General features: G+C 38.3%; 2 protein-coding genes, 2 long non-coding RNA genes and 2 other non-coding genes across 8 annotated transcripts in view; all 6 read right to left on the bottom strand.

Annotated features, from left to right (window-relative positions):
• Window positions 1-2032: 2032 nt before the first annotated feature.
• LOC113323038 (nuclear nucleic acid-binding protein C1D-like) lies at window positions 2033-4934 on the bottom strand. Its single transcript, XM_026571275.1, has 4 exons — window positions 4495-4934; window positions 2835-2889; window positions 2600-2680; window positions 2033-2496 (listed from the first exon to the last, which is right to left on the bottom strand). Exons 1-4 carry the CDS (start codon window positions 4756-4758, stop codon window positions 2279-2281), a joined length of 618 nt encoding a protein of 205 aa, XP_026427060.1. The 5' UTR covers window positions 4759-4934; the 3' UTR covers window positions 2033-2278.
• A 13620-nt stretch (window positions 4935-18554) lies between these two features.
• On the bottom strand, window positions 18555-23004 carry LOC113324018 (probable inactive receptor kinase At4g23740). Its single transcript, XM_026572359.1, has 4 exons — window positions 22916-23004; window positions 21361-22710; window positions 20119-21163; window positions 18555-19177 (listed from the first exon to the last, which is right to left on the bottom strand). Exons 3-4 carry the CDS (start codon window positions 20843-20845, stop codon window positions 18555-18557), a joined length of 1350 nt encoding a protein of 449 aa, XP_026428144.1. The 5' UTR covers window positions 20846-21163; window positions 21361-22710; window positions 22916-23004.
• A 965-nt stretch (window positions 23005-23969) lies between these two features.
• TRNAP-UGG lies at window positions 23970-24041 on the bottom strand. The gene has a single exon. It is a non-coding gene; the product is annotated as a tRNA-Pro (tRNA).
• Window positions 24042-39382: 15341 nt separating this feature from the next.
• Window positions 39383-42652, bottom strand: LOC113323669. Of its 3 annotated transcripts, none has more exons than XR_003347762.1 (9): window positions 41865-42652; window positions 41272-41514; window positions 40857-41120; window positions 40510-40618; window positions 40324-40404; window positions 40109-40226; window positions 39965-40011; window positions 39752-39812; window positions 39383-39644 (listed from the first exon to the last, which is right to left on the bottom strand). It is a non-coding gene; the product is annotated as an uncharacterized LOC113323669 (long non-coding RNA). The 3 variants fall into 3 exon arrangements; XR_003347761.1 differs by having other exon boundaries at window positions 40857-41088; XR_003347763.1 differs by having other exon boundaries at window positions 40857-41088; window positions 41933-42652.
• A 25456-nt stretch (window positions 42653-68108) lies between these two features.
• TRNAP-UGG lies at window positions 68109-68180 on the bottom strand. The gene has a single exon. It is a non-coding gene; the product is annotated as a tRNA-Pro (tRNA).
• A 1663-nt stretch (window positions 68181-69843) lies between these two features.
• The window catches only part of LOC113321565, a 3402-nt gene continuing 1156 nt past the window's right edge, over window positions 69844-72089 (bottom strand). Inside the window, exons 2-4 of the long non-coding RNA XR_003346762.1 lie at window positions 71546-71590; window positions 70392-70555; window positions 69844-70103 (exon numbers count right to left, since the gene is read on the bottom strand). This is a non-coding gene — a long non-coding RNA (uncharacterized LOC113321565). The remainder of the gene's footprint in view (window positions 70104-70391; window positions 70556-71545; window positions 71591-72089) is intronic.

The following is a 72089-nucleotide window of genomic DNA, read 5'->3' as shown; positions in this document are numbered from 1 at the left end:
TTAAATTAAAGGGATTTAGTTCACTTACGACGATGAATCGGTGAGATTTTTTTTCTTCAGAAGTCGTTAATGGAATGGAAACAGTGGGAGGGAGGGAGCGGAGGAGGAACAGAAGAATGGGAGGAAAAGAAGTTATTAGAGAAGGATAAAATAGTTATTTCACCATTATTTTGGAAGCCTCGTATATCTTTTGGTGTGGGTATAAAATATGTCCTGACCCCCAATTAGTCTCCATGACCCCCGATTCAGCGTTGATAGGAAGCTAAGAAAAACAAATGGTACATTGGAAAGCTAAAATTGTACATCGGAAAGTTAATAAACAAATGGTACATCGGAAAGTTGAAAGAGTACATCGGGAAGCTAAAAGAGTACATGGGAAGGCGGAGCAAAAAAATACATCGCAAATACATAAATTGGACAATGAATTGGTTTTAATTTCTCATATCCTATTATCACGTTTAAAGAGTGATTTTCGAGATGATACAAATAGAACTCTTCATGGAAAAAAAATAAAATACAAATAGAACTCTAGAAGCTCACCGAGACATTTTTCTGTTCTCATTCCTTTTTAACATCCATTTTGGCAAGTTCCTGGGGGTCTTCACTGTTGCTAAGTCGGGGTACCACTCGCCCTATCCGGTTGTGATTGATTCTTGGAGCTTTCCTATATTTACTTAGAGCAAATCTTATTGGTAGGGTAACTCTTTCATTTTGAAAGAGTGACTATCAATTTGGCCTAACTAGAGGTCACTATGGGGACTATCAACCTCATTTTCACCCCTAACATTACCGTGCACTCGTTCGGTTGAACGAGTGGTTGTAAGTGGAACACTAGACGGGGACAGTCCCCCGTCTAAAATATTTGCTTTATTTTGACTTTGACGGGGGACTGTCCTCCGTCTATAATCGTTTTTGTTTGTTTTTTTGACTTTGACGGGGGACTGTTCCCCGTCTATGTAATTTTTTTGTTTTTTTTATTCTGGACTGTCCCCGTCTGTGTAGAGTTTTTTTTCTTTTATTTTTCTGGACGGGGGACAGTCTCCCGTGTAGTGTTCCTTTTTAAATTTGTCCATAATGACTTCAGTCGTTCATATGAAAGAATTAATCTTCATTTGGGAACTACCTATAAGATATGCTCTTAGTAATCTCTTGCTAATACGACTCTCGTTTAAAAAATACGAAACCTGTTAGGAAACGGCGCATTAGTTTTGAGGGGGTGATATTGTTGAGTCACAGCAGCAGTGGTCATTGGTACAAAATTAGCAATTCTTCGCTGTAATAGTAGCTTAACAGCTAAAAATAAATAAGTATAATGGTCGAAATTCACCCAATTCTTCAAGCGCTAACCTCCGTCTCAAGATGATTGGCTTGTTTCATGTACAAATCACACATCAAAAAGCCTATCTCTAGTATTGTTTTCAATTTTCAGACCAAAAAATTTGTGGGCCCGGAGAATATAAGAAGCATGTCATTGCATGAGTCATGAGCCCATCCGAAAATGAGCCTATCCGACCATAACTTCAGAGTTCAGAATTTGCATGGGAGACGATTCGCCTTTATGTAACTATGTTCACCAACATACCCAGGAATTATAACTATTCATGATGTTACACTTGTGTTGCCTTCCTGGGATATATCATATTCGATCTCTGGCATTTCATTGCAAAATGTTTCTAGCTGATTTTAAATCACCATGTCTAGCATATTTAGAGCTTCATCAAGTTTTCCAGCATTCGCTTACCCAATATATTCCAGCAGCAAAAAGTTGATTGTTGATTCCTCGAGATGACATTTCCATTTTCCTTCATTTCACAAATTTTGGGTTCAAGATGTCCCGACCATCAACTGTGATTTTCAGAACTCTAAAGGAAGAAGAGAGTAAAAAACAACTGGCTTGCTCGAAGGTGCATCTCAACCTCAAACACCATTCAGCATGGTGTCAAACACGCTTGACACGAGCAGGGGCCCAAATTCAAGTTCAATTCCACTATAGAAAGAAAATTCAAAACTGCATTGATAGTGACATTGATACTTCATTTAACAAGTTTTTCTAACCATTCACAAAAGGTGTTCTTGACAGAAATTCGGCCAATGGCTAATTGGCTATGTTCTTCTCCACGAGGATATTAGTAATGCCATTAATTTACAGCAAAATAAAGCTTTGGATGCCTTCAAAATACACCTTACGACTATCCATGCTTAAGGCAGTACAAAACTACAAAGCCCGAATGAACAAAAAAAAAGAGCAAACAATAAGAAAAAAAGAGAAATAACCTGCCTATGCATCATCTTCCTCCAACGTGTCTATCCGCAGGGGTCCTTTCATATCACCATGATTAGTGCCAAGTAGCTCACGCTTTGCTTTTTCAAGAAATTCTTCAGCCGCAGATCGGACAGACTGCTTCTCAGATGATTGATATTTCCTTTTCCTTGGGATGGTGTTACCCCTAGCAACCCCCTTCCCTTTGCTGATCTCCCTCATACTTTGTCTCTGCTCTGGAAGTCGAAGGGTTCTCATATAAGATAACGAAGAAAGAAAAAAAACGGTACTCAAGTTGTTATGAATGAACTACAAAGAGATGGACCATATACGGTATACCTGTAGAAAGATCAGGAAGAGAATGCTCGATGAAACGTGTTGCCGCCTTATAATTCAAGGTAGTAGAAGGACGCAATGGTGCTGTATCAGAAAAGATGAGGTCATTATAAGTTTGCCATTTCAGGAAAAGGAAAACATTTCACCACTTGATCCCCCCTAATAACTCTAGATAGAGAATAGAATATAAATCACACAACAGAAAATCAAAATGATTACGAGAGGAGAAAAGGAACACCTTTACTCAACGTCATAGAACGTTGTAGTTTCTCTTCGTACAAACTTAATCTTTCCTACAGTTCCAAGGAAAAAAAGATGTTAAAACATAAGATTCAAGAGTAGTTTGATGTGTAAAGGCTAAGCTATCAAAATCACGAATACAATTAAAAGGGCAATAATTGTATCTATCAATTTTCCTGCCAGAGTCATTCATATGTTGTTGTTCAGATTCCTCTAACAGAGTCCTACCCTGCCTCTATAAGTGACCTAATCTAAACGAGCAGGAACACCCAGGACAGGGAGATTCCATACAGTACAGCATGTTGATTTATCGTTCTATCCCACATAGTGGCAGACAGACCATGTTGGCATCACATGATACTCAATTGAACTGTCTACGAGTTCATTATTCAAATCATCCCCAGCGATGCTTTAGGATCGTAGTCATAAGTTCTGGCTGTTACTGGTGCTCGTATTTGTTTAGTTCAAAGCTATGACATCAAATAAAACATTTTCCATCAGGAGAAATAAACTTGGAGGAACATACGTCACCTATACATCCTATCTAGGACTCTAACATTTTCTAACCTCTTGTTATAAAGAAGAATAAAATCACTCACCGTCCACCTGTATGATTTCTTCCGCTCATTACGACTGGCACATATTTTTACCAGACGATACAAGACATTTTGATACCAATATGGATTCCAGGATTGCCTTTTAGGTTCCATAGCGCTAGAGACACACATATAACAATGCACGACTTACCATCTTAAACACTCATTCTCAAATCTTCTAACCAAAGCAGGCACCACAACATTAAAATTTACCAGTGCAGGTTATTGTGTTCATGTACCCATTTTATACTAGAACTGCTTAGAACTTTTCATGTATTTCCTCAAAAGCTTGAGCCATAATATATAGAACAGAAACTTTGCAATGTAATAGTCAGACTCTCATGGTGGAGCACACAAGAGTGTCTGCAATATCTTCTACTTTCTGTCACGTTACCTGAAACAGGTTGCTCTCACATCTCACACCAAACCAAATTAAAAGCCAAGTTGGCAGATTACAATCTTATGACAAACTACCCACTATATGAACAATTAGGAGAAAACCATATGTGACATGAATCTTATAGCCTCTAAAGAACCCAATTAGCTATTAATTCACCACCAAACGACAAAAGCACTCGACCAAAACGTATCTTTCTGTTATGCAAACTTGCAATCTCTCAGAAATCATACAACAACACACTTCCAAGGAGACACTGCCGGAGCAGGTGGTGGAGATCTGAACAATTACCTCTAACAGAAGGCAGAATGAACTAATTAAACCTCCAAAAGCTTCAAATATAAGAGCACACTCAAGTTTCTCTCCCTACTGCCATCTCACGGTAACCAAATAGCAGGTACACAACAAACTGATTGCTGTCTATGTTGGTAGCAAATCAATACAACCTCAAATCAGGCTGTTATTGATACAGAAACTAAGCTACATCCCAAACTCTTAGAGGCTTATTTCGGCGAAACCAAAATTAGGCTATCTTCCAAACTCCTAAGGCATATTTGGGCACGATTGAACCGAATACTAAATCGAACAACTAGTCTTCCATTTAAGGGTTTATTATGTGCAATTTCAGCAGGAAACAAAGAGACTGATGTATGAAATCAACTTACAAGGTCTGATTTGATAGGATGGTCATCTGGGTGAACACCATGGCATCTCAATTGCACTGTAAGCAGAACCGAAGCAGCCTTTGCGAGAATAAAAAGTGCTTGTGCTTGAGAAAGAGGAGGTAGTTCCGCAATAACATCTGGTTCATAAAGGGATAAGAACTCCAGGAATTGGATTTGTACTTCGTTCATGTTTAATTGGCTTCTATTGACAGCGTCGAGTACATTTTCAGGAATAATGCCATTATCTTCTCCTCCTCTTCCCATTCTGTAGATTTGTTCGGAGGGAAAGATGGGAATATCTAGAAGTGATGAGCTGAGCAGCAATTTCTGGGACTAAAAACTAGGGTTTGGGGTTTACTTCGTTTTCCTATCTCGTTGAGCGTTGAGAGATTTGAGTTCTCAGAGTTCTGACTTCTGGAATCAGTGGTTAGGGTTTTACTTTAAATTCCAAAACTAAAACCCAAATTTTTATTACCGTCTTAACCTAGGGCCTGTTTGGTTTTTTCACTGAAAAGGTGCTAGGATACTGAATTAACTCTTGATTAAGTAGAAAAGTCGACAAACCAAAAGTTAATATGGAAGTGAAAATTGAAAATTGACTTTTGAAAGAACGCGCAATTGAATGATATGTAAAGTAATTGGGAATATAAAAAAATGGAATTTAAATAATAAATCTGAGCGACCCATATCCATGTATTTTAACTAGTTCCTGATCTAACCTCACTAATCAGGTTTAATGATTATTAATTATAATTAGAAAATGTATAAGATTATTTGTTAAATGATTAGTGTACAATGATTTGGGTGAGGTGAGAGTAGAAGGAGAGAAAAAATTGAATATTTTGAGAGAGAGGTTTTGGGTGAAAATATTAGATAATAGTGAAGAGATAAGTGATGCTGAATTTTTAGCTCAACTACAACAACGGGTCAATCTTGAATCTTCAGCTAATTATAACGATTCACAATTACAATTATTCTTGGAACCAACACCCTTGAATCATGATTTTTATTAAGATGGAGATTTTCTTGAAGAACCAACCCAAGAAAATAAACAAGCTTAACGTATAATCACTCCCAATACTCAGATACATGGGTTAATAAGTTGAAAAATTGGTTTGTTCTTTAATTTAGCCATTTTTAAAGCTGAAAAAGCTCTGTGTCGACATTCCGTAGTATGAATACAATGAACCGGCATTGTATTCATATTACATCCATGCCAGCTAACAATATCCCTCATTTTGAAATGCATGTCGGCATTGTCTAAAATATTAAAAAAAAAATCTAAGTCAGTTTAAAAAGGTTACGTTTTACCTACCACCGAATATTCCACTGAATATTTTCTCGGCATGGTCCAATACCAAATTTACAACGCCGACACCTCAAGAAAAACATACAAAAAATAATGAATTTCAAAGTTCAATGCCGGTGTTGTTGTTTATTTATCGAGCATGCTGGCACAGTGTCCTGACATTGAGCTTTATTTGTTTACCATGCCGGCACATGGTTTCCCGGCATTGTTTTCCAATGAAATATTAATGCCGGCAGCGTTAGCAATTTTTCCATAATTATCAGTTCATTTCGATCATGTGTCGGAATTGGCGGTACATTGTCGAGCATGTCGGAACTTTGATCCGACATAGTTATATACACTGTTTTTTTTTTGAAACTAATTTAATTTTCTTCTCATTTGTTTCTTAGATTGTGACATGGTAGGCCTCGAAAGAGGTGTAAAAATTATCCCCGGCCAAAAACTTGGTGGGCCCGGAGATATGTATAAAATTAAGCGCAATGAAAACGGGGGCCTACAGTAATACCGCAAGTGCACGGTCGTCAGTTGTAGCTCGTGCAAGTACGGGTCGATCCACAGAGATCGGGAGTGTTTTGAGTGTTCTAGCTATGTGGGTTCTAAATTTGCTTTGGGCTTAGTGGGTTTGATAACAATAGGCTTTTGATTAAGCCTTTGCTTTCAAAGTAAAAGTAAGATGGGCTTGACCTTTGGCCTTTGGAATGAACTGAGCCTTGTGCTCAGTTGGTCTTAAAATGAATTGAACTGGGCCTTAATAATGAATTTGGGCTTGGAGCCTTGTTGAACTGGGCTTTGATTAAGTTCACAGTTGACTGAATTGGGCTTCAGTTTGAAGTGAGCTTTGGGCTCAGTTGGCTTTTGGATTTAGTTCAAACCTGGGCTTGGTCTTGAACTGAGAGCTGAGCTTGGGTTTTTGGATTGCTGTGAGCTTTGGAGCAGCACCAGAAGGGTTGCAGCAGCAGCTGCAGCTGAAGCAGCACAGAGAAGGCACCAGCAGCAGCACAAGGCAAAGTAAGCAATGCAGCAGTACTGCAGGGGAAGCAACAGCAGGGCAAAACAAGGCAAGAGGAAGAAAACAGAGAAGCAACAGAGTTGCAGGGCAGGGAAGAAACAACAAGGCAAAAGCAATGGAAGAACTAAACAGCAAAAACAAAACAAAAGCAAAACAAAACAAGATGAACCAAGGCCTAAGGCCAAGGGCAGGGATATGAATGAAACTGAAATGAAGCAAGGCTAGGCTAAGGCATTCAGGAGGTATACTAAAAGAATGGGAAGAGAACTAGCTTGCTATAAGCACTAGTTTCTCCCAATGCACAATCAACACTGCAACCTAAGCATACAACAAGAATGGCAAGAAAATCAGCTTGCTATGAGCACTGATTTCTTCCATTGCACAATTAGTTCAAAGCTTCACAGATACCTAGCCTAGCATTCCATCAATTGTGACAGCAAAACAAACATGACAGGAACATTAACAAACATCAACAGGAGACAACATAACAGAAGCAGTGAAACTAAACAGAACATTAACAGGAAATTAAAAGGACATTGCACAAACATTATGAACATAACCAACTGAAATTAACAATGAACACACACAAACATCTAACACATTAACAGGATACATCATAACAGGACACAAGTAACATGAACATGAAATTTTAGCTGAAATTGAAAATTAACAGGACATGAAAGTCCTGGATGTTGGCTACTCCAAACATAACTATTACAACACACCCATAGTCTATTTATAGCTCACAAACACAATTTCCCTAAATTACAGAATTAGGGTTTTACCCAATTTTTCACCCAAACTGACAGAGCTAGGGTTTAGTAATTTCTCACCTAATTTGACGGGATAACTGCTCCATCTCGTCGACCCATCCTTCCTCTGCTTCTCCTGGTCCATCTCCTGTCCTCAATTGTGTTTCTAGGTCGAGCTATTTCATCAATTTCTCACCTAGGGTTTCAGTGAGATGAGAGATGAGAAATTGATGCAATAGGTCGCTAGAAGAATAGGGGAATGATGCGTTTTGTGTAGGTGATATCCATGATGGCTTTTTGGAAGATGTGTGGTGGTGGTTGAAGCAGAGGCAGGTGGAGCTGGTGGCGGACATGGTTTCTGCAGAGGGAATGGGGAAGGAGATGGGGTGAGCTCGATGGTTTGGCAGAGAAGGCGTGTTTGGTTAGCTGGTATAGGTTCGGGTGATAGAGTGTGAGGCGGCTTCATCGAGTCTTGATGTTCTGTAACTCTGAGCTGCGAGATGCGAAGATGGTAGGTAGATCGGACGGTGATTCGGAGGTAAGCGATGAGCGACCGTTGGATTATATGATACAACAAAATCAACGATGCCAGATGGAGTTAGGTGTTGTAGTGTTAGGCGGAGATATCAAACTTTGATGCACAGCAAGGGAGCGACCGTTGGATTCAACTACCATCTAATCTGAAGGCTTGGAATTTCAGCGCTGTGGTGCTCGGCAGAGACTTCAGATTTTGATGCTCTATGAAGGAGCGACCGTCGGATGCTTCTGAGAACTGATCTGATGGCTGAGAACGGAGGCGCTTTTGTGTGTAGAAAATGAGGTTGTGCGCACCATTCTTCGCGGTTTCCTTGCGTAATTTCTCCGGCTTTTCACTACTTTTCTGCTCTTTTCGCTCCACGACTCATCCGAACTTTATTTATTACCTAAAAATGCAAAATTAATTAATAAAAATATTTATTCTTGAAAACAATGAAAATACAGAATATGGGATAAAATGTAGAATTAATGCACAAAAGATGAGATAAAATGCCAACAAAAAGGGATAAATATATACAATATTTGGCACTCATCAAATACCCCCAAACCTGAATTTTACTTGTCCTCAAGTAAAACAAAACTAAGGAAATCCTAACTATACCACTGTCGCTGGTCTCTCGAAAGCATTTAGCGTATGCACTAAGCCTTTTAAACCACTAAGTGTCCCTAGTGGACGAGTGAAGTCTCGTAAAGGTTTACCAGAGGTGTGCCTACAAAACCTAAGGACAAAATATAAGCTCAGATTCCATCAAACGTGACATGTGCAAAACAGTTAAGCTCACAGCAAAATGGAGATGTCAATCTAGCTATCGAAGGCACAATCCTAGCACTGATAACAAAAAAAAGACATGTGATAAGAGTGTAAAGTGTATCTACACATGTGTAAAGAAAGATCTGAAGTCATGACTACTAATCACCAAGAGATAGTTTCTCAGGCTAAGAACTGAGGTCGAAATCTAGCTAGCTGTCCGGACTTTACGAGAATTGTGAATGAGTTGGAGGTATTTCACAATTACTCGCGTTGTACATCAATGGCATACACCCTCCTTGCTTATTACAATAAAACAACAAAATGACAATTTACATGACTCTTATTTACATTGACTATTCTCTTTTTATTTTTGGAACAAGAGATGATGGAATTGATAAATACTTGATTTTTTTGATATTTTTTTTTTTTTGAATATATACATCGTTTTTTTTTTTTTTTTTTTTTTTTTTTTTTTTTTTTTTCAAGGAAACACTTTTGATATAATTACAAAAGGAAACAAAAAATTACATGACACTTTGCAAGAGGTAGCCCTTTTTGATGCACCCAGTTAAATTCGATGGTTGTCTTTCTTAATGTAACCTCCACCTTCTATCCCAACCAACCAAAGAACAAGCTAGTCAAGTTTCGTTCAGTATTCTAAAGTGATTGGCAATCGTAACTTCCTATCCAACACCTTGAAGATCGAGGCCATACATGTATTGGTAGATCGTGCGCGTGCAAATTTCTTATCACTATGTGAATTGTGCTAGAATCAGGGTGCCTGAATATCTAGACTAAGACTCCTAATAAAAATACATATTTGCACAAGAGTCAACATTTCAAGGTAAATGAGCTCCATTTTTATGATTTTTCATTTTTTTAATTTTTTTGGAATTTTTCAATTTTTTTTTTTTTCAAAAAGAAGAAGGAGTTCGTTTTCAATTATGGCAAATTATCATGGTATCTACTCTATACCCCCAAACCTAAACTAAACATTGTCCTCAATGTTTCAAAATATGGAAAGAATTAAAATGCAACATATGGAAAGGGACATGCTGAGTAGAGTAAAAGGAGAGAGAATACCCGATTTCGGCGAAAGCAGAATTAAAACTCCGTTATTCAAGGCAAAAACCCAACATATTTCAGCCGAGATCATATTGGATTAGCAAAATATATACAAAAGGAACAAAAGGGTTTTTAAGAAATTTTATCTACTGGATTATATACAAAAAAATCACCATACACCAAAAGTCTAAAGAGTTGAGAATCAACCCAAAAGAAAAAGTGTAGAGACATGGAAAGTTTCAAAACACTAAAATTGGACTTAAATGGGAGAAAAATAATTTTTTTTTTTTTTTTTTTGAATAAGGAGAAAAGTAATGTAAATTTTTTATTTTTATTTTTATTTTTATTTTTTTTTTTTTTTTAGAAAAAGAAAATAAAATTTGGTTTTTGAATGGGATATATTTGAAAAGAAAATTTGGTTTTAAAATGGGAGCAAAAGAAATTCTTTTTTTTTTTTTTTTTTTTTTTTAAGAAAATAAAATTTGGTTTTTTGAAATGGGAGCAAGCCCACTGTGCAAGCCTCTAATGAAATGGAAGGAAGGCTGCGACCCACAATCGGTTATCAGCTGGGTTTAAACCCAGAGTCTAAAATACAAGTCCAATGAAAGAATTTAAACAAGCCCACAAATTAAACAAACAAGCCCACAAATAAATTATTACAAACCCAACAGAAAATAAGAGAAGCCCAAAAATTGGCTTTAATATTACATGCCCACAATTAAAAAATTGGAAGCCCACAATTCGGGTTCTCTTAAATGGGTTACCTGTTAAGCACAGCCCAGCTGCTCTGATATTGTTGCAAAAACCCAGTTGGGTTTTGGTTCTTTTCCTTGGTGGCGTCCCAGCAGAGGAAAAACAGGTTCAGAACAGCAGGTCCAACAGCAAATGAAGTGAAGCAGATGCAGATGCAAATGCTATGCAGTGAAATGCAAAAATAGCTAATAAAACTACAAGAAAAACACAGCACCAATCCCCGGCAACGGCGCCAAAAACTTGGTAGGCCTCGAAAGAGGTGTAAAAATTATCCCCGGCCAAAAACTTGGTGGGCCCGGAGATATGTATAAAATTAAGCGCAATGAAAACGGGGGCCTACAGTAATACCGCAAGTGCACGGTCGTCAGTTGTAGCTCGTGCAAGTACGGGTCGATCCACAGAGATCGGGAGTGTTTTGAGTGTTCTAGCTATGTGGGTTCTAAATTTGCTTTGGGCTTAGTGGGTTTGATAACAATAGGCTTTTGATTAAGCCTTTGCTTTCAAAGTAAAAGTAAGATGGGCTTGACCTTTGGCCTTTGGAATGAACTGAGCCTTGTGCTCAGTTGGTCTTAAAATGAATTGAACTGGGCCTTAATAATGAATTTGGGCTTGGAGCCTTGTTGAACTGGGCTTTGATTAAGTTCACAGTTGACTGAATTGGGCTTCAGTTTGAAGTGAGCTTTGGGCTCAGTTGGCTTTTGGATTTGGTTCAAACCTGGGCTTGGTCTTGAACTGAGAGCTGAGCTTGGGTTTTTGGATTGCTGTGAGCTTTGGAGCAGCACCAGAAGGGTTGCAGCAGCAGCTGCAGCTGAAGCAGCACAGAGAAGGCACCAGCAGCACAAGGCAAAGTAAGCAATGCAGCAGTACTGCAGGGGAAGCAACAGCAGGGCAAAACAAGGCAAGAGGAAGAAAACAGAGAAGCAACAGAGTTGCAGGGCAGGGAAGAAACAACAAGGCAAAAGCAATGGAAGAACTAAACAGCAAAAACAAAACAAAAGCAAAACAAAACAAGATGAACCAAGGCCTAAGGCCAAGGGCAGGGATATGAATGAAACTGAAATGAAGCAAGGCTAGGCTAAGGCATTCAGGAGGTATACTAAAAGAATGGGAAGAGAACTAGCTTGCTATAAGCACTAGTTTCTCCCAATGCACAATCAACACTGCAACCTAAGCATACAACAAGAATGGCAAGAAAATCAGCTTGCTATGAGCACTGATTTCTTCCATTGCACAATTAGTTCAAAGCTTCACAGATACCTAGCCTAGCATTCCATCAATTGTGACAGCAAAACAAACATGACAGGAACATTAACAAACATCAACAGGAGACAACATAACAGAAGCAGTGAAACTAAACAGAACATTAACAGGAAATTAAAAGGACATTGCACAAACATTATGAACATAACCAACTGAAATTAACAATGAACACACACAAACATCTAACACATTAACAGGATACATCATAACAGGACACAAGTAACATGAACATGAAATTTTAGCTGAAATTGAAAATTAACAGGACATGAAAGTCCTGGATGTTGGCTACTCCAAACATAACTATTACAACACACCCATAGTCTATTATAGCTCACAAACACAATTTCCCTAAATTACAGAATTAGGGTTTTACCCAATTTTTCACCCAAACTGACAGAGCTAGGGTTTAGTAATTTCTCACCTAATTTGACGGGATAACTGCTCCATCTCGTCGACCCATCCTTCCTCTGCTTCTCCTGGTCCATCTCCTGTCCTCAATTGTGTTTCTAGGTCGAGCTATTTCATCAATTTCTCACCTAGGGTTTCAGTGAGATGAGAGATGAGAAATTGATGCAATAGGTCGCTAGAAGAATAGGGGAATGATGCGTTTTGTGTAGGTGATAGCCATGATGGCTTTTTGGAAGATGTGTGGTGGTGGTTGAAGCAGAGGCAGGTGGAGCTGGTGGCGGACATGGTTTCTGCAGAGGGAATGGGGAAGGAGATGGGGTGAGCTCGATGGTTTGGCAGAGAAGGCGTGTTTGGTTAGCTGGTATAGGTTCGGGTGATAGAGTGTGAGGCGGCTTCATCGAGTCTTGATGTTCTGTAACTCTGAGCTGCGAGATGCGAAGATGGTAGGTAGATCGGACGGTGATTCGGAGGTAAGCGATGAGCGACCGTTGGATTATATGATACAACAAAATCAACGATGCCAGATGGAGTTAGGTGTTGTAGTGTTAGGCGGAGATATCAAACTTTGATGCACAGCAAGGGAGCGACCGTTGGATTCAACTACCATCTAATCTGAAGGCTTGGAATTTCAGCGCTGTGGTGCTCGGCAGAGACTTCAGATTTTGATGCTCTATGAAGGAGCGACCGTCGGATGCTTCTGAGAACTGATCTGATGGCTGAGAACGGAGGCGCTTTTGTGTGTAGAAAATGAGGTTGTGCGCACCATTCTTCGCGGTTTCCTTGCGTAATTTCTCCGGCTTTTCACTACTTTTCTGCTCTTTTCGCTCCACGACTCATCCGAACTTTATTTATTACCTAAAAATGCAAAATTAATTAATAAAAATATTTATTCTTGAAAACAATGAAAATACAGAATATGGGATAAAATGTAGAATTAATGCACAAAAGATGAGATAAAATGCCAACAAAAAGGGATAAATATATACAATATTTGGCACTCATCATGACATATATTGATCCAAAAAATGAAAAACTGCTTGGTCGGGGATACATCGGAATGCTATAAAATGTATCTGGTATGTTACCAAAGAATACTTTTCACCTAGTATTTTGAACTTTACATAGGGATTGCTTATAGTGAACCTTATAATCTCTTGTGGTTGTCCTTATGTATGGAATAAAAACTAAAAATGAAGCAATCAATTGGGCATTGGAGATGGCTTGTAAGAATATGTGTGTGCTACTGAGAAATACCCAAGGTTCAAAGATTCGACTTGAGATGGCTTGCGAGAGAAGTGTTTCGTACAAGGAGAGGAATATCCACTAGAAAAAGGGTTATGTATATCCAAAGAAGACTAATAGGATATGCAAGACTCGTACGAGGAAGGGTGAATGCCCCCTTTAGGCTTGTATTCCATTTTAGACGAGGTGAATGGGAATGTGCGGTGTGGTTAGGCCGCCATGACCACGAGGATCCGAAAACTTTTGTTGGTCACTCCCTAGTTACGAAGCTAAAACGTCATAAAATGTAGGATGCAAAGAGATTGACCAAAGCATGTCTTAAACCAAGACAAATCCTCAACGGATTCAAGGAAAAGGATGAGACCAACGTTTCTTCTTTGCGTACAACCTATAGTGCACAAGCAAGTATTAGAAGGGTGGAATGGCAAGGTAGGACGGTTATGCAAGACTTTGAGAAGTTATCCTTCGTTCACAACTACACGCGCATCATAAAAAAGGGGCCCGACGACAAGCCCCAATAAATATTCCTTGTGCATCCCTTGATTGCAAAATTGGCTAATACATACTTTGGAGTTCTTATAATGGATTGCACCTATAAGACAAATAAATACCATATGACATTGTTGAACATCGTGGGGCAAACATCGGACAAGGTATCATTCACATTGGCTTGGTGTTTAATGCGAGACGAGTTGGATTATAATTATAATTGGGTATTACGACAACTGAAGTTACTGTTCCGGGAAAATAATCTTCCAAGGGTCATCATAACCTATAACAATGACTCATTAATGAATGCAATATCCGACATGTTCCTAAATGGACATAATTTTGTTTGTACATATCATATACGTTGCAATATGCGGAAATATTGTCATGCTCTGTTTGAACCCAGAAAGGAGGATATTAATAAGAGAATGATTGTTCAACTAGAATAATATATTCGCACAAACTAACTATCACCCGAAGCACAAGAAGAAGAGGGAGAAAATATTAAAGAGTGACTGGACAAGGAATACGATGAAAATCACAAAAAGTGGTTGGAATCAAAGTGATTGGGAAAAAGGTCATTGGTCTCTTACCGAGGATACATACGAAAAGAACTTGTACAAATTTATTAATAATTGGAACGAAGGGTATCCAAGTGCCGTCTCGTATTTTCGGAATCAATGGTTGGATAAGTACAAAGAAAAATTTGTGCTTCCATGGACAAACCGTTATAGACACTATGGGAATGAAGCAACTATTATTGTAGAGTCCCCTCATGGGAGATTTAAAGGTCTTCCTTGAGTCTAACCAAGATGATGTGGTTATGCTGACCTTGGAAATGAAGCAATATTTCAAGAATGATATCAATAGGATCAAGGAGCATTTTGAGAAAATCTCAATGGAAATGATGACTCAACATCTTCAATATGGTAAGTTTCTCCGAGGAATAGAATTCAATGTGTCTTTGTGGACAATAAGACATATATATGATGAAACAAATGATATGAGAGATAAACTACGGCAAACCGGATGATGTGTGTATTTGTCCCGACATGTATTCATTGGGGCTTCCGTGTCGTCATATGCTTGTGAGGTACGAAGATGTGATACCTCTTGAGGTTATCGATCATTTTTGGAAGCACTTCTCTTTCACTGCTCCTCCTACGGAATCTCCCAGATAATCACCATGGTATACGAATGAAGCAATGGAATTATTTGATGCTTACTCACGTGGAAACTCGGCTAGCCGACAAGTCTTGTTGAGCCAACTAAGGCTGATTAATCGCCCATGGAAAACACAAATGGATGAAACCGTTAAGGGAAAGCCTCCCGGTAAACCACCAACTAAAGCGGCAATGAGAAAACAAAGAAAAGAATTGACATAATCTTTGTAACATGTTACTACATTGTTTAATGAACTTAGGATTGATTTCATTCCTAAAAAAATATGTTTGATTGCATTGAGTTTAAGGGAGTAGACTTGCGAAACTTATTTCGTAGTTGAAAGAAATAAATGGATCGGCAGTCCGGTTCCTATTGGGGATCCATAGCAGGACTGATCCCTATTGGGAAACTCTAGCAAGACCGATCCTTACCTATAGTAAGACCAACCCCCATGGAAAAACCGATTTTCAATCTCATGTACACTTGAGGAAGTTATGTTCGTAAAATAGGAAAGTTTAAGAGGTCGACATTGTAAGTAATTTGAACATATGTATAAATATTATCTTTTATTGTTCAAAGATATTCCTTGATACTCAAGTGACATCCCAAACCGAAATGTTTGAGAATATTCTAGTGATATTTTCGAATGTATATGTTTTATTTTTCCAGCAAATAAAAACATATCTATGGAAGGTATTTTAGTAAAGCATACTTGTATGCCAACTAATATTGATTTGTCATCCATGAGGGATTTCAGAACTACAGTTGGATATCGGTTGGAATTAGACAAAACCGAAAATTGGTGTTTATTGCGTTATCTTGAGGATATTTTCGGTTATGGAATTCCGTCCAAACTACCTTGGTCCATAAATAGTAAAGTTTTTTGTTCTTATAAACTCATCCTGAGGCAGGCGCTTTATTTCTAGTCACTGTTGTAGCCTAATAGTATTACTTATAATACTATATTGGAGTAGAGACTAACCTATTTATGAGAAATATCTTACAATAGCTAGTTTAAAGACTTCTGTCGATCAAGAAGCATCTAGATAGTACCATTGGTAGGAAACTAAAATTTGTATTGTTATTTTAATTTTCGATTATTGATTTAATTGCACCTTGTTTGTTTATTCTGATAACCTTCTCTTCTGATATAAGTCACTCGAACTAGATCAAGGATCGACAAAGATCATATCTGTTTCTAGATTTGACGATAGGATTGTGATCATCAATTGCTAACAGAATCCGTTTTGTGCGTGATCGATAACAAGAGAATCATGTTTGTTTGTGCAGGTACAGGGGAAGACATTAAAGATTTGAAGACAAGTAGATTTCTTATTGGCTTTGTATCTTTAGGATTTAACTTCGTGCACTCAGTTGATCGGCTGGGATCCGACTAGACTTTCTTTATCTTTGATAGTCGTGTTAGATCGAAAAACTATCATTTGGTGGTAGATCTTACCCAATAAAGGAATTTATAAGATTAAAAGGAAGAGCCTTCGTGGAACTCGACATATAATCTTGAGATTGAAAGAATGGTTATCAAACAGATTAGTCATTTTACTGTTTTGAAAGACGATCCAAAAGAGTTAGTGCTTGAAGTCTTCACGACGACTGAAGTAACTTAAAATAGTAGACTATATCTTAGGATTCGCGTGTGTTGGCCAGATTGATTGTAGGCCCAGGGATACTGAGGACACTAGGTAACTAAGAGCAGTTTAATTGGTATCAACTATACGAATTTTGTAGTAGTCTTTGTATATCATCTTAATTCTGAGAGTATTCAAAACTAGACTAGGTCCCTGGGTTTTGTTATATTTGCGGTTTCCTCGTTAAAAAAATCTTGTTGTGTTCTTTTATTTTACTTTTCGTATTATAATTATTGTTTAGTTAAAATTAAAGTAATTGCACATGTACGTTAATCAAACACTTGGGTTGATCCCTATAGTTAGGTCCCTTTTTGAAGTACTTGCTGCTAAGAATTTGAACCATGAGACTATTGGATTCAGTACAAACTCCCCACGCAAGTTTAGTGCGTAAAGCTATGTTAAGTTTTTCTTGATATCTGAAATCAAGTCCTCTAATATATTTAGGTTTAAAAATTTTGTGCCAAGCAAGAGGGTTGGATCCTCTGTTTGATTTATAACCGGAAAAAAAACTCTTCTCTATTGACGTAAGTTAATTGATGATCTTAGTAGATAGCTTGAAAGTACCCATTTGATATGTCGATACAGAGTTGAGTACATGCTTTATCATTGTAGATCTCTCTTCTTGAGTAAGATATATAGCATTGTAAGTGGATAGTCTGTTCTCAAAACTTTCTTTGATTGACTTAAAGGCCTCTTGCTTAGAATGACCCAGAATAAGAGAAGAGCCTTAGTATTTTTATTTAGAACTCATCACTTTAACACCAAGAATGTGAGTTTAAGCTTCAGTACCATCAGGCTTTGTGTGTTTACCGAAATGTATTGTTGACTTTTCAAAGTTCATAAATTGAGAGCTGAAGTTGTTGAGAAGATTCGACAAATTATTTACTGAAAAAAGAATTGCTTGAGTGAAAATCAAGTAGTAATCTGCAAAAAGCAAATGATTAATGGTTGGAGATTAAAATTACATATTTATACATGAATAGAGATACATGATTCTAGACATCAAAAGTTCAATCAAAAGTTGTAGTTCTTGGCATTGTAGTTACATGGAAATGGTGTACCAGTTTTAATTACGTATTTATACATGAATAAAGATACATGATTCTAGACATCAAAAGTTCAATCAGAAGTTGTAGTTCTTGGCATTGTAGTTATGTGACTAAAGAAAAAATAAAGTAGCAGACATCTTATCTAAATTAGCAAGGGTTGAATGTTTAAGCAGTGTCTGGTTATTAACAACTCCGGAGAACAATCTGTTTCAAGTTCAGGAGGATGCACTCCTTGTAAACACTGATAATTAAGCAATTCATTCTACATGCAATATCTCAATTGTACGAAAAAATTGCATGGGCAAGCAAAATTTACCGTAAATCAAGATTTGTTGTACAGTACTAGAGAATTCCCATTCATGAGGAAATCCATTCCTTCTTCCATGAATACCCCGAAATTCCCATCCCAAAAGAGAACAAGTCTTGCATTCAAACAATTCATACTCTAAACTATTAGTATTAACTACAATGATCTAACATATACAATAGATTGACCCCGAGACTGACCCAACTTTAGTAGGGTGATAAAACTCAGTAGAGGATACAGAAAAACATGGAAATCTAGTTATACACCCTCAAGTATAAAATGCTATCGAAATAACCAAATAACATTGTGGAATGTCGACTCATTCATCTTGGAGTGGATCTTGAAATTCAAGCGGGAGTTGTAATCGTCCAATACCCTCCACATCTTTCAGCACGTCATCAATTTTCAGCGCTGGTTCTGAAACACAATCCATAGCTATCTGTAGGATCTGTATCACCTGTTCTGTTATTTCTTCGTAATGCATTAGTAATTCTGGATCCAATGCATTACAACAAGCTGCATCTGGATTTGACTGCTTGCTACGAACATGAGCCTCAAGAAAAGACTTAACAACGAAATTGCTAATACAAAAATAATGCCTAAAATCAACAAGCATAGGGCAATCAGTTTGATCACCCCATGCGGGATAAATAGGGGTAGACCCTGTTACGAGTTCCACCAGAAAAACCCCATAGCAGTATATATCTGATTCTTGGCCAAATTTGTTGCAGAAGCTCACGTCAGGCTCTGCATATCCACCAAGACATTTGCCAAGGTCTGAAACGCAACCGTAATTTTTGGCATTTAGGAAAATATTTGAGGATTTAATTTTTCCATGGAAAAAATCTCCATCATTTTGTTTGTGTATATAAGCAATGCCTCTTGCTACGCCAACCGCGACCCTTAGTCTAGCATCCCAGCCAAAAGGAATCTTTGTTTTTCCTACAAATATTTACCAAATCACGTTTAATTTCTTGTGAAACAATGCGATCATGGAGTCTTACCTTTGTACATGCATGGAAAGTCTCATCATGATATGGCTAGCAATTTGAAGAAAAAAAATATGATCAAAATGCAATATATTGCCGGTTCTAAACGTAGCCTTCTAAATGGGTAAGGTTGGGAATGTGGATGCCCGTAACCAGTAAGATCCGCCTCTATTACTTTTTGCCGAAAAGAGAATTTAGCAGAATCCTCTATTTTAATTCTGAAAACCAAGGTTGTTAAATCGTAATGGCATCGTTTTTCATTTTTAATAATCGAATCGTATATTGAATCGCGAATCGAAGATTTATGGTAAATCTCTAAATACATGTGTACATATCGGAGTTATAGAGTAATAAGTTTAAATATATGTTATTAGTATTATATAGATGAATAATGAAGAACACATCACACAATTTAGTGTTCACATAAGTGGTTGGGGACTTGATTAGGTGCACATGGCTCTCGAGTCCGAAACTATGAATCTTGTGTTTTAGTGAGTCAAAATGTCTCAAAAATATAATTTTTAATAAAAATCACACGGAAAGAACAAATTTAGATTTGTCTAACTTATAAACCGGTGCAAATCGCACGAGTTAAAATGTGAATCGTAAGATTCATAGTAGAATCTTTTCATAGTTAAGATTTAAATCGTTTTGGAAAATTTTGAAACGAATCGTAAGATTCAGATAAATCGTAATATTTTAAAAACCATGGTGAAAACAGTTCACTAAGGATTTCTAATGTCTGGTACCACTCCAGAAGCAAATCTGCTGAACTTATATGTATAGCCTCTATTTTGAGAAGATCCTATCAACATCTAATGATACAAATGACTAAAATAATGCTCGAAAGTCGAAACAGATAAGCTAACATATAGAGAGAGGGAGAGCACGTACCGTGCAACATCTGAAAAATACTACCCTCTTTATAGTAATCATACACCAAAATTATCTCTAAGCCCTGCTGATGCGTACCTTCAACAGGTATAGGGCGTGTGGGATGATCGATAGCTTTAGGATAACTAAAAGAATAGTAATATGCCTTAAGTGGAGCCACATTTTCGTGCCTAACCCTCTCAACCAATTCCATGTGTTGGTGGTGTTCACTTTTTATTTGATTGTACATCCATTCATCATATGACTTGAGAGTCCGAAACCTCGTTACTAAAACCAATTGAGCAGTCTCGTACAGGGTCGCATTCGATATATTATCTGTTACGTATGCTCTCGAAGGGTTTGGCGAATTGTTGTCCTCGATCGTTTTAGAACGATGTTTCTGCAACACTTTCAAATCTAATCCTTCTGGTAAACTTGTCCTTCCAACCCCACCCATAGATCTACTAAAAAATGCAACACTCGCATCATCTCTAAATGACGGATTCTCCAACAGCGCGAAATCTCGTCCAACATTCTCCACCATTTTCACCACATCATCCATTTCCGGTGCCCAATGTGAAACGCAAATCCTTGCTATCCGTAGCATCTCTATCAACTGTTCTTTAAATTTTCCATACTGCTTCACTAATTCAGGGTCCAATAGTTGAAAGCAGTACTTTTCTGGATTTAGTTGCTTAAGACGAATGAAGTGCTCAACCTTACTAACTTCTTCCTCCAACCAATACATGTCTTAAATTCTTCCACAATGCCTTTATATGGAGAATTCCCAGTTACGAGTTCAAGGAGAAAAATACCATAGCTGTATACATCTGATTTACGGAGTCTGCCCCTGCTGCCAGTCACGTAAGGTTCTGTAGATCCAACAATACATTTGCCAAGTTCTGAAATGCAACCATAATTTCCAGTGTTAAGGAAGAAATTCTCAGAGTTTATACTTCCGTGGAAAAAAGTTCCATTGTCTTGTCTGTGTATAAAAGCAATGCCTCTTGCTACTCCAATTGCGACCTTCAGCGAGCATCCCAGTCAAAAGGCACCTTCAGTTTTCCTACAAATATTTACCAAATCACAGAGTAAACATGGAGTTAAAATTGGGAAAGCTTTAACATTCATAATATGAATCATGATGGTTTCTATTGTATATTGAATTTTTTTTACCAGATATTGTTAAAGAAGCTAGAAGAGTGCTTAGCGTGTCTAAACAAACAGTTTTATAGAAACATTAAAAGAAAAGAGAGAGAGTACCATGCAACATTTTATGAACACTACCCTTTCTGTAGTAATCATACACAAGAACAATCTCCATGTTCAGGTAACGCGGTTGATCATCAGGTACCGGACGAAAATGATAGTAATATGCCCTAAGCGGAACCACATTTTCGTGCCTAACACTCTCGACCAATTCCATGTGTCGGTGATGTTCCTTTTTTACTCTATCATAATTGTATTGGATAGCAAGTGGCCCGTAATTGTGAAATCTCGTTACCACAACCAACTGGGCAGCCTTGCAAAGAATCGCGCTCGAATCAGTTGCTTCTGATAACATAAAAGGCTCGTATTATCCCGTAAATTTGTGTTGATCTTTTCGAAATCACAATTAAGCAAAACCTTCAAATCTAATCCTTCTGATAAACTTGTCTTTGCAACTCCACCAAAAGATTTACCATACATTGGAACACTCTCGTCATCCCAAAAGGACAACACCTCCAATGCAGCGACAGTACCACTAACGTTAGGAATACGTGCAGTACTTTCAAAAGTATTAATAATGTCTTTCTGACGATAAGCCGGAGAAATTGGTACTGCAGCTTTCAGATCATGACGATCTAACTTTTCACTGGCTTTCACAGAACTCGCTTTCTGAGGATCAGCCGGATTCACTATTATCTTTGGCTTAATTGGTATTGCCTCTTGATCATGGTCCCGAGGCTTAATTTGTGCGGCCCTTTCGGATTGACGATCTGATTTCTCACTGGCTTTTGCAGAACCCATTTTCTGAGGATCAGCCGAGGTAATTACTATCGCTGGCTTAATTGGTACTGCCGCTTTCAGATCATTAACTCCTCCGTCTCCATCTCTAGCTCCAGCACGCTTTCAGATCATTAACTCCTCCGTCTCCATCTCTAGCTCCAGCACCATTATTACTGCGACTGCCTTTTTCTCTTTCTGTTGTCAGCTGCTTTAGTTGCTGATCGAAATTGTTAACCATACACAAGATCTTTCCGACATCTAACCACATAGCTGCCTGCGCATCCACCTGAAAGAACCTGATCAAGTCTTTATCCAATTCATGTATCTTCCCCCAGTACTTCTTTTTCGAGATATAATTCCATGATTGTACTTCCGAACATTTTTCTACTAAGATTGTCCCTTCTCTTAATAGCATTATCAATCTGTTAAGCTCCGGTCCTTTTTGACTATCCGTTCTCATTCTTTCGTCATCATCTAAACGTTTGATCTCTTCAACTTTGGGAATTACTGATTCGAGTGTGATTGTGAGCTTTTCTAAGTAGGGTTTGAAACTCGTGGCTTTAGCTTTCGCGCGAAGAACTGCTTTCAGTAATTCTGATACCACTGCACCAAGCAGAGCTCCTCCTATCAACTCCAAAGACATTTTTTTGTAAGTACTAAAAGATGAAATTTCCCCAGAAAGAAAGAACGAAGGAATTCTCAATGAACCATGATCAGAAAGAGGAAATTATCATGTACACTTTGTGCTGCAGATCAAAATGTTGACTTTTTTTTTAATAAAGAAAGTTTCAAGTTTTATGAATGCTTCAACCAAATCGAGGAATCTGACCTTTTCATATTAGTTCTGACCAGCGAATCTGCAATAGTGGGCAAGGGTGCACTTCAGTTTTTCAATGGTCCACAGTATTCTGAAACAAGAAATCCAAGACCTCAGCCTCTTGAGCCATTGACTTTGCAAAGTCAACTCCTTCTCCATCTGAGCCAGAAATTTGTTTGAAGACAGGAAGTTCATTATGCATTTTTATTGATTTTTTAATGAGTAATTTAAACTTCCATCTGTTTTTAGGATCCTCACAACTGAAAAAAAAAAAAAAAAGTTACTCCAACCCTTGAGCAACCAAAGCAAGAATCATACCACTAGACCATATTCCTATTGATAAATCTGAGCTTTAAATTTGTACAAGCAGCTCAAGTATATATCTGTCAACTTACTCTTGAAATCGATGTATAGTTTCCAAAACAGTCCAACCTATATTTTTCAATACATGTACATTTCAGATATCTAATTGTTTCGAGATGCTCTTCTCCAAAGCTAGAAATCTAAGTTTCTTTTTCTATAAGCAGAATAATGAGTTTCAGTACAACAATTTGTTTTATTGTTTCCTTCCTTTTTCCCTGTTCATTGAGAAAGAATCAACATGAATATACAGAAAGAAACTACAAAAGGTTGAGTAAACTTACCAATATGATCTGCAAAGCCAAAGAAAGAGCAAACCTGAGACTCCATTCAATTATGTATTTTTGGGATATTTTCCTTCATCGTGGAGAATGAGAACGTTAAGTTTCCAGATTCAATTAATATAAACCACCCTAGACTGCATTCAATTACACGAAAAGGTGTACTCATGCTAATTAGAAGCGACGAATCTGGAGCATATGATTTATGAGATCTTAGAAAGTCGACACTACTGTAGAATGCTAAACAACCACTGACCACTAGACTAGATGTAGCACATCCATAGACAAATATGGAAAATGCAGGTGACTTGTGGGATCTTGTGGGATCTCAGCAAATTGTCGCATAGCTCTAAAATGCTAGACAATCACCAAAACTGTTTGGGGTTAGATCTGAATCTGAATTTTTTAAGGATGAAAAAACATGGGGGGCATTCCGAGAATCGAACTCGGGACCTCTCGCACCCAAAGCGAGAATCATACCACTAGACCAAATGCCCGATTTATACAGAAAACAGAACTTATTTATTATTAACGAAGTTAGAGGTCAACCTGAGCACAGCCTGTCAACTCATCAGGCATTCTGAAGTCAGTATGAGTAAACTAAGTATGCCCAATAAATTTCATATCTACCCCTGCTCAAATGTGCAACAAATTTAACAGGTTTTAAAACACTTTAAAAAGAGGTCTTGTCAACACACAGTATTATAAGGAGTTGCTACTATCTTCAGCCTAAGAGCTCAAAACAGAATTCAAAAAAAAGATCAAAGCCATAAAGTAAACTTGCATGTAATGCTAGTCTAAAAATATATGCAAAATAAACAGATCACTGGATTGAAGTCAAAGACAGAAAAAACTATAACGAAACTTCGTGTTTTCGGCCATAACAGCTGCAAGTATGCAATATCCAAACATACATGTTTCCTAACTGCTTCCCCGAAAGTTCATATAAATCTGAAAACCCAAATTCTAACCTGTATTTCTAATCAATAAATAGGGTTTATCTTGAAACTGAAAAATGAAACATTATTATTATTGGTAATCTACTCTAAATTCATGAATTTTTATTATTAGAATTTCAAACTCAAGTTCAATTGACAAAACAATATATTCGGTGAAGCTGTATATTACCAATATCATGATTAAATCAAGAGAAGATAAATTAAATCAAGAGAAAGAGATAAATATCTGATTTGAATTGCATATCAAAGAAGTTGGGGTTTATGGAAAGAATTAAGGTCATTTTCCAAAAGGTAAGCTTTGATTATCCCCTTCAATGAAGTGAAAATACGAGTATGTTAAGACTGAGTATGAAAATCTACCTTATATGGATTGTCTCCCAATCATTACAACATAATCACTCCCCGTCCACCCGTATGATTGTCTCCCACCATTATGATTGGGCCATATTTTCAATACCAATATGGATTTCAGGATTGCTTTCCAGGTTCCATATCTCAGCAGACACACACATATAATGAACCATTCACCCTCTTAAACACTCAATCTCAAATCGCAGAACTAATTTACATTTACCACTGCAAAATTATTATGTTCATGTGATGTGACTAATTTTCACTCGAACTGCTTATAACTTTTCATATGTTTCCTCAAAAGCATAAGCTAATATATACTAACAAACTCATAAAAGTTTCTGCAATATCTTCTACTCTATGTCACATTACCTGAAACAAGTTGCTGTCAAATCTCACCAAACCAGAGTTCAAACACTAAGTTTGCAGATTACAATCTTATGACAAACTATCCATTACTCCATCTGAACAATTAAAAGAAAACCAAGATTCACCACCGAACTATAAAGCATGGGGCCAAAACCTATCTTTCTATGATGTAGACTTGCAATCTCTCACAAGTCTTCATATAATACTTATCCACTGAGATAATATCAGGTCAGGTGATATAATACATATCCACTGAGATAATACCAGGTTAGGTGGTAGAGGTCCACAGGACTCCTCTCAGGACGAACTGATTAAACCCCCCTAAATCCTGAGCTATATCACAAACTTTTAAAAGGCATATTTGGGAAGTTTTGAACCAGAAACTAAGCAATCTTCCAAACCCCTAAAGGCATATTTGGGCACAGATTTGTATGTAATCTTACCTCTTACTAATTTCTCTAACAACAACGAATTGATTCCTAAATCGAGTAACTACTCTTCCACTATACTGTTTATTATGTGTGATATCACCAGGTCACAGAGAAATATTTATTCAACAGAGTGAGCGAGGTACAAAACTAACTTACAAGGTCAGTAGGGTGAACACCATGACATTCCAACTGCAGTGCAAGCAGAACTGAAGCAGCCTTTGCAAGAAGCAGAAGTGATTGTGCTTAACAAAGAGGAGGTAATTCAGCAATAACATCTGGTCCATACAAAGATAAGAATTCAGCAAGTGATTGGCTTCAATTGACTACATCAACTACATTTTCAGGAATAATGCCATTATCTCCTCCTCGCTCCCACTCTGTAGAGTTCTTATTTTCCAAAGAGAAAGATGAGAATATCCAGAAGTGATGTGCTGAGAAGAAATATCTGCACTAAAAACTAGGGTTTGTGGTTCAATTTGTTTTCCTACCCCTTGTTAAGGTCGAGAGATTAGAGTTAAGCATAGTATCTATCAAACATAGATGACAATGTAATTTCGGGATAAATTCCTTCACTGTGGAGAATGAAAACGTTATGCATGGTATCTATCAAAAATAGAACTTATTTAGTACCAAAAAAGTTAGAGGACAACCTGACCACCCCCTGTCAACTCATCAGGCATTATTAGGTGATACCCGGTGAAGATCAGTTCTATCCCTGCACATATGTTTAATAAACTAAACAGGTTTAAGAACATTTTAAAGAAGAGCTATCAACATGCAGTATTACAAGTTGTTGCTAATAACTCCTGCGCTAAGAGCTCAAAACAGATTTCCTTCAAAAATTCAAAGCCAGGAAATGCAAAATAAAGAGATCACTGCATAGAAGCAAGTATATGAAAACTATAAAAAAAATCTTGTTTTCGGCCATAACAGTTGCTAGGATTAGTGAGTATGTAATCTAAAGGTAGGATTTGATTATCCTCTTCTATGAAGTGAAAATAGGAGTATGTGAGAAAGGTAATATTTTAGTCCTAAATCGATGGTGAAGTTAAGAGTGAGTATGAAAATCCACCTTATATGGATTGTCTCTAAATCACTATAACATAATCCCTCCCCGTTCAACCACATGATTTTCTTCCAATCATTATGACTGACCCACATTTTCCAAAACGATACAACATACTTCAATCCACATAACTAATAATTACCACTGCAGGGTTATTGTGTTCACGTATCTATTCTTTGCTAGAAGTGCTTAAAACTTTTCATTTAATTTCCTCAAAAGCTTAAGCCGTAATATATTGTACAGAACCAATAGCTAGATTCTCGTGGTGGAGCTCATAAAAGCTTCTGCAATACTTTCTACTTTCTGTAACATTACCTGAAACAGGTTGCTCTCACATCTCACTTAAACCAGAGTTTAAAGTCTATGTTTGTAGATTACAATCTTTTGACAAACTATCCACTAGTCTACCTGAACAATTAAGAGAACCCTGTTATGCCTTGCATCTTATAGCCAAATTGGGAACCTAATTAGCAATCCACCACCGAATGACAAAAGAACTCGACCACAACCTACTTTTCTTTTATGTAGACTCCAAAATCTCCCACAACCACAAGTCTTAAAATAATATACTTCCACAGGGACATTGCCAGATCAGGTGCTACAGGTCTGCAGGGTCTCCTCTTGCAGAAGACACTACAAACTGATTAAACCCCCTAAACTCTAACCTATATCCAAAACTCTACAAAGGCATATCTGGACACAGTTTTGACCTAAAAACCAAGCTAATTTCCGAACCCCCAAGTAAATTAACTAACCCACTTACTAATTTCTCTAACAACAAGAATGAACTGATTACTAAATCGAGCAACTACTCTTCAATTGAATGCAGGAAATATTAAACATTTATTTAACAGAGCAAGCGAGGTATGAATGAACTTACAAGGTCTGGTTTGATAAGAATGGCCATCAGGGAGAAATCCATGGCATCTCAATTGCACTGTAAGCAGAAGCGAAGCAGCCTTTGCAAGAAGCTAAGAAATCCAGCAAGTGGATTTGTACTTTATTTTCAGGAATAATGTCATTATCTCCTCCTCTTTCCATTCTGTGGAGTTCTTGCTTTTGAAAGATCAGAGAAGTGATATTAAGCTGAGCAGAAATTCCTGCGACTAAAAACTAGGGTTTGGGGGTTTAATTTGCTTTTCTAACTCTTGATTAGGTCCAGAGATTTGAGTTCTGAGAGAGAAATCTGACTTCGGAATCAGTGGATCTTTCTACCTACCGTCGTCGAGGTTGAGAACCTGAGATACCTTTCGTCGTCAAGGTTGAGAACCTGAGAAATTTGAGTTCAAGCTTCTGAATCAGTGGTTACGGTTTTTACTTTAAATTCCAGAAAACCCAAAAGTTATAACACCGTCTAAATCTAAGGCATGTTTGTTTTGTTTCACTCAAAAAGGTGTTAGGATGCTAGAAAGGTATGAAATAACGTTTGACTAAATTAACCTAGTATTTTTAGGGGCGATCCAAAAACAACTAGGGGCCAACAATAAGATAAAATATGGTCATCCAAATCTAAATCGAAGCTAGTCCTTATCTCGCGTATTTCATAATGGCAAAATTGTCCTCCCACAATCAGTAGTAAAGTGTGTTAAAATTTAACCTCTGAATATACTCAATTTTCGAATTTTGGTACTACCACAATCGGCTGTTGAGGGGTGAATTTAGGTTTGAGGTTCTACCCGTCCTAGCTAGCCAAATGACCTCACTTTACCAAGAATAGTAAGAGAAATAGAGTTGTTTTTCCATTGTACCTTGTCCTTCTTTATATATAGACTTTATAAAAGCTCTTCCTTTTATGACATCATGTCATGTGTCCTAAACTTCTTTAATTATTATTAATGACATTCCTTCTCTAATAAAATCTTCTTCTTTCTTATTAATTCCTCTCTTGTCCTTCCCATCTAATAGACACTTTCTTGGTGGACTTGGGCTTTAGTCCTTAAGTCCCCATGTCTCATGTTGGGCTTGTCTCCCCTTGAAGGGCATACTAGCCCGGCTAAGGGAGTAATATTTATCATGTATCAACATTAGTCCCTGACTATTGGGTCAATTGTTAAATGACCCGATAGTCAAATCATCATGTACTCTCGATCTCCACGCTTCACAAACAGCGGGATAGTTGCTATATCACTTATGATGACACTTCCTCTATATATAAATGTTGTTCCTTACATTCGATTATCTTCCTCAAACACCTCGTTTTCTATTTTTGCTTCTTCCCGTAGGATACTTTATATAAATGGCTCATTCCCTTCATGGGTATGTTTTAACCTTAGCGCCTACTCCCGCGCTGGTCTTAATGTTCAAAGAGGAGGAACTGGAGCGCCTGTTGTTAGTGAAGGCCGAACACAGATTAGCGAAAAGGGACTCCATGCGTGTCCAGTTTGCGGAACGTCATGAAACGCATCAGGCGGATTAGAGGGATGGACACATGACATCTACCATTCAACATGCTTTAGATGACGCTATCACACCTCGGTATGCTGTCAATTCGCTTCTCATGGAATCCTCACTAATGACAGCAACTATAGATCATGTTATCGCTGATTGTCGTCCGTGTACCTCTGATCAAGTGACTTCGCGGCTCCCGGGGTACACCCTGTCTTTAGCGGTTGTCTCAGCGCTCGTAAACTTGCTCTATCCTAAAGATAAGCTCGCGTGTCTACTAGTGTTAAGAGCAGAGGTGGAGGTACTGGGGATTCTCAGGAGGACTCGTTTAGACAAAGCACGTAGGGAGTGTGATGAACATGAAAGCACTCTTGCGCTCGCTCGTAATGCAAGAGGTAATTATGCGGGATATCTGCAGATTAATAAGCTAGGCTAACTGGAAATTATCTCAGGCTGCCATTCAGTGTGACGAGGGGCGTTTAATGGCAGAAGTCGTGGATATGGACATTGCACGTTATCGTGAGCTAATAGTCGGTTAATGCTGCGTGTCGTTTTGAGGCGATTATTTTGCTAGCTTTTTCTTTCATGCATTAATTTTGGGATTCCGTCTCTTGTGCACTTATTTTTGATGTTAGTACTATTTATTGCTTATTTCTATTCTTCTCTTCCCTGTTGATACTTCCCCTACCCTTCTTGTGTTGTGGGTATTGCCCTGCTGGTCTTTGATCTCTGAGTCCCCAAGACTCATTTCAAGTTTGCCTTCCCTCTAGGGGGTACCTAGGTGCTGCCTGGGAGGGGCATCATCTCCTGTACTCCATGGTCAATGTAAATTGACACGTGTCTCCACGTGTAAAGAAAGAGACGGGGGTATGGATGGTAACTGCATCGTGAGTCACGCCCTTTACCTTTATATACAGTTCTTTGTCCCTAGTATGTTTACTAATTTCTTTTTAATTTCATTTCCTTCTTCTCTTGGTAAATCGTATCGCCTGCATGGCCAACTCTCTTCATGGGTATGCGTTATCTTTGGCGCCTGTTCCCATGTTGGTTTCGGTGAGATTCAGGCGCTGTGAATTGAAGCGACTTCTGCTTGTGAAGTCTGAAATCGAGGAACTTCGAAAGCAGAGGAAGGTGAATAGAGATGCCAAGCGCGAGAACTTTAGGTTATAGCATGAGGCATACCAGACTGCTCGGCAAGATGAACTATCAGGTCGCGTGCCATTGGAGATCCAGCGAGCGCTGGACGAGGCTACTACCGCTCGAGATGCAGCCAATCAATTATTCGCAGATTCTGCGATGCTGATGGTTACCATAGATCGCGTCATTTCCAATTGCCATCAGTGGATTTCCGATTAGATAACCTTACCGCTTCTTGGGCATATACTAACCTTGGCGGCTGTGTCTACGCTCGTACCTCACCCCTATCTTAAGGATGAGTTGGCGCGCTTATTAGTCTTAAAAGAAGAAGCGGGTTTGTTATGGACGCTTCGGTTAATTCGTCAAGATAAAGCTCGTAAAGATTATGATGACCATGAGGACACTCTTTCGCTTGCTCGTAAAGTCGGGGCTGAGGGTGAAGTTTTTCAAGACATCTATCATTTAGTGCATGAAGCTGATCAGGATCTTCGCTTGGCTACTGCCCAGTGTGATGATGGGAGTTTGATGGTGGAAGATTTGGATGCGGATATTACTTTTTATCGGGCATTAATGGCTGATTAAGTTGTGTGTCCCTCTGTAGGGTTGTCTTTTTATTTTAACGCTTGGTTACCCTTTTATGTTTGTTCTGAATCAGTATGAATAGTTTTTGCTTTTTAAGTTAGAGTGTTATTTTATTCCCTTTCTCTCCTCTTTCTCTCTTTTCTTTTTGAATGTGCTTACTCCCTCTCTCTCATGTTTTTTTTTGAGGAGGGTATGCGTACTCCCTCCCTCTTTTATGAGAGGGTTACCACTGATAAAAGAGGGTTGACGCCCGAGTAAAATGTGTTTACTCCCCCTTCTCTTTATTGAAAGTGTGTTGGTCGAGGTGGGCGTTTGTGAGACGCGCCTACTCCCCCTCTCTTTTATTAAAAGGGTGTTGGGTGGGGTGGGCATTAGTGAAACGCGCTTATTCCCCCCTTTGCGGGTGGGGTGGGGTGTAGTGAAACGCGCGTACTCCCCCTCTTTTTATTAAAAGGGTGTTGGGTGGGATGGGCGTTAGTGAAACACGCCTACTCCCCCCCCCCCCCCTCTCTTTTTATTGAAAGGTTGTTGGTTGGGGTGGGCGTTAGTGAAACGCGCCTACTCCCCCTCTTTTTGTTGAAAGGGTGTTGGGTGGGGTAAGTGGTAGTGAAACGCGCCTACTCCCCCCTCTTTTTATTGGAAGGGGGTCGGGTGGGGTGGGAATTAGTGAAACGCGCCTACTCCCCCCCTCCCCCTCCCTTTTTGTTGTTGAAGAGGTGTTAGGTTGGGTGGGCGTTAGTGAAACGCGCCTATTCTCCCCCTCTTATGGATTGGCCTTAGCATTTTCTTCTTAGATTTCAATCAGGCGCCTTTGGCCAACCTGAGACCTTTTGTAGATTTGTCAGTCTATCAGGTGCCTTTGGCCGACCTGAGACCTTTTGTAGATTTGTCAGTAGACCAGGCGTCTTTGTCCAACCTGGGACCTTTTGTAGATTTTTCAGTCGACTAGGCACCTTTGGTTAACCTGAGACCTTTTGTCGATTTTTCAGTCGATCAGGCGCCTTTGGATAACCTGAGACCTTTTGAAGGTTTGTCAATCGATTAGGCGCCTTTGGCTAACCTAAGACTTTTTGTAGATTTTACAGTCGATCAGGCGCCTTTGGCTAACCTGAGACCTTTTGTAGATTTGTCAGTCGATCAGGCGCACTTGGCTGACCTGAGACCTGTTGTAGATTCACATCACTTTTGATAACTTACTTTTATTGCTTGAAGCAGATGTTTATACATTGAGGGGTTCAGACATGGAATTTTTTCAACCATTTACCGTTGATGGGCGTTTTGACCTTGGTTCCGTCCATGCGCCTGAGCTTATAGTATCTGCTTTCTGCTACTTTTCTTATTTTGAATGGGCCTTCCCAATTAGCGGTAAATTTACCAGCAGTAGCGTTTCTTTGCACGTGAGGGGCGATTTTTAGTACCAGGTCGTCTGTCTTGAAGGTTCTCTCCTTCACACTTTGGTTATAGTAGTTGGATGCACGTTTCCTATAAGCTTCTGTGAATCGTTCCGCACGCGTTCTTCGTTCTTCTGTCGCATCCAGGTGGGAGAAACGACTTATCTCGTCTGGCATGTTGTGGCTGGCCATCGCTACTCTTGCGGATGGGATCTCTATTTGTGCCGGAAGTATCACGTCTTCTCCGTAGACTAGTGAATAGGGTGATGCCCCGGTGGAGCTATGCTTCGAGATTCTGTATGCCCAGAGTGCTAACGACAACTATTCGTGCCACTCCCTATAGTGATCATGCACTGTCCTGCTGAGGATTCGGATGAGCGTCTTGTTTTTCGCCTCAGCCTGCACATTTCTCTTTGGGTAAAAAGGGGTCGACGTATGAAGCCTTATGGTATATTGGCGGAGCATATCGAGTGCATCCTTATTTACAAAAGACTTGGCATTATCTTCCCTGATTATCATGGGCGTGCCGAACCTATAAATGATATGATCTTTGATGAACGCGTCCACGGTTGCTCCAGCGTAGTCCTTGAGAGGTATAGCTTCTACTCATTTCGACGCGCGCTCGGTAGCCGTTATTATGTATTTGTGGCTCTTTGATGACGTCGGGTTGATTGGTCCTATAAGATCAATCCCCCAGCTATGAAACGGCCACGACATCACTATGATGTGTAGCTGTGTGTGGGGCGCTTGGATCAGATTTCCATGCATTTGGCAGCTCAAGCATTTGCGGACATGTTCTGCGGTATCGCTTTCCATGGTTGGCCAGTAAAACCCACCTTCATAAAGCTGGAGGAACAGCTTCCGCATTCCTTGATGATCGGCGTCGTGTGACCGTGTCATTACCTCCGCTGCTTCATTATCTGATAGGCCTCGTAATATGGCCCCGTTGTAGCTCCTTCGATAAAGGATACCATCGTGTACGAAGAAACGTGCAGATTTCTTTTGTATGTTCGGAGCCGCTTGCCTTTCACTGGGCGACTTTCCATGTTGTATGAAATATGTGTAAGGTGCTAGACGCATTTATATATCTATTTTGTTCTCAATGTTCTGTATTGTTAGTGCTCGATTATGTAATAATAATGGCGTTTTATGTGTTTGTAGGTGTTTTTGGAAAATACGGCTCGAAAAGTTGATAAAGGCACCCGGAGGGCACAAGTTATTCGGACACGCAGTTTTAGATAAGGGGCACTCACTTACTAAGGGGCACCTATTTTTACTATTTACACCCCAGGGCGTCACATGCTAAGGGCACCCCCTACTCTAGATAAGGGGCACTCTTCTTCAACATTTCAAAAATGAATTTGGCGGGAAAAGAAGCTCTCAACCGTCAGAATTAGGTTTTATGATTTGGGCATGTTTTTGGGAGACTAAAGGACTGGAATTAATTAGGTTTGTTCTAATGGAGTAAACAGGGTTGGTAGTGGTGTTCATTTCGATTGGAATTGATTATATCAACGGTTGGGAGGTAAACAAAATTTTTGGTCGGGATTGTTCATCTTCTCCGCCAAAGTCACCTGGTTATGATTTGGAAGAGCTTTCTATTGGACTTTCTCATGGTTTCGGGTTGGTTTAGGCCTGTTTCGAAAAAACAGGCTTGGTAATGGACATTGAATCGAAGAAACAGAGTTATCCATGAAGTTTTGGAAAATCATAGAAGTAAGGTTTCACGGTTTTTCTTTTCCTTCTCTGTCCCGAGTGCAGCTGATGTTTGCGTGTGGGAAGAAGCAGTTGGTCGCGATTTAAAGGTGCTAGGAACGTTTTTGGAGTGTGTAAACACAAGTCAGTTGCGTGAGGAGTTGAAATAGCAAATAAAATCCTGTATCTTGCATGGAAGTAAAAGAAATAGTTTTGGTTGATTTCCGACATTATATGGAGTTATGAGGATTTATTCTTGGTTCAATTGGGTATATAAAGGCTGCTGGAACCACAGAAGAGGGATGGAGAGTTAGGGGAAGAAACAGAGCGTAGAATAGGAAGTTGCAGAGTTTCTCTGCTGCTGCATGAAGAAGAAAACATGAAGAGCATTGCACTATCCAAGACAGTCGTAAACCACTGTCGTATATCCCTTCAATTGCAACAGTTTTTCAGCGACTGCACAACAGTCACTGCTGCACTTTCCTTTCATCGTTCCTAGCAACAATTGATCTGCAACGTTTATTTGCGTTGCAGTTTTCTGTTTTATTGTATTTTCACCTCTTGAATTGTAAGCACTTTTGCGCAATGAAAAAATTTATTTTGAGCGTCTTTCCAACATGAGGAGTTAAACCCAACATTGGGACAACGGAGGAAGCTGGATTTCATTATTGGGGTAACTTAATTAATTGTTTATTACTATTTGCATTGATTTTTAATGAATTATAGCTTCCGCCTCATACGGCTACTCTCGGGATGGAGGTAGGCCCAGGCTTGTGCGGTTAAGGTTGTTGTACACTACTCAAACAAAACAATCACGGGGTCCAGAAAAATTCTGCCATCGGATTTCTATTAACTACTTGTGACTTTGTTTGATGGAGCATGCTTAGTTCTAGGTAGTTTTGATGCGCCATGCTTATGACCTACGTGTAATATTTTATGAAATCTACTTTGGCAAATAATAGAGTTGATATTTCCTTTGTTTTGAGCTATAAATGTATAGAATTAATTTTTGAACCCCATGAACATGAAAAACAGTGGAATCCTGAGTCCCAGCCTCTCTTCATCCGGTCACCATATTTGTATATATTTTCCTTATTTTCTTTTAAAATCTTAAAACAAATTCTCAAAAAGTCTGAGTGAACGAAAACCTTCTTACCACTATATAAAATATCATCGTAAGGATGTCTCCAATCTACTCCCTTGGATGTACATACCTCTGCCGGTTGTGGTGGAGACTGACAGTCAGCGCAACTGTCTTGGAGGGATGCTGCTTGTGCGGACATGCTTGGCCAGTATACCCCTAATCTCTGATGTTTTAGGTACAGGTGAAAGGAGCCAGTTTTTCCACAAGTCTCCGTGTGCAATTCCTGGAGTAATTTCTCTGCCTCCCTCTTATTCACGCACCTTGCGAGTGATCTTCCGGCAACTCTATAGTATAACGCCCCTTGGATCATTACAAACGGTTTCAAGGCCTGGTGGGCATTACCCAATCTTCGTCCATCCTGGTAAGGTCTTCGATATATACTCTCCTCCAGTCGTCTGCCTCTTCGAATGCCAAATCCTCTTTCCATGTGCTGGGTAGGTCTTTTCTCCGTATTGTGCTGGGTAGGTCTTTTCTCCGTATTGTGACCATACCCTCTTCTTTACCGTTTAATTGCACTTCGCTTGCTAAGGTTTCCAAGACGTCTACGTGTTTATTCCCACATCTGGCAGTATGGTCGAGTGTTGATCCTGTTTGATTCATCAACCTTTGAGCCTCTTCCCGGTAATGGTTCTTTGACGTATAAGTCACCATTCACTTGATTTGTCACGAGCTTTAAATCGCCTTTAACATCCACGCTTCCCATAATGAGTTCCTTAGGCATTCGGAGTCCTAGGATTAATGCTTCATACTCGGCGACGTTATTAATGCATGGGAAATCCAGTTTAAACGAATATCAGAGTAACTCGCCATGTGGGGCTTCAAACACTACTCCGTCTCCTCCGACGGTGCCGTATGACGACCCATCAAAGAACATGGTCCAAGGTTTGTCAGTATCCGCGACTTCTACCTCTCCAGGTAAGTATCCATGTACCTCATCGTCCACTTCTCCTGGAAACATAGTCATTAAATCGGCGATCACCTGTCCTCTATCTGCTTTGGGTTGTTGATATTTGTGTTCGAATCCAGACAGTTGTAGAAGCCATCGAGCAGTCCTTTCGGCTAGGACAGGTTTGGACGCCAGATAAGTTATGGGGTTTACCGCGGCTACCACGATGGTCTCATGTCTCAAGAGATAGGGTATCAGTTTCTGTGTTGCGTAGATAAAGGGTAGGCATGCTTGCTCCATGCGCGGATATCTCAGCTCTGCATCCCTTAGGACTCTACTGACATAATAAATAGGTGATAGCTCTTCTCCTCCCATGTCTTGTGCCAGGACTGCACCTATCACCGAATTGGTGAACGCCGTGTAAAGGTAGAGGGGAGCTCCTTTAATCGGCAGCTTGAGAACCTTAGGACTGACAAGGCATTGCTTCAATTTTTTGAATGGGCGCATTGTATCTCTCCCCATACAAAAGACACTCCCTTCTTTATTAAAGGGAGTAACACAGTCATTAGTTGCGCTAAACTCGGTATGGAGCGTCGTATGTACGATATCCGTCTAATGAAGGCTTGTAGTTCCTTTGCATTTGTTGGGGGCGCCATAGTCATGATTGCCTCGAATTTACTCGGGTCTACCTGGATTCCTTCGTTGGTTACCACAATGCCTAAGAACTTTCCCGATTCCACGCCGAAGGCGCACTTGAGAGGATTCATTTTGAGCTTGAACTTCCTGCACCTTTCGAAAGCCGTCTTTAGGTGGGAGACGTGGTTTTCAGTTGCTTGCATCTTTACCACGATATCATCAACGTAAACTTCTACTGTTTGATGTAATAAATCATGGAATATGGAGGTCATAGCACGCTGGTACGTGGCGCCCGCATTTTTCAGGCCAAATGGCATTTCTACGTAGTAGAAATTTCCATATGAAGTTTGGAACGACGAATCCATTTTTATCTGGTTATATCCGCTGAAGTCATCCATGAAGGAGAATCGCCAATTCCCTCCCCCCACCCCCACCCCGTCACGTCTAGCGTCATATCGATATTAGGCAAGGGAAAGTAGTCTTTTGGGCACGTTCGGTTTAGATCCCTATAGTCAACGCAGCACCTGATCTTTCCATTTTTCTTCGTCACAGGCACAATATTGGCTAACCAGGTCGTATGTTGGATGGGTTTGATGAATTTAGACTTCAGTAAGCGCTTCACCTCTTCCTTTATTGCAAGAGTTGTGGCCCTGGGGAACTCCCTACTCCTTTGATTTACTGGTTTGAACTCAGGTGACAATCCGAGGGTGTGAGCTACGATCTCGCTATCGAGTCCTGGCATCTCATCGTAGTCAAAGGTGAAAACATCTTTGTAGTCTCTCAATAGAATGGTTAGTGCTTCCCTTTCTTCATCGTCCAAGATTTTGCTTATCATGAAAGGGCACTTGTCTCCTTCTGTCCCTACATCAATTTCTTATATTCCACCCATGGCGAGGTCTATGGGCGTTTGTTATTCTGTGGTTCTAGTAGTTGCGTCTGTAAGCTGATCTCGCAATTCCTCATCATCAACCATGCTATAGTGTAGCTCGGCCAAGCCTTGTTCTGCACTTTCAGAGGGAGCTTCTGTTTCGTTTCTTGATATTTCTGCGCAATCTTGTTCATCTGCGGTCACTCCTTCAGTTAATTGCTATAATCGATATACATATCCCCCATCTGGCTTAGAGAAGCGCTGGAACCTGGGCTGTTCCTCTTTCTTCCTCTTTCTTTCGTCGGGGAATACCATCCTGGATGGGATAAACACGGACTTTGCTGGCTTCGGTTCTTCTTCTTTTTTTTTTCCATTTAGGTAACGGGATAAGTTGCACTTCGGGTACTTCATCTGCTTCTTTTGGTTCGTCATAGCGCCTGCCATGTAAGCTTCCTCTGGGTCAAAAGGATTGCTAGTGGCTGGAATCCGGTACTCCTTTCCTCCTATGTTAGTCTTGATCCATTGGTGGTACGTTGACGCCACAACCTTGTGATGGAGTATCCAACCTCGCCAAAGCAATACGTGGAACGTGGTGTCATCTTCTAGTACATAAAATGGTGTGGGCGCTCGGATAGGGCCGATCTTCATGACCAGGTTAATGATCCCAATAGATTTCTGATCATGTCCTCCGAATCCTTTCACTGTTGTGACTCGCATTCTGATCGCGGATCTTTGCACACCTAGGATGTCTAACGTATGCATAGAAATTAAGTTTAGGGACGCGCCTCCATCTATAAAAGCTTTTTTTAGCGGTTGCTTGTTAATGTACGTTGTCAAGTATAAGGGACTAAGGTGCTCCCCTGGGTAGCATATATCTTCGTCTGTGAACACGATCGCCTCTTTGGGAAGGATACCACATGGCTTTCTTGCCGCTATACCCCTGGATGCTTCTTTGATTTGATTTTTACTGAAACCGAGGGAGTCAAAGAACTGTTGAGCCAACACCGTTTTGACAAACTGATATATGCCTTCCGTATTCTTGAACGCTGGGCACCCTGTCTCGGCTTCACATGCTTCCTCATTATCTTCCCAAGGCCTCCAAACATCCCCGCTTGGATCATGGGAGAACATCATGACTTGGTGCTGGACCGCCTTACCATTCTCTGGTTTACCCATCTCGATTTCGCCTATATCCAGCTTTTTCTGGAACAGTCTCCTCAGATTGTAGCAGTCGATTGTAGGGTGTTGTATCCTTCGGTGGAAGTGACAGTACCTGGCGTCGTTTTTGTCAATGGTACTGAGGTCCGTCTTTGTTGGCGACAGTTGAGTTTCTTGATTTGCTATCCACTGCTCCAACAGACCTACGATATGTTCCTTGTTGCATGGTAGGGGCGGAGGAAGCGACTGGATATTCCAACCTTCTCGGTTATTATTGGCGCGTGTGTTTCTTGGTACGGTTGATACAGTGTTAACTGTGTTGCGCCAGACATAATCTGACTTGTACTCCTCAACCCAATCGACGATTCTTTCCGCCGCTTCTTCTCTACACCATTTTTTCAGATCCGAACGAGCGTTACGAATCGGGTTTGTAACGGTTAACCGTTACGAAAAGGGGTGCTACAAATTTTTTGCAACAGCCAATGTAACAGCTGAGATCCGTTACTACTGGCATACTCGTAACATGTGATAGACGATACGAATTTATTTAGTAACAGGATGTGTAACACGTAAGCCATTACGAATTTTTTTGTAACTGTGAAAAAATTACTGCAGGTCAATATTGACCTGGTCAAAATGACCAATTTCTGACCATGTCAAGGTTGAACGGCAGCTCATTGTCGGCCGAAATACACCGGAATTCCAAATAACCACCTGCATACACCTTTCATTTTATCCTCCACAATCATCAATATTTTCTTCAATCAAATTCATCTCACTTTCAATTAATTCTTATCACAATCAAATGGATTCATACAAAGGATTCATACAAAAAAGAACTTAAATTTTTCTAAGTACAAATTTTATTTGTTAAGTATCAAATACTAACGGATATACACTAAGTATCAGTTCATAGAAATTCCTATGTTCACAAATTCATCTAACTTAGAATGTACATAGAAACTTACTGCAACCTAATGTCTGCCTTGTTCTCCAACCTTTTTGCTCCAAACTTGTTGCAGCAGAGAATCATCCAATTAATCTGCAAACACAAAAAAATATATATTTAGATGGACGTATGCACAGAAAAATCAGCCCTCAGTTATGAGGTTACTGCTGCAAGTAAGACAAGTGGAGCAGGCAACTTACAATCTCAGATGACAAATCAGCCCCTTCATCCCTTGCTTTAAGTTCATAACTCCAATCCATACTGCATGAAACGAACCAAAAACATACATAAGCATACCAACCCTAAAAGCAGTCAAAACATACTGATGAAATTACACAATAATATCAATTGGAGCTGTCATAATTTCACTCTCTGAATACCAACATACTACATGAATAATGAGATATACTTACAAGAGCTGTCGTCATTTCACTCTCTGAATCATAAGCATATAAACAACCTATGTTAAAATCAGACAAAACTAAGATGTTATACCACATAGGGATGAAATTACAAAAAAATATCAATTGGGGATAAGAACAATGCTAAATACTTACAGTGGGGCTGTAGGGCTATCTTCTCATTCTCAGGAACCTTCTGCAGCATTTGAGACACATTTGTTGTAGGGCTACTTACTTTTCCAACCTTTACTTGCACTGGATCAGTTAGGTACTCCTGTAATACAAGCTCATTAGCACAAATGATTGTCTTTTGAAGAAAAATCATTTTATACATGGTCATATGAGCACAAGTGTACTTTCCAAATCTTTACCTGTGCAAGGGCTTCAATTTCTACAGGCATAGTTGCACTAAACAACAATGTTTGGTGCTCTATGGGAAGATTCTGCATCACCTGAAAGCCAAAAAGTAACCAATAAATGGTATGTACTATTACATACAAGCAAAGACTCTTAAGCAAAGAATCCCAAGTTTCAAACTGAGCTCTTTGTTATCAAACCTTGGTGCCATATAGGAGTCGCCCTTGTTAACCTGCAAGCTTCAGTTTAGTAGTATGTTAAGTGTAATAAGTGCATCCTCCAAGATCTTTGCTCATCTTCAGTCAGAACCTGCAAAATGAGAACAGGTTGAAACCCTTAAATTAGTTCTCTACACCAAAATCACTTGAACGATCAAGCAAGTCAAGCATAAAAAGAGAACAGCCTTCGGGTAAGTCCTACACATTGCAAGAGCCAGAGCGTATTCCCACCAGCGAACAAGCTGTAAATATTCATGATCCCTTTGCTAAATTTAAAACTAAATACATTAAGTCAATATCTTACATCACAGAGCATTGAGCCAGTGTACCTGTGTCAATGCCACGCTACTTGACAATGTTCTTGGCATGCAAGAGAAAACAGCTAGCCGTGCAATACTTTGATACATATTCCAGTATTAGTAGACCAACGAGTAAATATTTATCTAACCACAGCTCTAAACCAATGATGTTCAATTAGCTTGCATGTGAAAAATTCTTGCGGTACCAGGTGAAGTTGCAGTATAACCTTCGAAAGAATGGTGTAAAAAATAAAATGGAAATCTGCAGTCGCAAACACCAAAATGATCACAAACCTACAAAGGAACAGTAGATCACACAACAACAATTTGACAATGAGGTTCCTTTCCCAATGCTGACATTCCCATACTGTTCCGTACAAAAATTAGTAGTCTGAAAACAGAAACGCTAAACCATTGAGAGCCATCATAAGTTAAAGCAGATTACCTGTGCTTTCTGCAGTAATGTCATCTTCGAATCTCCAAAGCTCGGCTCTCTCTGCCCAATACTTTCTATACTTGAGAGCCTATTGTCACAAAATAAAAATCTTAGAGATGGAAGTCTAAACCAACAACAGTCTTGTCTCCGAAGCTCGGCCTTCTCTCCCCAAAACTTTCCAGCACTGAAAAAAGTGTTGAATGCATCATCTCCTATGCCGACTGTCTTGTCACTAGGCATTTGGCCATCAGGCTGCAACAAAAAAAACACGAAGAGTTTATTGAGTAATATGCTTAATTGCCAAAAGCACCGCATAATATCAAATCAAATCATACAAACAATATTAACCCAACATGTGTAGATCAAAATCGTCTTGTTTCAAAGAAGAGAAAAGTCTCTGTCATACAAATGATATTTAACTTGAAACAAAAAATGATGATATCTCCAAAAAAAGAAAAATGATAAAGCAAGAAAATGTTATACTAAAAATTCGCACATATATAAAGTTTATAAAAAAAAAAACTCACATATATAACCCGTATACCAACACACAAAAGAAAGATCTAAACGATTGATTTGGGGGGTATGGGAAGAAATGTTACCAGCAACAACAGAACATCCTCCTGTGAGCTCTACCTCTAGGATTCTTATTCTTGGATTGTTTAGTTACCTTTGAAGACTTCTGCCTGCAACACCAATTTCAGTTATCTAGAACATCACCACCAGTTCTTACTATCACTAGCAGCAACACCTTTTCCATCTCCTCTTTAATCCTTGCAAATTCAATTCATAACCCAACTGATCCTTCTTTGCTTTATATCTCTGTATCTCAAAACTTTCATAACCCAATGCCCTAACACACCTTTTCCCTAGACAGCAAAAGCGACAACTCAGTTTTCTTCAATTCGGCACCAACAAAACCATTAGCAGCTCATTTCTTCATCCATGTTCAGCACCGCGATTTGATTTCAACTCAAATCAACCATCAAATCTGAACCAAACCCGTGAAATCAACTCCAATTACAGCAGTAACCCCTTTCTTCTTCTTCGTGAAGCCACGACTAGCAGATGGAAACATTCCCATTTCTTCCTTTACTGATTCTTGTAACCACAGCTTAAATCATCATCATCTTCTTCTCCAACATCACCAGAACCATCAAGATAAAACCCTAACTCAATTAACAACAGCAATCTTGAGCTTCACCCCAAAGGTGGTGAAAAAAAACAGACGATTTAACCCTAAATAGAAAAAAAATTACACAGATCGAAACTTTCATAAGACTCTAATCTCTTAACAGATTGAAACTGATCTTGAATATCGATTAACGGATCGATTAACAGATGAAACCCAATCTCTTCAGGGGAGGCGATGAGAAGAGCTGAAGGGGAAGAAGAGAAAGAGAAAAGGAAAAGAAAAATGTGTTATCCTCGATGAGATGGGTAGAAAATATCTCTCAGGGAGGAAATATCCTCTGGTATAACTAATGTTGGGTGGAAAAATATGGCACACGGTAGAATGGCACACGCGCAAAAATACACCTGTTACTGCTCTAGTGTGCCCAAGCGTGTGAATAGCACACTCAAAATATCATCGTGTTACGATTCGTAACATCTATAGCCTGTTACGAATTATGAAAAAACTTTCGTAACGTCTATTTGTAACATGAAAATTTGTAACGGCTGCTGGGCCGTGATGAATTTCAGTTGCGAATCTTGGAAAATAGTGTAGTGCTTCTATCTCAACGAACGTGGGGAGGCGGAAATTGACCAGGATTTTCTTAAAGGAAGGAGTCATTCCCCGCATACATATTTCCACTAGCGCCTCCTCCTTAACGTCTTCGTGGCAATCTAGAGTGAGCAGTCGGAACCTGGTGATGTGTTTTCCTATTTCTTCCCCTGGGCGCTGGTTGCATTTGCTTAGATCTATGGTTGTAACCTTTCTTTTTGTTGAATAAAAATTTCTGGGGAAAAGAGTGGACATGGTTGACCATGAGTTAATGCTTCTCGGCTTTAGTTTATCGTACCAGGTAAACGTTGTATCAGTTAGCGACTTTGGAAATTCCCTTAGACATAGTTTTCCGTCGGTTGCACGGCCATTCATGGTAGACAGAAATCGACTAAGGTGTTCCCTCGCATTTCCTTTCCCTTCGTAGACTTTGAACTTTGGTGAAATATAGTCCTCCGAGTATTGATACTCTGTAATTTCCGAGGACTAGGGGCTAGCCATGAAATCGTAATTATCTTGTTTGACAATTATGTAGTTCATTTCCAAGTACTTAGTTATCACTTCTTGCCCCATGGCTATATGTTCTTTCTTTTCTTCTATAACATCCGCCGCATCTTTAGCATTCTTCTCGGCATTCGCTACCTTCATGAGTTTTCTCAATTCTTGCTCTCTTTGTACGTGGTTTTCCAATTCCTCCTGCATCTCTTTGAGGGAAGGTTGGGCGAGTGGTGTTTCCTCGACTTCCTGTTGCTTATCTTTTTCACGCGCGTCGTCTGGCTTCCTTGCTTGTGTGATGGGCTCCGTGGTGGAAAAGGAAAGAAGTACCTAAACTAGCCTGCAAGTGCACAGGGAAGTTGAAGCAAGAAAAAGTAAATAAGGGTTTTGTCCACAGGGACTTGGAGGATTTGCTAAAGTTCTCTAAGTTTCAAAAGTTAACTGAATTCAAAGGAGCTAGTGACAAAAGTTGATAAAAAGGATTGAGTTACTAGGGTTATTAAGTCCACCTCTAACTTACACCATGTATTCACTAGATTATGCTATTCTTGCCTTATAAGATGCAAGGATTAAGATTCCATTATTGGTTCTCTACATCTAAGGAGTTTCTCCTATAGAAAGATCAAATCAACTAAAGTATGACTCCAAAGCACTAATTGTCTTGGTTAAGACACAACTAGTCTAAGGATTAAGAGTGGTCTGATTGAACATGAGTTGTAGTTTTATCAACATGCTATAAGTCTAACTACAATGTATTCATAACATACCATGTATTCATAACATACAATGTGAAAGTAGAATGATGATTTACTAACTTTGATTCTTTCCTAAACTTGTTTATCAATCAAGAACAACATAATCATAGTGTAATACATAACAGTAAGTTAGGGCTTCCTCAAATCCCTAGCAGATGAAACTAGAACATATACATGACCATTATCATCATCTTCACAGATGTAGACATACTCAAAAATATCATCATAACAACAAACACAGTCAAGGTGAAAATATATCAATTATGAATATTGCAAGAAGTAAAATTTATAACTCAAAGCATGCTGTTCACTGGCTAGCCCAGAGATGCCCAATTTTACAACCCCTAACACCCTTTTATATTTACAACAAAAAAATTCAAAATCCCCAAATCAGTAAAATTAGGGTTTCACCAAATACGAAATTCACTCACCTAACTCTCTGATTTATTCTTCTATTTCGTCGACCCATGCTTCCTCAACGTCTTCTGCTCCTTCCCATGCTTCAATTACATCCATCTCATCAACTTATTTCACCAACTCCACAGCTAGGGATTAGAGGTGTGAAAATGGGTGAAATTAGTCGCTGACAGGGATATAGGACGTGATATAGGGGATGGGTTTAGTTGGTAGGAGCCATGATGGCTTTGGTGGTGGATGTGGTGGTGGCAGAAGGAGCAGGTGGTGGTGATGGCGTACGAGTTCTGCAGACGGAGAGGGGAAGAAGATGGATTCGATGGTTTTGGGAGAAGGGTGTGTTTGGCGATGGGTATAGGGTGTTCGATACTTGGGTGTTAGGCGGGTTCAGCGAGGTTTGATTATCTGTGACAAGGAGCGATGGATGGGAAGATGGTAGGTGGATCCAACGGCGATACGGAGGTAAGCGTGGAGCGACCGTCGGATGAAGGGATGTAGCAAAATGGACGACCCAAGATGGAGATGGGCGTTGCGATGTAAAGCGGGGGCTTCGGAGTTTGATGTGCGATGATGGAGCGACCGTAGGATGCTGAAATGCTTCGATCTGACGGCTGAAATCCGAGACGGGCTTGGATAGTGGAAATGTGTTTGAGTAAGGGTTTTGGGCCTTGGGTATGCCAAGCTCATATCTTCTTTAAGGACAATTCTTCTTCTTCAAGCCCACTTCTAGCCTTTTGGTCTTGTGCACAACATTCTTCGCGGCTTCCTTGTGTAATTCCTCCCGGCTTTTCACTACTTTTCTGCTCTTTTCCGCTCCGCTATTCATCCAAACTTTATTTATTACCTAAAAATGCAAAATTAATTAATAAAAATATTTATTCTTGAAAACAAAGAAAATACAGAATATGGGATAAAATGTAGAATTAATGCACAAAAGATGAGTTAAATGCCAAGAAAAATATATAGAAATATGCACTTTTTAGCACTCATCAAATACCCCCAAACCTGAATTTTACTTGTCCTCAAGTAAAACAAAACTAAGGAAATCCTACCTATACCACTGTCGTTGGTCTCTCGAATGCATTTAGCGTATGCACTAAGCCTTTTAAACCACTAAGTGTCCTTAGTGGACGAGTTAAGTCTCGTGAAGGTTTGCTTAGAACGTACCTACAAAGTTCTAGGTCAAAATATAAGCTCAGATTCCATCAAATGTGACATGCGCAAGACAGTAGAAGCTCACAGCAAAATGGAGATGTCAATCTAGCTATCGAAGGCACAATCCTAGCACTGATAACAAATAAAGACATGTGATAAGAGTGTAAAGTGTATCTACACATGTGTAAAGAAAGATCGGATGTTATGACTACTAATCACCAAGAGATAGTTTCTCAGGCTAAGAACCAAGGTCGAAATCTAGCTAGCTGTCCGGACTTTACGAGAATTGTGAATGAGTTGGAGGTGTTTCACAATTACTCGCGTTGTACATCAATGGCATACACCCTTCCTTGCTTATTACAATGAAACAACAAAATGACTCTTTACATGAATCTTATTTACATTGACTACTCTCTTTTATTTTTGGAACAAGAGAGGATGGAATTGATAAGTACTTGATTTTTTTTGTATTTTTCTGATTTTTGTTTTTTTTTTTGTATTTTTCTGAATATATACATCGTTTTTTTTTTTTTTTTTTTTTTTTGTAAGGAAACACTTTTGATACATAAGCAAAAAGAAACAAAAATTACATGACACTTTGCAAGAGGTAGCCCTTTTTGATGCACCCAGTTAAATTCGATGGTTGTTTTCTTAATGTAACCTCCACCTTCTATCCCAACCAACCAAAGAACAAGCTAGTCAAGTTTCGTTCAGTATTCTAAAGTGATTGGCAACTAAAACTTCCGATAAACACCTTGAAGATCGAGGCTACATGTATTGGTAGATCGTGCGCGTGCAAGTTTCTTATCACTATGTGAATTGTGCTAGAATCAGGGTGCCTAAATATCTAGACTAAGACTCCTAAATTACATATTTGCACAAGAGTCAACATTTCAAGGTAAATGAGCTCCATTTTTATATTTTTTTTTTTTTTTTTTTTTTTTTCAAAAAGAGGGAGGAGTTTTGTTTTCAATTATAGCATGTTATAGGGTATACTGATTATCACCCCTAAACCTAAATTAAACAGTGTCCTCAATGTTTAAAAGTGCAAAAGAAAGAACTGTACAGAAAAGGAAAAACATAAAATAAAATGGAACGTTCAACCTGGTTTATGTACAAGGGTGGACCAATCAGGACGCATAGACGGGATCCTCCAGATCGGTTGCCTCAATGTCAGGCGGAAGTGGTTCAAGGAACGGTTTCAATCGCTGCCCATTCACTTGAAAATGTTCTTGTTGGAGACATCTTCAAGTTCCACAGCTCCATGAGGGAATACCGTGCGTACTAGGAACGGGCCGGTCCATCGGGACCGCAATTTTCCTGGAAAAAGATGCAGCCGAGAGTCGTATAACAAAACTTTCTGACCCGGTGTGAATGACTTGCGCAGAATACGCTTATCATGAAACAACTTCATCTTTTGCTTATACAGCTTGGCACTGTCATAAGCCTCATTCCTTAATTCTTCTAACTCATTGAGTTGAAGTTTCCGTTGTGCACCCGCCTTGTCGAGAGAAAAGTTAAGTTTCTTGATAGCCCAGTAAGCTCGATGTTCTAATTCCACAGGAAGATGACATGGCTTTCCATACACGATAAGGGGACATGCCAATTGGTGTCTTATAAGCTGTTCTATAGGCCCACAAAGCATCATTCAATCTCAATGACCAATCTTTCCTTGACGGGTTGACCGTCTTCTCCAGAATGTGCTTAATTTCCCTATTAGAAACTTCTACTTGTCCGCTTGTCTGAGGGTGGTACGGAGTTGCAACCTTGTGGGTTATGCCATACTTGCGTACTAAAGACTCAAAGTACTTGTTACAGAAATGTGAACCACCGTCACTGATTATAGCTCTAGGGGTACCAAAACGTGAAAATATGTTCTCCTTCAGAAATGAGAGTACCACCTTGTGGTCATTCGTCTTGGTTGCAACAGCTTCAACCCACTTCGAAACGTAATCAACAACAACTAGGATGTATAATTTTCCTTCAGAAATAGGAAATGGACCCATAAAGTCAATCCCCCACACCAAATAGCTCAACGATCAAAATCGGATTCAACGGCATCATGTTTCTCCTCGAGATACTTCCTAGTTTCTGACAGCGCTCACAAGCAATACAATACTCATGGCAGTCTCTAAACAGCGATGGCCAGTAAAACCCACACTGCAGGATCTTTGCAGCGGTCTTCTTGGCACTGAAATGCCCTCCACATGCTTGGTCATGACAGAAAGATATCACATCTTTCTGTTCCATGTCGGGTACACATCTCCTAATGATTTGGTCTCGGCAGTACTTAAACAAATATGGGTCGTCCCAAAGGAAATGTTTAACTTCAGCCAAGAACTTGGAGCGGTCTTGTCTCGACCAATGTGAGGGCATTCTACCTGTAGCAAGGTAGTTAACAATGTCGGCAAACCAAGGAAGGTTTGACACAGACATCAATTGTTCATCAGGGAATGATTCTCTAATCAGCTCAGATTCATCAATAGACTCACTAGTTAATCGGGACAAGTGATCAGCAACCACATTCTCACAACCTTTCTTATCACGGATTTCGATGTCGAATTCCTGTAATAAGAGTATCCATCGAATAAGGCGAGCTTTAGCATCCTTCTTAGAAAGAAGATACTTCAAAGCCGCATGGTCAGTGTATATGATGATCTTAGATCCTATCAAATAAGATCTAAACTTGTCTAATGCAAATACCACGGCAAGTAACTCCTTCTCGGTAGTCGAATAGTTGAGTTGAGCATCATTAAGAGTTTTACTAGCATAGTATATCACATATGGTAGTCTATCAACACGCTGTCCTAAAACAGCGCCAACGGCATAATCAGAGGCATCACACATGAGTTCGAACGGTAGTTCCCAGTTGGGTGGTTGGACAATAGGAGCTGAGGTGAGGAGAGTCTTGAGTTCTTCCCATGCCTTCACACAAGCAGCATCGAAGTTAAAGACAACATCTTTGACAAGTAGATTACACAAAGGTCTTGAGATTTGGCTAAAGTTTTTGATGAATCGCCGGTAGAACCCAGCGTGACCTAAAAATGATCGAATCCCCTTCACAGAGTGGGGTTGTGGTAAATGTTGAATGAGGTCGACTTTAGCTTTATCTACTTCAATTCCTTTTTCCGAAACGATGTGTCCTAGAACTATGCCGGAGTTTACCATGAAGTGGCATTTTTCCCAGTTTAAAATCAGATTCTTTTGCTTACATCTAGACAACACAAGGACCAGATGGTCCAAACATTCATCAAAAGAACCAAACACAGAGAAATCATCCATAAAGATCTCGAGAAAACTATCTATCATGTCTGAAAAAATGCTCATCATGCAACGCTGAAAAGTAGCAGGTGCATTACACAGCCCGAAGGGCATACGTCTAAAAGCAAATGTCCCAAATGGACACGTAAATGTAGTTTTTTCCTGATCTTCCGGTGCAATGTGAATTTGGTTATAACCGGAAAAGCCATCTAGAAAACAGTAGTGACTGTGTCCAGACACACGTTCTAGCATTTGGTCTATGAAGGGAAGGGGGAAGTGATCTTTTCTTGTTACTGTGTTCAACTTCCTGTAGTCGATACATACTCGCCATCCTGTGGTTGTACGTGAAGGGACTAACTCATTCTTTTCGTTCCGAACTACAGTAATGCCTGACTTCTTAGGCACAACTTGAATGGGACTAACCCATTTACTATCTGAAATCGGATATATGATACCCGCATCAAGTAGCTTCAAGATCTCACTCTTAACAACGTCTCTCATGTTAGGATTAAGTCTCCTTTGCATTTCCCTAGATGGTTTGGCATTCTCTTCAAGATTAATGTGGTGCATGCAAATGGTGGGACTTATCCCTTTGAGATCTGAGATGGTCCATCCTAAGGCTTCTCTGCTCCTCAAGTACTCCTAAAAGCTTGTTTTCCTGTTCTATGTTTAATCGTGAAGAAATGATAACAGGTAAAGTATCAGAAGGACCTAGAAATGCATACTTCAAAGTATCAGGTAATGGTTTCAATTCCTGTTTGGCCTTAGGAGACTCATCCGAAGATATAACAGACTTCTCAGAAAGTGGGAGTTGTTCCACTGTAGTCTGCCATTTAGTGATGTCCATTTGAGGTACAGATTCGAGCAAAGATTGGACTTCACCAATGTATTCATCATCATACAACTCCAAGTTAACATCTTCCAAACATGCTTGCAAGGGATCTTTTGACATAATGCCAGTCAATGAATCTTGTATCAAACTCTCAATCATATTGACCTCATGTACATCCTCATCATCAAGATTCACATGTGTTGACTAACATTAAACGCATTCAATTCTACAGTCATGTTTCCAAAAGATAGTTTTAACACTCCATTCCGACAGTTGATGATCGCATTGGACGTCGCCAAGAAAGGACGTCCTAAAATGACAGGAATGTGACAATTTGGGTTTTGTACAGGTTGAGTGTCTAAGACAATGAAGTCTACAGGAAAATAGAATTTTTCAACCTTAATCAAAACGTCTTCTACCACTCCACGAGGAACTTTGACGGATCGGTCCGCCAATTGGAGAGTTATGGGTGTAGGCTTCAACTCTCCAAGACCTAACTGCACATAAACAGAATATGGCAGGAGGTTCACCCTTGCACCTAGATCTAATAAAGCTCTATTGACAGTGTGTTTTCCGATAGTGCAAGAGATTGTTGGACAACCTGGGTCCTTAAACTTGGGTGGAGTTTTGTTTAGAATGATGGAACTCACCTGTTCAGCTAAGAAAGCACGTTTTTGCACATTAAGCTTGCGCTTTTGAGTACACAAGTCTTTGAGGAATTTGGCATATGCAGGGATTTGCTTGATTGCCTCAAGAAAAGGAATGTTGATGTTGACTCTTTTGAACAGTTCTAACATTTCATTGTAATGGGTGCTTTTCTGTTGATGAACTAACCTCTGAGGATATGGAGCAACATGAGCATTAGGATTTAGAGGGATATTCACAACAGTGGGATTGTCGGCTTCGCTAATGTGCTCAGGCTCCTTTTCTAAGTTGGAGGTGTTCTTTGGTGGTGCAGGCAATGATATGTTTGTCTCAGATTCATTTGATTGTGGTATGCCTACATTGTTCTCAACAATCTTACCACTTCGGAGAGTGGTGATGGAATGGACTTGATCGGGTGAGGTTTCATTGCAAGATGATGTGCCTGCTTGAAATATCCTCTTTGGATTTTGTTGGGGCTGGCTAGGAAGTTTACCCTTTTCTCTTGTATTCAGTGCATCGCAAATTTGACCCATATGTAGTTCTAGAGCGGAGACTCTTTGATCAGTTGCTTTCTCATTTTTCATCAGATGTTGGGTTAACTGATTGATACTCTCTTCGATGCTAGACAATTTCTTGTCAGCAGTGTATTGAGGGTACGACTGCTGTTGAGGATTTTTTTGATAGCCTTGATTGTTTTGATAGCTTTGAGTGGGTTGAGATGGTCCTCCTTGAATGGGTCCTTTAGACCATGAAAAATTGGGGTGGTTCCTCCATCCTGGGTTGTAGGTCTGTGAATAAGGGTTATGCTCTTGTTTTTGAAACATAGCATGTGCCTGTTCCAGCCTAGATTCTTGGAATGCATGCATTTCCGGATAATCACTGACCTGATGGTCAGAACCGTTACATATATCACATATAGCCATTTCGACATGTTCACAGAAAGCAGTGGTAGAAGGTTTTACGTTTTTCTGAAGTTCTAACGCTTCTATTCTTCTTGCTAGTGCTGTCATTTTTGCATTTCCCTCAAAATCAGACTCAATTCTTTGGACCTTATCTACAGGTGTAGTCTTTCTAGGTTCACGAATGGACTCCCACTGTTGAGTTTTTTCAGCAACTTCAATTAGGAAAGCCCAAGAGTCATCAGCACTTTTATCTGTGAAGAGTCCATTACACATAGACTCTACAATTGTTCGGGTGGAGACATCTAAACCTTCATACAAAATTTGCACAAGTCTCCATTTTTCAAAACCATGATGGGGACACTTAAGCAACAATTCATTGAATCTCTCAAGATATCTAGCTAAGGTTTCACCTTCTAATTGTACAAAGCTGTTCAGATTTTGACGAATTGTCGCAGTCTTGTGATTAGGGAAGAACTTTTTGAAAAACTCTTTTGTGAGGTTGTCCCATGTCCTAATTGACTGTGGATGTAAGGCATACAGCCATGACTTGGCCTTTTCCTTCAAAGAGAAAGGGAATAGTCTCAATTTTAGGGTTTCGTCAGACATCTGAGTGAAACGTATAGTTCCACAAATCTCCTAGAATTCTCTCACGTGATGGTAAGGGTTTTCATTTTCAATTCCTCTAAACACGGGAAGCATTTGTATTGTGCTCGATTTTAGCTCATAATGACCAGTAGCTTCTGGTAAAACAATGCACGAGGGTTGGCTTGTCCTTGTGGGGTACATGTAATCCTTGAGGCTACGGGGTTCTTCCATTATCTCAGGTTGGTCTGGTGTGTTTTCCTCAGAAGATGTGGGTATGTCAATTGGGTCTATTGGATTGACTCTAATTAGTCGGTTTGATTGGTCTCTAAAGGTCACAACCATATCCTAATAAGATCATTGATCGATGAAATAACATCTAACAAGCCCACAGTCAATGAAAAACACGACCTAAAATTTGGTTTTGTTGGGTTTTGGTTTCACAATGGGTTTTGGTTTATAAAATGTAGAGCCCAAATTTTTGGTTTGAAAGGGTTAGAAACTTTGGTTTAAAATGGGTTTAGAAAAATTTTGGATTAATTGGGACAAAGCCCAACCAACTAAAAGGCTTTTGGTTCTTGGGTTCTTTGAAGAATTTTGGTGAGAAAAAATCTTAACTCATGGCCCAACAGAATTTTGTTGCCTCTAAGCCCAACAGAATTGTTTTTGTAAGGTTAGGAGCCCAATGGATGGGATATAAACCTAAAGTCCAAATTAAAGTGCAAGCCCACAAAAAGAAAGAGAAAAATAAAAATTATTACAAGCCCAAATAGAAAATAAAGAAAAAGAAAAACTAAAATTATTACAAGCCCAAATAGAAAATAAAGAAAAAGAAAAACTAAAATTATTACAAGCCCAAATATAAATACTTAAATACAAGCCCAAAGAAATTTAATGAGGCCCAGTTGGGTTAGCTCATGGGTTAGGCTTACTTGATTTTTGGAGGGAAGCCCAAATTTGGGCTTTTTATCCCTTTTTGTTGCACTAGCCCAGTTGGGCTTGGATCTTCCTTAGCAACTTTAGCAGAATTACAACAGCAACAGCAACAGCAGTTTCACAGCAGCAACAGCAACAGCAGCTTCACAGCAGCAACAACAGCAGCTTCACAGCAGCAGCAACAGCAGCTTCACAGCAGCAACAGCAACAGCAGCTGCACAGCAGCAGCAACAGCAGCTTCACAGCAGCAGCAATAGCAGCTTCTCAGCAGTCAGTGCAAGGTAGTGCAAGGCAATGCACTTAGTGAAGCAAGAACAAGATCAATGCATGAGCAGGAGCAAACAAGGAAGTTGCAGGTCAGGACAAGTAAGATTAACAAGAAAGAAAACAGAAAGAAAACAAGAAAGAAAACAGAAAACAAGCAAACCGCTACCGAGTCCCCGGCAGCGGCGCCAAAAACTTGGTGGAAAAGGAAAGAAGTACCTAAACTAGCCTGCAAGTGCACAAGGAAGTTGAAGCAAGAAAAAGTAAATAAGGGTTTTGTCCACAGGGACTTGGAGGATTTGCTAAAGTTCTCTAAGTCTCAAAAGTTAACTGAATTCAAAGGAGCTAGTGACAAAAGTTGATAAAAAGGATTGAGTTACTAGGGTTATTAAGTCCACCTCTAACTTACACCATGTATTCACTAGATTATGCTATTCTTGCCTTATAAGATGCAAGGATTAAGATTCCATTATTGGTTCTCTACATCTAAGGAGTTTCTCCTATAGAAAGATCAAATCAACTAAAGTATGACTCCAAAGCACTAATTGTCTTGGTTAAGACACAACTAGTCTAAGGATTAAGAGTGGTCTGATTGAACATGAATTGTAGTTTTATCAACATGCTATAAGTCTAACTACAATGTATTCATAACATACCATGTATTCATAACATACAATGTGAAAGTAGAATGATGATTTACTAACTTTGATTCTTTCCTAAACTTGTTTATCAATCAAGAACAACATAATCATAGTGTAATACATAACAGTAAGTTAGGGCTTCCTCAAATCCCTAGCAGATGAAACTAGAACATATACATGACCATTATCATCATCTTCACAGATGTAGACATACTCAAAAATATCATCATAACAACAAACACAGTCAAGGTGAAAATATATCAATTATTAATATTGCAAGAAGTAAAATTTATAACTCAAAGCATGCTGTTCACTGGCTAGCCCAGAGATGCCCAATTTTACAACCCCTAACACCCTTTTATAGTTACAACAAAAAAATTCAAAATCCCCAAATCAGTAAAATTAGGGTTTCACCAAATACGAAATTCACTCACCTAACTCTCTGATTTCTTCTTCTATTTCGTCGACCCATGCTTCCTCAACGTCTTCTGCTCCTTCCCATGCTTTAATTACATCCATCTCATCAACTTATTTCACCAACTCCACAGCTAGGGATTAGAGGTGTGAAAATGGGTGAAATTAGTCGCTGAGAGGGATATAGGACGTGATATAGGGGATGGGTTTAGTTGGTAGGAGCCATGATGGCTTTGGTGGTGGATGTGGTGGTGGCAGAAGGAGCAGGTGGTGGTGATGGTGTACGAGTTCTGCAGACGGAGAGGGGAAGAAGATGGATTCGATGGTTTTGGGAGAAGGGTGTGTTTGGCGATGGGTATAGGGTGTTCGATACTTGGGTATTAGGCGGGTTCAGCGAGGTTTGATGATCTGCGACAAGGAGCGATGGATGGGAAGATGGTAGGTGGATCCAACGGCGATACGGAGGTAAGCGTGGAGCGACCGTCAGATGAAGGGATGTAGCAAAACGGACGACCCAAGATGGAGATGGGCGTTGCGATGTAAAGCGGGGGCTTCGGAGTTTGATGCGCGATGATGGAGCGACCGTAGGATGCTGAAATGCTTCGATCTGACGGCTGAAATCCGAGACGGGCTTGGATAGTGGAAATGTGTTTGAGTAAGGGTTTTGGGCCTTGGGTATGCCAAGCCCATATCTTCTTTAAGGACAATTCTTCTTCTTCAAGCCCACTTCTAGCCTTTTGATCTTGTGCACAACATTCTTCGCGGCTTCCTTGTGTAATTCCTCCCGGCTTTTCACTACTTTTCTGCTCTTTTCCGCTCCGCTATTCATCCAAACTTTATTTATTACCTAAAAATGCAAAATTAATTAATAAAAATATTTATTCTTGAAAACAAAGAAAATACAGAATATGGGATAAAATGTAGAATTAATGCACAAAAGATGAGTTAAATGCCAAGAAAAATATATAGAAATATGCACTTTTTAGCACTCATCACTCCGATACTATCCATACTCTTTCTCCCTCTGTGTTAAGTGGCGGGATGTTCGGTGGACTCTCTGTCGCGCTTGAGTTAGCGCCTCCTGGGTGTGTCATGCTTAACTAGGCACGAGCCTCCAGGTGTGGTCGCCAAATTTTGAGGGGTGAATTTAGGTTTGAGGTTCTACCCGTCCTAGCTAGCCAAATGACCTCACTTTACTAAGAATAGTAAGAGAGAGAGTTGTCTTTCCATTGTACCTTGTCCTTCTTTTTATAGACTTTCTAAAAGCCCCTTCCTTTTATGACATCATGCCATGTGTCCTAAACTTCTTTAATTACTACTAATGTCATTCCTTGTCTAATAAAACCTTCTTCTTTCCTATTAATTCCTCCCTTGTCCTTCCCATCTAATAGACACTTTCTTGGCGGACTTGGGCTTTAGTCCCTATGTCTCCATGTCTCATGTTGGGCTTGTCTCTCCTTGGAGGGCATACTATCCCGACTAAAGGGGTAATATTTTTCATGTACCAACAATAGTAAATTTAACTTCCGAATGTATATTGGCCCTAAAATGTGATTTTTCCAAAATTCTAAAATTTTCGAACTTTGGTACTACCATAATCGGTAGTAAAGTTTGTTACTTTAACCTCCGAATATACTCAATTTTTGAATTTTAGTATTACCATAATCGTTAGTAAATTTAACTTCCGAATGTATATTGGCCCCAAAATGAGATTTTTCCAAAATTCTAAAATTTTCAAACTTTGGTACTACCATAATCGGTAGTAAAATGTGTTACTTTAACCTCCGGATGTACTCAATTTCCGAATTTTAGTACTACCATAATCGGTAGTAAATTTAACTTCCGAATGTATATTGGCCCCAAAATGTGATTTGCCAAAATTCTAAAATTTTCGAACTTTGGTACTACCATAATCGGTAGTAAAGTGTGTTACTTTAACCTCCGAATATACTCAATTTTCGAATTTTAGAACTACCATAATCGGTAGTAAATTTAACTTCCGAATGTATATATTGGCCCCAAAATGTGAAATTGCCAAAATTCTAAAATTTTCGAACTTTGGTACTACCATAATCGGAAGTAAAGTGTGTTACTTTAACCTCCGAATATACTCAATTTTCGAATTTTAGTACTACCATAATCAGTAGTAAATTTAACTTCCGAATGTATATTGGCCCAAAAATGTGATTTTGCCAAAATCCTAAATTTTTTTAACTTTAGTACTACCTTAACCGGTAGTAAATTGTATTACTTTAACCTCCGAATATACCCGATTTTTGAATTTTGGTACTACCCAAATCGGTAGTAAATTTAACTTCCGAAAGTATATTGGCCCGAAAATGTGATTTTGCCAAAATCCTAAAATTTTCGAACTTTGGTACTACCATAATCGCTAGTAAATTATGTTACTTTAACCTCCGAATATACTCAATTTTTGAATTTTGGTACTATCATAATCGGTAGTAAATTTAACTTCCTAATGTATATTGGCTCCAAAATGAAATTTTTCCAAAATTCTAAAATTTTCGAACTTTGGTACTACTATAATCGGTAGTAAAGTGCTAACCTCCGAATATACTCAATTTTCAAATTTTGGTACTACCATAATCGGTAGTAAATTGTGTTAATAAGTGATGCTTATTATCTACAAATTGTGTTCATGGCCTCAAATTCAAAATTTCGAAACTTAATAAAATTTCAAAATTTTCTACTTTCACAATCGGTAGTTAATGGTTTTCATTATCTACTGATTGTTTGTAACTTTTAATACAGAGAAATTGAATTTTTTGAATCAAGAATAATCGATAGATAAAGTATATTATTATCTACCGATTATGTTTCTGCTACTGTAAATCCAAGAACATCAACCATAATCGGTAGGTAAAATAGATTGTTATCTATCGATTATGTTTCTGCTACTGTAAATCCAAGAAAATTTTTCGGATCAAATTTTTGATTACAAGTAATCAAATCCTAATTTTGAATCACAACTACTATCATATATTCATTTAATTTGTTTTTTTTAACTCTTTTATTTTGATGTTTTAAGTTTTAACTTTAAGGTTAATGAATTTTGAGTTTTAACTTTAAACAATCAATCATAACATTTGTTTGATCGAGGATCTTTGTTTTCAATCAAAATTATAATGATGAAAAAATTTTCAATGGGTAGAAAAGAGAAGAAGAGGAATAATATGATTTTGAAAATAAAGGATATAGGTTTAGATTTTGTATAAAGGTGAAGGGAAATATAAACAATTTTCAGTAATTAAGACACCTCTTAACTCCCTTCAATGGATGGGAATAAAAAGGTGGTACATAATCCCTTTTGAGTGGCCCTAAAAATGCTAGGTAAATTAAGCCGGAAAAAAAAAGAAAAAAGTTAAAACTATGAAAATGCAAATAGAGATATTACCAAGATAACTAAACATGAAGCGCCAATCGGTTAGTATGCTCATAAGTTTTGTCTTTATCGAGTAGCATGTTCCGATACCAGAAGCAGAAGTCTTTTTATTTTTCCGGATACTAAAACTGAAGTTAAAAGTGAAAATGTTTTGGTTCATAAAATATTATTTACTTCTAGAAATTGTTCTGAAATTCTATACCCATGCTAGCTTTGTACATTTTAACATCTAGAAATCGAAAAGTTACTTCTAAAAGTATATCTAAATACGCTTGAAAAATAAAAATGAAATTCTAAAAGTTACTTCTACGTTTTAACATCTAGAAATCGAAAAGTTAGTTATTCAAACTTGCGTTTCACAACTTCGTCTATTAAGTGGGTCTAATTTTTCCGGTCACATGTCGAGTTAATGGAACATCTTCACTGGAATAATAATTGCTTGCCACTTTCGAGTTAAACCAATATGTGTCGCTTAATCAAAATTGATTCTCCAGTGACATTGAAATGTTATTTTCATCCGATATATGAATCGGAATAGGTTGAACCTCTTAGTTTAAGAATTTTTTTGATTTCATACAAAATTCATCTTTTCATTGTTTTATTCTTTGTCATATTTCGGACGCTAGAGCATTAACTAAGTTGTGATGATACGGGTGCATCATAGATAACGGTATATGTGAAAAAATCGTCTAGGAATTAGAATTTTGTTCATCTAATGAGATAACCAAAAACTAAAACTCCCCTTTATATGTGAGACGAGTAAAATATTGTCGAATGATAGTAGCTTTATTATTGCAACAAGGATGCCAAATGAAAATGTTAGGGTACCGACCCTAAATTCGTCATAAGCCTATGAATAGAACTCAACTCGAAAACCGGTTGACTAGATGAGGGAATCCATTGACTTATAAACTACCAGTTAAGTCACATCTAACCAATGTGGGACTAGGATCCCAACATCCCACCACGCTTTCAGACCCAAAGTCTTCGTCGGCTCATTATATCGACACTGACCCGAAGGTAGCCCTTTCTCTTATGACGGCTTCACTCCCCTATCATTATTCAATGCGGGTGACGACTACGCCCATACATAGGTGCCCCAACAATTTAATCTATCATATAGGTCATCTCTTCCGTGGAGCGGGCATGGGTCGTGGTGGTTGGCTCTGATACCAAATGTTAGGGTACCGACCCTAAATTCGTCATAATCCCATGGGTAGAACTCAACTCGAAAACCGGTTGACTAGATGATGGAACCCATTGACTTATAAACTACAAGTTATGCCCCATCTAACTAATGTGGGACTAGAATCCCAACAGAAAACGGCGTGAAAGAAATGTCGGTTGTGATCAATGACTTAGAACATGCGTGAGTTTGAAAGAACGGAAGTTGGTTTGCGACAGTTATTAAGACATGTGAAACCATCATCTGGTGGACATAAACATCTGCCCAAAGATTTCAAAGATTTGAAAGATACGATCTCCTACTGTGATACTAACATTACTTTTGAGTTCGGGGGCTCCGAGTTAGCGCGACATATACAAGTTCCCCTTATAATATAAAACTTTTGTTTTAGAAATTGCCGATGTGTCATAGTAAATTGTGTTCCTATTAGTTGAAATTTTGAAATCTTCACCAGCGTTTAGGAAACTTCTCATGGCTCCTAGTAAATTAATAAATTGGAAACTTTCGAAATTAATAAATGAATATTATATAATTTCAAAAATTTTTTTACCGATCAAAATAAAAGCAATACATCAAAATACACTAGAAAAGGATATCCACCAACCAAAATACAAAACCAAGAGGTTCCCAGAGATTTCTAATCTAAATGCTACATCACTTTAACATGTGTGTAATAGTTCTTTTTTAAAGCATATAGCACCTTGGTATTCCAAACCTTTAGTGACCAATGAATGTTTGTCTTTACCTAATTTCATAATCATATTGCTAACCATGAATCCATGAATTTGTCAACTTTTCAGTTTTCTCCAATATCTTAAGACATGCAGATAGCGATAAAACAGTGAATGCTCAATATAGAGGCTTAGTAAGTTACGAAATATCCTTGTTACTTTGAGATGTAACCCATTCATTCTTCTCTTCGTCTTTCTTTCGGAATGAGAAGCCAGTTATTTAATTTCAGAAGTCTTAGAAGCGATTAGTTACTCATTCTGAAGAGTTAATTAGTATGATTTCTATGACACTTCCTGTGTCTCAATAAAAAACAAAAAGCTGGATGACAAATCGTATGATGAAGTATACTTGAAACTTAACAAAATATGATTGGCATGACAGGTCGGAGACAACATGGGAAACTGAAATTTCGTCTTTAAGAGACATGGCGTTAAGCCAACAGAAGATGCAAAAACACCGTATGGAAAAAAGAAGTATTGGATATTAGTACGAACCTGCAGAACACTTGGCCAAAAAGATAGGCCAGGTTTTCATATACGAGTGTGTCAAAAACATAGGCTTGTTTTCACAAAAAGAAAAGTCAAATATTTTAAGATTACTAGTTTGTCCATATTAGGTACCACATTTTTTTATTTTAACAAATTTGGGGTCTATTTCTTTCTCCCTCATGTTGTTCCTTTTAAAATATCAAGGGGACCATTTTTTTCTTCTTCTTAAGCATAGATTAGGGAAAATCATGAAAAATGCTCAAATGATTGGTTTTCTTAGTTATTGAGCAAAACCGAACAAGTCTATCTTTTTGAAACGAAGGGAAGTGGATTTATACTCAGATTAAAAAATTATCATTTAGATGCAAAATCCAGGAACTAGATTTGTACTGGCGACACGAGGATTTCCAATCGTCTGCTCTACCAACTGAGCTACCCCAACCCTTCTTGAGGCACCATCCTCGTCTACATGGAAATGGTGTTCTAATTTTGCTTTACATAGTTATAATGCTATATGTGTTGGTAATTTTGTACTTAGAAAAAAAAGGGATGAAACACGAAGAAGTAAATGTTCTATCACCAATTTCAAGGCCTTTCGGTCCTTTTAAAAAATATTTCGATCCTTCCCAAACAATTGACGCGTGAATATCTCAAAGAAATAATATTTTCAGGATATAATGAAACCCTAACAATGTAATCAAATTCAAGGTTACACCCTTGATCCAACCAAAAACATACAGTAAAAGTTTCTGATAATTTAGAGAGAAAAAATAGAGATTTTGATTTTCTTTTAATGAGATTACATCTTTACCACTTTAAAGGAATTCGTCTTATTAGAGATGCCTTTATCTCCAATAGGAAAAAATTGTGTCTTAAGGGATGAGACGCTGCCGTTCAAATTTAAACTAGATATTGGAAATAGGTTTTCTTAATAACCTGCAAAAATTTATGAAATGCTGCCTTGCACTGCCCTCTAGACTTTCGCGACCTGACCTGTCTGGTCGACCACAATCGGCAGCCTGTAATCCCCCAGTCGTAGCGCAAACACATTTGGAAATATCCAACGATATATAGTCGAATTCTATGAACAAGCAAAAAAAAATGTAAAGCTCCCCGTAGGGAAACAGGAAATCCAATCATTCTACCATAAAAAAGACCGAAAATTCATACTCAAAAGACAAAAAATCTTGCATTCAAATTATTCTTTCACTAAGATGTAATTATAATTGGTCCAACTCACAATAAATTAACCCCAGACTGATCCAAATTTTGTAGGTTAATAAAAACTCGGTTGAAGATACAAAAACAAATACAAATCTTCGCAATGTCTAGTATAAAACTTGAAAAAGCAGGGGTCTAACAACACCACCCAATATTTCGCTTAGCAATATGTATAGAAAAACTCGAATATACTTTTAAGAGAATCAACTAGACTCAATCAATTAAAAGTATATCAACGATTTTATATCTCTCTTCTTGATTTGATTTACTCAAGCAAGAACCACGGGTTCAAATCAAATACAAGGAATAACTTGGATGGTATCAAAGACCAATATCCAAGGATCAATCAATATCAATCAACAACCAAAAATTGAATTTCCAATTGATTGATTCAAACACATAACATGTATTATTTCAATTATATAAACAAATATAATGTGGAAATAGAAATAACACAAACACCAGAAATTTTGTTAACGAGGAAACCGCAAATGCAGAAAAATCCCGGGACCTAGTCCAGATTGAACACACACGGTATTAAGCCGCTACAGACACTAGCCTACTCCAAGTTAACTTCGGACTGGACTGTAGTTGAAGGAATAGTACTTATACATAAATGTGTTTCCAGAATAATGCTTATGTCCACATTGGTTATGTAATCTAAACTCTCATTTCAATCATTGAAACATTCTTAGAGGACGTTATATAGTTGTTACACCATTTTTCGTCAAAGTAATTTTCAAGATGATTGAAACATATCATGACTTTCGTCACATGGTAAAGATAAACTTGGTTAAAGCGAAAATCTTATGAACTCATATTTCGAGATATAGATAGGCGAGGTATACTCGGCTCGAAATACCAAATGTGTATAATCACAGTCTATATATATAGCATACGACTTCTTTCCTCAAAGAGTAGTAGATAGAGTAGATAGACTTTTGAGTGATAGATAAGTTCAAGTCTTCACATATCTTTTTGTCGAGAAGTTCCACCGGTTCCTTGAGTAGTTCTTCTACTTGTACGATGAATCGCCATGAAGTCCTTGAGCTCAACTACACTTTCTATCATAGTCCGAAACTTAGCTATAATAGACTAGTAATCAAGACTTATAATTTTGATCACTAACATTGACAAACATGTTTGAGATAGCAACGCATGCGAGTTCGACCGAGCAATGCTCTAACACAACCTCAAGTATGTAATGAGACCAAACTATGACAATCGACTTATCATTCATTCAAATTAAACAGTCATGGTGGATTTATAACTACCTAGAAGAAAGAAAAACTAGAATAAAAAACAATAATCTCTTTTCTGGGAAATACCCTGACACAATAAAACCATTTAAAAACTATAGCTTCCACATCCTTTTATTATGGACGGAGGCAAGACTATTCAGTCATGATAGGTCTAAATGAAATAAAACCCGCATTATTTCATAGAATGGGTTTACGGTTGCACTATATTCAAATCGATGAAATATAACTCTCTGGTGAATCATTATAATAAAATTGAATAGGTTCATGAGAAAGTGATAATGATTAGACTCTTCTTGAAGGTGGAGAAATTTGGAAATATCTCCACGGATTTGGAGATACTTTTTAGCACTGCCGGTAGTGAAAACTAATACCGACCATAATAAAAAGTATCTCCAATTTATGGAGGAATCCCAAATAAATATAGGTTTTTTTTGTAAAATAATACCGGAACGATAATAAAATATATCCCTAATTTGTGGAGGTATCCCAAATAAATATTCTATCTGATAAATAAAATATATAATTTACGTGGAACAAACCCATTAATCAAGAATCACAAATGAAATCAGTAGTCTTGGGTGACACCACCTCAAATGGAGAATTAGTTGAGTTCTGCTCGAGTTCTTTGCAAATGCTTAATGTTATGCTTTAAATTGAAAGCCGAAAATCCTCAAGTAATTAAAAACTTATCATAATACAAGTGACATTTGAAAAGAAAATAGATAAAAAAGAAAAGCAACTCTCACCTAAAAGATATTATCTCCATCCCCTAGTTAAGTTCGCGAATGATTCGCGAATCTCGCGAATTTTTCCGTATCACAAATTTTACCGTTTTTATTCGCGTACGTTTGTAACTCCGAACCCAAGTCGCGTATTATGTGGCATTTTCGGATTATTCGTGAATCGTTCACGAATTTTACGTATCCCGAACGATACGTCCGCTTAATTCGCCATAAATTCTTTACCCTTTATTTTTCAAAGACTCCACTTTTTGGGCTTTACTGCCTCCCGAGCATACACGACCGAATATTAGACGTGTTGTAATTTTTATGAAACAAAAACGACTGAAGAGATTTGAAGGTGAAGGTGAGAGAGATCTCAAACTCACTAACCAAGCATCTAAACCACCATACGACGTCCTCTTGGATAACTAATGTTGTATATATTATTAATATCATCATATTGAGTTTATTTTTTCGTTAAATAACTCACACATATGCATAAAAATTGGTGTATGACCTTATAAATACAAATTATTTGTTATATATAGATACCGAATTTTCAGAGCCGAACTCACATTTATAAATCGAATTATACACGTACGTATGCCGTTCCGAATTAACAACGAATCACGTCCCGTTGACCGAATTTTGAACCGAATCTGGATTTTACAAAACCGTATAATACTCGTACGTTTGCCGTTCCGTACGTTTGCCGAATCCCGAATTGCTAACTAGGCTCCATCCCTCCTTAATTACCGTGTTTTGATTATTTTATAGTTTATTTACTTGTTATATTTACTTGTTATTTGTCAAATCTTTTGCTGGAAAAGTGATCTCCTGAGTTGACATGATCTCATGACCGCCGTCAGTATGCCTAATGACTGTCCATTTTTCCAGTTTTCTCCAATATCTAAAGTAAGATAGAAAATAAGAGACACTGAATACTTAATAACGGCAGGGTGAATTATAGAACAACCTTATTTGAAATATAATCCATTAATTACTCTCCCTATTGTTCTTGAAATAGAGAGCAGCAGAAGCCACATTATATAAGAAGCCTTAGAAGCGTTTTATTATGTTGTTAGAGAGTGATAGGCGCAACACGCTTGTGTGAATCCTCTAACCAACACTCAAAACAGTGCACCAAAAAATTGCTGGAATGGATGAAAAAAATGCATGCCGGAACATGGAAGATATTCAAATGACAAGGGTTATAACATTGTTTTAGGGTGTTCGAGTCTACTTCAAAAAAAAAAAAGGGGGTGTTCGAGTTAGGTAGAGCCGTAGAGGGTAATATACTAATTTTTGATGGGCTTAAAATCAGGCATTGGGACCAGATGATATACACGGCTACAGATTAGAGACCTTTGGTTTTCAAGTGACGTGGCCTACATACAGAAGAAGCAAAGACAAGCGAAGGAAGAGAAGTGCCCAATAGTAATTGTTTAAGTGGTCCGCGAGTTATAATCCCAAAGGTATCACTATCCATCAAAAAAAACACCCATCAAAATAAAAGTAACACAAAAATCCCCAAAAAACAAAAGTAACACAAAAATCCCAAAGAATTTTTTCTTTTCTCTGTTTTTGGTAATTCGATTTTCATTGGAAATCATGATTACATGGATCTCAAGTACATCGAATTCAAAAAGTAACAAGAAACAACATGCTTGTAGCGGTACATGATTGAAAATTCCGACAAGGAAAAGACAAGGATCTCTAAATACTGACCTAATACAAGTATGTGAGAACCGATTGAATCGGAGAGAATATGTCCTTCATAATATTTATGGACCATTTGATAAATCGTCTTCCTCTTGAAGTAATGCTCCAATGGTATAGGAGTAATTTGCAAATTTGTTGACCAGCGAATCGAGATTAACGTGAATCTGGTGACGCACTCGAACAAACATATAATCAAGATCAATTAACCATTAAAATAAAATAGAATCACTATGAAGATGAAGATAAAAATCACCCTAAAGGTGAAGACAAAAATTACCACGAAGGTAAAGAAAAAGAAGGCAAACAAAGCCAAATTAAAACCCTAATAGGAAAGAACCTTGTTATTCTAAAAGTAAAACATAAAAAGAAGAAGATCCTTGCTCAGATCTAGCCCAAATAGGCTGGATCTGAGCAAGATGATGAAGTTGAGTTTTTTCTTTTTTTCTCTGAAAAAGTGGAGAGAGAGAGGGGGGGAAAAGTCGCATTCCTCAATGACGCCATCTTCCGGCCTAGACCCCAAAGAATTTGATGAAACCAATTTTGAAATTTGAAGTTTTTGTATCAATTTTTGAAAATTTGGAGTTTTTGTATCAATTTTGTTTAAGATGGAGTTTTAATGGATCTTAACATTTGAACGGGGTTTTTGTACCACAAGTTTGGTCACCTTGGATTTTTATGACTAGTTCTGTTTTTAAGGGCAGTTATTAAGTTATGCAAACCCAGTATCCTTTATAGTGGATATTGCTTTTGAGTTCGCTTCCGGCTTAGCCCGACACAAGTTCTCCTACATAAGCCTTGTGCTTTAGATATTGCCAGTGTCATAACAAATTGTGTTTTGCATTGGAATCTATTTCAATTCTTCACCACCGTTTAGGAGACTTCTCAGTTGCACCACTAATAAATCAGAAATTCAGATATCAACATATGATCATCTAGTCTCAGTTTTTTACTCATCGAATCAAAATATAAAAATTTGTCGAAACAGATAAAGAAAGATACTCACAGCTCAAATTACAAAACCTAGATTTTCATAAGCAGAGCCGTGCCTAAGGGTCTGCAGAAGGTGCGGTGCACAGGGTCAGGCCAAGGCCTTTTCTCAAGCACATAAATTAAGCCCAATGGTGAAGAACATGATAGCAAAGATTTTTTGCCGTAAATTGTTTAAAAATGATTCTTGTACATATGCTTTATCAAATGAAGGGTATAATAATTGGATTCATTTTAGCCAAACTCTTGGTAAGCATGAGAATAATGAAGCACACAATGTTAACATGAGACTTTGGATTGAACTACGAGAAAGACTAGGATTAAATGATACAATTGATAAGCAAAGATAGGATTAAATGATACAATTATTTCTGTTGTGAAATATCTTAGAAACTTAGAATTTGATATTAATCTTCTTAAATCTTCCATTTGTATTTTTGGTTTGCTAACAACTTTAGTTCTTTATGTCTTTCAGGTACAAAGATTCTGGTTAACTAACTCACAGATGGGAGAACTTGAAGTCATTTACAAAAATACGGACAGTAAATACTCAAAACTAATCGACAATCTTTTTTTGGACCATTTTTTTGTGTTGAACTAGACAATATGTATAAAAAACAATGCTTATATAATTGTAAAGAACTTGTCATGTTTATGCTAGTTATATATATATATATTAATTGTCTTGGTTTCATTTTCTCAAAGCTATTTGAAATTGTCGCGTAAAGGAAATTGAACGTAAGAAGGCCCTGTGATTAAGTTCGCACATGACTGCCTCTGTTCATAAGAGGCTACACCACTTTAAGATGTGTTATAGTTTTTTTCAAAGCCTGAACCACATCCGGTTTTCAAATTTGTGATTTATCGTCTTTACCTAATCTCATCATAATCAAATTTAATATGGTTTCTCCAATCTTCAGTTTTCTCCAATATCTTAAAACATGCAGATGGTGATAAAACTCAAGAGCCGCTTAATAAATTACGAAATACCCTTATTAATTTGAAATGGAATCCATCCGTCGCTCTCTCTGTCCTTTGAATATGAGAAGCCAATTTATAGAAGTCTTAGAAGCGATTGATTATTGAGTTATAACTAGTATGAAAGGTAAGACACTTGCGTTTCGCAGAAAGAATATTGGATGACAAATTGCATGACAGTAAATTATGGAACATGTGCCAAAGATCGGAGACAATGCCCCATGGGAAACTGAACTTGGTCTTTAACTTTACCCAAGATCTTTTCGACATGAACCAAATAGCTAACTGTGCATCCAACTGAAGGAATCTGAATCAAGCCATTATCCAATTTTTGTATCTTCCCAGTCCTTTAAAGCAATATAATTCCATGATTGTACTGCTGAACATTTTTCTACTAGGATTTTCCCTTCCCTTAGTAACATTATCAATCTGTCAAGGTCTGGTCCTTTCTGACAATCGGTTCTTATTCATTCATCATCATCTAAACGTTTGATCTCTTCAGCTTTGGGAATTACTGATTCTAGTGTGATTGTGAGTTTCTCCCAAGTAGGGTTTGAAACTGGTAGCTTTAGCTTTTGCCAGAATAACTGCTTTCAGTAATTCTGACACTACTGCCCTGAGCAGAGCTCCAACTATCAACTCCAAAGACATATTTAGCAAGTACAAAAATGATCTGCAGAGCCAAAGAAAGATCAACTGGAAAACAAAAAAGTTACTAAAATGTAAGAATTTGCAAATCTGTCAAGGTCTGGTCCATTCAATTATGTATTTTTGGGATAAATTCCTTCATCATGGAGAATAAAAACATTAAGCTTCCAGATTCAATTAATCAAGCAATAGTCTGATACAACAGGCCTTGTTAATATAGACCACCCTAGACTGCATTCAGTTACAAGAAAAGGTGTACCCATACCAATTAGAAGTGGCGAAACTGGAGTATATGAGATCTTAGCAAACTGACACTACTCTAGAATGCTAAGCAAAAATGGAAAATGACCACTAGATGTATATGACTACTAAATGTAGCATATCCATAGACAAAAATGTAAAATGCAGGTGACTCGTGGGATCTTACTGATGAATCTCAGCCTTTGAGAGATTGAAAAAAATTTGAAAAGAGATGGGGGCATTCCGAGAATCGAACTCGGGACCTCTCGCACCCAAAGCGAGAATCATACCACTAGACCAAATGCCCGATTGATATAGAAAATAAAAATTATTATATTTATTAAATAAAGTTAAAGGTCAACCTGAGCAAAGACTGTCAACTCATCAGGCATTATCAAGTCAGTAAAGTAAGTATGCCCGATGAATTCGATATCAATCCCTGCACAATTGTGCGATAAATTTAATAACAGGTTTAAAGGCTTTTTAAAAAGGCGTTATCAACACGCAGTATTATAACGAGTTGCTACTATCTTCTGCCCTAAGAGCTCATTTAAAAGATCAAAGCCATAAGTAAACTTACATGTTACGCTAGTCTAAAATTTTATCCAAAGTAAAACAGATCAGTGCACTGAAGTCAAATACAGGAAAACTATAACGAAATTTCTCGTTTGCGGCCATACCAGCTGCAAGTATGTCAAACATACATGTTTCCTAACTAAAGAAAAACAAAAAATTTAACCCAAATACAGGAAAACTACAAAGAAATTTCTCGTTTTCGGCCATACCAGCTGCAAGTATGCAATATTCAAACATACATGTTTCCTAGCTGTTCCACCAAAATTTCATATAAATATGAAAAATACTAAAGAAAACCCAAATTTCAACTTGCATTTCTAATCAATAAAAGGTTTATCTCGAAACTGAAAAATGAAACATTTTCATTATTAGCAATCTACTCTAAATTCATGAATTTGATATCTAGAATTTCAAACACAAATTCAATTAACAAAACGATCTGTATTACCAGTATCATGAAATCACTGCAGAACATACCTTGATTGACTACATTACCTACTGATACCAATCCAATCCACTCACTGATTACCAGAGAGAAGACAAAATCTCTGATTTGAATTGCATATTTAAGAAGTTAGGGTTTATGGAAAGAATTAGGTTCATCGGTAGTAATATTTTAGTTCTACATCGGTAGTGATGTTAAGAGCGAGTATGAAAATCCACCTTATATGGATTGTCTCCCAATCATTACAACATAATCACTCCCCGTCCACCCGTATGATTGTCTCTCAACATTATGACTGGGCCATATTTTCAATACCAATATGGATTCCAGGATTGCTTTCCAGGTTCCATATATCAGCAGATACAAACATAACAATACACCATTCACCCTCTTAAACACTCCATCTCAAATCTCCTAACCAAAGCAGGCATCAGAACTAATTTACATTTACCACTGCAGGATTATTGTGTTCAGGTGACTAATTTTTACTAGAACTGCTTAAAACTTTTCATATTTTCCTCGAAAGTATAAGCTAATATATCCAAAGAAACTCTGCAATCCAGTACATGTTCTCTCGTGCTGTCAAATCTCACCAAACCAGAGTTTAAACACTCGGTTCGCAGATTACAATCTTATGACAAACTATCCACTACTGGATCTGAACAATTGAGAGAAAACCCACAGTGTTTTGCACCTTAAAGACCAATTGAAAATCCAATTTGCTTTCAGTTCACCACCGAAATACAAAGCACTGGACCAAAACCTATCTTTCTGTGATGTAGACTTGCAATCTCTCACAAGTATTAACATAATACATTTCCACTGAGTCAATGCCAAGTCAGGTGGTAGAGGTTCACAGGTATCGTCTCAAAGAAGACACGAGGAACTGATTAAACCCCTCTACACCCTGAGTTATATCCCAAACCTTTAAAAGGCATATTTGGGCACAGATACGTAAGTAATTTAACTTACCCACTTAACAATTTCTCTAACAACAACGAACCAGTTACTAAATCGGGTAACTATTCCTCCAATATACTGATTATTATTGTGATGTCACCAGGTAACAGACAAACATTTACTCAACAGAGCGCCGAGGTTTGAAATTAACTTACAAGGTCAGCAGGGTGAACACCATGACATCCCAATTGCAGTGCAAGCAGAACTGAAGCAGCAGGAATGTTGCCATTATCTCCTCCTCCTTCCATTCTGTAGAGTTTTTTTTTTCCAAAGAGAAACATGAGAACATGTAGAAGTGATGAGCTTAGAAGAAATATCTGCGACTAAAAACTATTGTTTGGGGTTTAATTTGTTTTCCTGCCTCTTGTTAAGTATAGTATCTACCAAACATAGATGACCATGTTGGGATAAATTCCTTCACTGTGGAGAATGAAAACGTTAAGCATCCAGATTCAATTAATCAAGCAATAGTCTGATACAGCAGGCCTAGATAATATAAACCAATCTAGACTGCATTCAATTAAACAAAAGGTGTACCTATGCCAAATAGAAGTGCTGAAACTGGAGTATGTAACTTAGGAGATCTTGGCAAGTTGACACTACTGTGGAATAGATGACAACTAGAATGTAGCACATCCACAGATAAAATGCAAAATTCAGGTGCCTTGTGGGATCTTAGCAAGTCGTCATTTAACTCTACCCTGCAAGACAATCACCAAACCATAGATGACCAATAGGTGTAGCACATACATGGTCAAAATGCAACATTCAGTAGACTGGTGCGATCTTAGCAAGTTGTCGTAATGACTCTAAAATGCTAGACCATCACCAAAACAATTTGGGGTTAGATCTGAATCTAAGTCTTTGAAGATTGAAAAGAGATGGGGGAATTCCAAAATTCAGTTAACTTGTGGGATCTTAGCAAGTTGTCGTAATAACTCTAAAATGCTAGACCATCACCAAAACAATTTGGGGTTAGATCTGAATCTCAGTCTTTGAAGATTGAAAAGAGATGTGGGGCATTCAAAGAATCGAACACGGGACTTCTCGCACCCAAAGCGAGAATCATACCACTAGAATAAATGCCCGATTTATACAGGATACAGAACTTATTTACTACCAATAAAGTTAGAGGTCAACCTGACCACCTCCTGTCAACTCATCAGGCATTATTAAGTGATACCCGGTGAAGTTCAGTTCTATCCTGCACATGTTTTTAATAAACTGAACAGATCTAAAAACATTTCAAAGAAGTGCTATCAACATGCAGTATAACAAGCTGTTACTACTATCTCCTGCGCTAAGAGGTCAAAACAGATGTCCATTAAAAATTCATAGCCAGGATAATGCATAATAAAGAGACCACTGCATAGAAGCAAAGATAGGAAAACTATAAAGAAATTTCTTGTTTTCGGCCTTAACAGTTGCTAGTATCATTGTATTCAATATCCAAACATACATGTTTGTTAACTGTTCCCCAAAATTTATTATGAATCTGAAAGCTACTAGAGAAAACCAAAATTTTAACTTGTATTTATAACTAGGGTTTATCTCGAAGCTGAAAAATGAAAAAATTTCGTATTAGTAGTTTAAATATAAATTCAACAATTTGATGCCTAGGATTTCAAATTCAGTCAACAAAATAATATACTCTTGGATTACCAATATCATGAAATTATAGCAGAACTTACCTTGATTGACTCCATTATCCACTGACACCGATCCAATCCACTCCACTGTTTTTACCAGAGAGAAGCCAAATTAAATCAAGAGAAACAGATAAATCTCTGATTCGAAATGTATACCCAAAAAGTTAAGGTTTATGGAAGGAGTTAGGTTCTTTTTCCTGAAGGTAAGTTTTGATTATCCTCCTCTATGAAATGAAAATGTAGGAGTATGTGAGGTAATATTTTAGTCCTAAATTGGTGGTGAAGTTAACAGTGAGAATGAAAATCTACCTTGTATGGATTGTCTCTAAACCATTACAACATAATCACTCTCCGTCCAACCGCACCAATCACTATGACTGGCCCATATTTTCCAAGACGATACAGCATATCTCAATACACCTAACTAATAAACATTTACCACCGCAGGGTTACTGTGTTCATGTATCTATTCTTTACTAGAAGTGCTTAACACTTTTTATTTGTTTCCTCAAAAGCTTGAGCCTCACCATATTGTACAGAACCAGTAGTTGGATTGTCGTGGTGCAGCTCATAAAAGCTTGCTTCT

The sequence above is a fragment of the Papaver somniferum genome, chromosome 11 (genome assembly GCF_003573695.1).
Source record: "Papaver somniferum cultivar HN1 chromosome 11, ASM357369v1, whole genome shotgun sequence".
Taxonomy (NCBI): domain Eukaryota; kingdom Viridiplantae; phylum Streptophyta; class Magnoliopsida; order Ranunculales; family Papaveraceae; genus Papaver; species Papaver somniferum.
This window is presented reverse-complemented; position numbering and strand designations above follow the sequence as displayed.

What these genes read in the sequence shown, in the direction of transcription:
- LOC113323038 (XM_026571275.1), bottom strand. Translation starts at nt 4,758, where the DNA reads ATGGGAAGAGGAGGAGAAGATAATGGCATTATTCCTGAAAATGTACTC. An exon ending in ATCCTATCAAATCAGACCTT is followed by an intron (nt 2,890 to 4,494) that starts GTAAGTTGATTT and finishes TTGGAACTGTAG; the next exon opens with GAAAGATTAAGTTTGTACGA. An exon ending in TCTTCCTGATCTTTCTACAG is followed by an intron (nt 2,497 to 2,599) that starts GTATACCGTATA and finishes TTCGACTTCCAG; the next exon opens with AGCAGAGACAAAGTATGAGG.
- LOC113324018 (XM_026572359.1), bottom strand. Translation starts at nt 20,845, where the DNA reads ATGTATTGGTTGGAGGAAGAAGTTAGTAAGGTTGAGCACTTCATTCGT. An exon ending in TATTTTTCAGATGTTGCACG is followed by an intron (nt 19,178 to 20,118) that starts GTACGTGCTCTC and finishes AAATATTTGTAG; the next exon opens with GAAAAACAAAGATTCCTTTT.